Source organism: Heloderma suspectum, chromosome 2, assembly GCF_057233095.1.
Source record: "Heloderma suspectum isolate Gila_16-S chromosome 2, 16-S_ref, whole genome shotgun sequence".
Lineage (NCBI taxonomy): Eukaryota > Metazoa > Chordata > Lepidosauria > Squamata > Helodermatidae > Heloderma > Heloderma suspectum.
Window position 1 is genome coordinate 348,268,702 of NC_139459.1, and position 69,123 is coordinate 348,337,824.

Genomic DNA, 69,123 nt, shown 5'->3' on the forward strand with positions numbered 1-69,123 from the left:
AATTTTTTTCCTGCACACTGAAAATGATCTTTTTGGAGAAAAGGTTAGGCTGGAACCATTCTGTCCAAAATCAAACACTGTATTTATATACCACCTTTTCATATATAGTACATGAAAGCTGTTCACAGCAAAGTATGATGGAAAACAATACATTCCTATCTGTATTCCAGAGAGTTTGGGCCACTGGGAGGTATAGAAATGTAATAAATAAATAGAACTATTTCATAATAAGTACATCAATAGAACGACAATAATTCCAGTATTATTAGAAACACAGTGAAAGTCCCTGGCCTTGCTAGTGAGCATCAGCAGTGGAGTGAGGCCTTTTAAATAGCTTCAGAGGGAGGCAGGACCAGTTGTCTGTCCCGGGTGCCAATAGCAATAGGGCAAAACACCCTCCGGCCCAGGGAGCGGGCGCCAGAGCCCTCTCACCTGGCGATGAGCGCAGCAAGAGGAGCCCCTCCAAAGCAGTGCAGTAGGGGCAGGCCTAGCCCCAGGTGTTAGTGCGAACAGGGCAAACCCCCTCTGACCTAGATGGTAGGTAGCGGAGCTACCTGTCTTTGTTTCCTTCCAGGAGGCTGCTCTCTGCGACTGAGACTCTGACAGGGTTTCTCGAGTAGTGGAGGCTGAGATGGGGTCTCTCTGTTCTTGCAGGGGCTGGTGGCCTTTGAAGATGTGGCTGTGTATTTCACGGAGGGCCAGGGGGCTCTGCTGGGTCCAGACCAAAGGGCCTTGTACAGGGAGGTCATGGTGGACAATTATGGCAACGTGGCCTCATTGGGTAAGGAACTTGGTTCCTCATTTCGTAAGAGCCTGGATGTCCTCTGTCTCTGGCTGCATTTTTCCAGTATCTTTTATTTTTCAAATGATTATTCTGTTTGTTAATGTCTTTGCTTGGCATTTTCTCAATGTAACCCAACAGATCAGGGTTGCATGATTTGCTTCCCTCAGATCAGGGTTGCATGATATGCTTCCCTCTTTCCCTCCATACAACAACAATCTATGACAGACTATAGCTGAGAGAAGGCCTAGTCATTACAGAGCTTTATTTATTTACTTATTTATTTTATTAGATTTATTAGCTGCCTATCTGGCCAGCTACACCTGCCCCATTCTCCTATAAAGTGGTGATTTGGGGGAGTAAAGGAAAAGGAAAACAAGAGAGAGAAGTTTCCCGAGACACACACCCCTTCATTCATTCACACCACACACCTCATTCATTCATTCATTCATTCATTGATTACATTTCTATACCGCCTATTAGCCAAAACTCTCTGGGCAGTTCACACAAATTACAACCCTGAAATACCATGATTAAACACCATATAAAACCTTTAACATACAAAAATGTAAAACAGTTAAACAATTAACCAGCAATATACTAGGATACAATAAGTGAGGAATATTACAAAGGCCCATCATTCATCATCGAATGCACCTAAAAGATGACGAGGTTGATGCCAGGTAGACCTTGCTGGGGGGAACATTCCACAGTCTTGGGGCCACCACCGAGAGCTCCCACTCGGTGCTCAGATCTGGCTCTCCCTTCCTGGCTCATGTACTGGGGGTGAGCTGAGATGGCCTAAGACCAGGGTGGATGGAAACTGAGCCCATAGAGCCCCAGAGCAGTTCTGATTCTGAGGAAGAACAGCAATCTGTGGGAGAGGAGCTCGCTCATCTCTCACAAGCACAGCAGCTGGCAGAGATTCCTCCTGCCAGCATTCCTGGGATAGATAGTCACCCTGGCAGTGAGAGAGAGGTGGAGGGGGGCATGCTGGATGCTCGGCGCAGATGCAGGGAGTGACGAGCGATGGAGGGTGCGGAACGGAGGCGCCTGCTCATTTGGCGCTAAAACAGTGGTCGCATCCCGAGGACCCAAGGGTAAGAGGGAGGATCTCTCCATAGCCCATAAGTTCAGAGTCTTCCCGCGGTTCTCCTTCAAACAGGGACCAACTGCCTTACCTGGAGCTTAGGCTATTCTGCTATCTATCCCCAGTGCAGTTCCTTGCTTAGTCGCTAGTGATTAGTATCTGTAAGAGTCATTAAGTAATAAAGGAATAAAGCCTTGGAAAGAATCCTCGTCGTCTGTGTCCTGAGTTGGCTATTGGAGGGGACCGTAAGAGGCAGCTAGGGTGCTCCTGACAGTGGCCAACTGACAGGCCACCGGCCAGAGGTGGCCAGCAGGAGTTCATCAGAGGCCTTTTCGAAGCCTAATTGCTGCCTGGATAGGCAATTTGGTGAATTGCAACTTCAGAGGGGAGGAATCACCCTCCTCATGTGCTGCAACACCTCCCTTTATTATTTATTTATTGGTTATATTTCTATCCCACTTTTGTTCCTCATTTTGCAAGGAACCCAAGGCAGCATATATGATTCTCCTCCCCTCCATTTTATCCTCACAACAGCCCTGTGAGGTAGGTTATGCTGAGAGTCAGTGACTGGCCCAAACTAACTCAGCTTCATGGCTGTGGGAACTAGAACCCAGATCTCCCCAGTCCAGCATTCTAACTACTACACCAGACAGCCTCCCCCAGGCAGCAGTTGACCCCTATATATCACTTAGGAATGAAAAAAGCCTCACTTTGTAGGGGTATATGTCTGTATGTGAGAGTCACGGGGGGGGGGGGGAGAGAGAGAGAGAGGGTGTATGCATGCGTGTATGTGTGTGTGTGAGAGAGAGAGAGAGAGAGAGAGAGGAAGAGACAGAGATGGAGAGAGAGACATGGGGTCTTTATGGTTCACCACGGTGGAGAAAAATCAATGATTTAAGAAAAAAATCAGATTTTTAAGATTTAAATTGAATTTTCTTTATTTTTCCACCCCCCCCAAACCAAACAAAATTTCTCATTTATAAAATTATTCATTGCAACTGAATCCCATCATATGCCTGCAAAACCGACACTTACATTCTCATAAAAACGGGTTAATGGCTCTGCTACCTTGAATTCCTGCCAATCACACATGGGCATTCATTTATGTTTTTCACCGAAATGGCTCTGCCCAGCCAGAACTCCTGGCTCTTGCTTCTCTAAAGATCTGGGGTTTCATTTTCCGTTTCTCTGACTAAATTTGCATTTCAAAGGCACAGGCTGGGTAGGATTCTTGTTCTGTGCCTATGTGGTGGTGGAGCTGGGCCAAGCAAGGCCGAGGAGTTAGTTAAGACAGAGACGATATAGCAGGGTGGGTAAAAAGCAACAATTTTATTGTAAAAAATCATTACAGTACATCATGTTACAAAAGGTAATTGTCGGGTTCCTTCTCTAGAGGTTCCGTAGAGGCTTCAGGATGAGCGATGATATTCCCTGTTCTCTTCTTTCCTGAAAAGGCTTTCCAGTCGCCAAGCCTGAGCTCCTCTCCAGGCTGGAACGAGGGGAAGAGCCGTGGGTGCCGGATTCTCCAGGCTTGGATGGAATGGAGACCTCCAGGGCCCACTCAGGTGAGGGATCCGTGTGATCCAGTTGACCAAAGACTCGTGGGTGATTGCTTGATTCCTTGGAATTCTGAATCCCCCGGCCCTCCATTTTAAAATGTTGAGTTCTCTTCTTATGCTTTAATTTCTTCTTTCAGAAGGCAGGAGGAAAAGTTGCCCTGCAGGTTTCACATTTCATAGCCATTCGCATGTGGGCCTTCCCAGGCTCCGTCCTGATCATACTTTCTGTTCTCTGAGGGACCCCATTTCTCATTGGCTCCTATGCTGAGAAACCCCAGCATGTTTCTCGCAGAACTTCTTGCAAAGACTTCTGGGACGTGTTCTAAGGCAACTTCTCAATTTATTCAGGGCATTGGCCTGGCTTATTGAGGCTCACTGTCATTGGATAATTAAAATATTTCCACCCCACCTCTCAATCAAAGACTCTCAAGACAGCTAACAACAAACTCTGTTGCTCCATGGAAACTGGGGGACCTCCACCACACTCAGTGCTCTCCTGCAGCCACACCAGGTAGAGGAAGATCTGGTGTCGGGCTGAGCTGGAAGGTTTCTTTGCTTCTCTGTTTCAGTTGTGGTGTTCTTGGGAAGGTGCATAAGGGTAGGGGTTTCCCCTTTGCCTAACCTGGGGATGAGAGGAAAGATCCGGCTGGGGACTGTGGTAAAAGTCCAAACTGGACTTGGAGGTCCGTGCCTAGCTGCCCTCCAATTAAGCTCTGGACATGCGGGTAAGATGCAACTCGAGTTAGTCATGTACAACCAAGGCAGCTCTGTCAACCCAGAGGCAGCGTAGACCAACACTCACCAGTTACATTTATAATCATAATGTGGCTAAATAAGTGACATCAGCCAAGCCCAGCGCTCATATCTGGTCATTATCAACTGAACTTTTTTTGAACCACTACTCCCATCTTCTTCTCTGAGAACCCTGCAACTTTTGCAAGGACGATGATTCATAGGTGTGGGGTGAGTTGCTGTGGAGACAAGATAACTTATCTCTACTGTCCTAGCAGTTTCTTCTTTTGTACGAAAGAAACAAAGACAACAGTTATAGGCTTTTGAGGAATCTGCCACGTAGGCATGAAGAACCTGAGACAACTTACTTATTTTTCACAGGACACCTAATCACAATAGCCATGTGTAAAATTGTGCAACCATTGAGCAGAGTGGGTGAACCCGTCTTGTATTCGTTCAAATAGCATTGAGAAGTGAGAGGTGTCACTTTTCTTCCATTCCTCTGACTTTTAATCTCTGCCTCTCCTCCCCCTTCCTTCTGTGTTTTCCTGCATTGCTTGGCCTCTTTCAGAATGTCAGCTGAGTGTACCATTGTGCCCTTTTATTGTACACCCCTTGGATCTTTAGAGGCTTTCTGTTCTCATGGTGAGTTCCCTCCACCACCTCCCTCCCAGCTACTACCAAATTCTCCTGCAAATTGTACACCCAAAAGCTGTGGGGGAGAATGCAGTTTGGAAGAATGACTCTCCCTGTGTGCATCCCTCCCTGTGTACAGTCTTCCCTGTGTACATTGTGTTCCCCCAGCCCGCCAAACAGCTGATCAGTAGGCTAAAGCAAGTGTGATTGTGATGGGGAGGATGGTGTGGGGAGGGTCAAACTCTCTGTGAAATTCCTCTTCCGTGGGCAGTCCTGGGACAGTGAAGGGGAGGGTTAGAACTCCCCCTTCTTCCCCATGCTCCTGTGACCCATATGAATGTGAGTTCCTCACAGTCTGTGGGGAGGAGGTGGGGCTGTACTTCTGAGGGGAGGTGTCCTAGCCATGTCCCCTGTCACATCCAGCCACGCCCACCAAGATATGGCCCCCAATCCACCACCTGCTGCTGCACGTGGCCTGTAGGGGCACAAAGGAAGCTCATTCCTGGGCCAATGGGATAAGAGGAGAGGGGGGAAGAGAGAGGATGAGGGTCCACTTCTGTACTTGCTCCTGCAGTATGAGCCCTGTCTTCATGGCTCAATTTCCCCCTTCAACATCCTTCCAAGGTTCCTGTCTTTCCCGTTCTCAAAGTCAACATTGTTTCTGTTTTTCCATTATTCCAGCAGGTGAGTGTAGGAGAAAACACTCAAGCACTGTGCATGGGGGAAATTGTGGTCAGAAATCAAGTGTTCCCAAACATCACAAAGGCCACATAGGAGAAAAGTGGTTTAAATGCTTGGAGTGTGGGAAGTGTTTTGCCTGGAAATCAGTATTCATGAAACACCAGAGAATCCACACAGGAGAGAAGCCATATAAATGTTTGCAGTGTGGGAAGTGTTTTTCGATTAAATCCAGTCAGATGATCCACCAAAGACTCCATACCGAAGAGAAGCCATATGAATGTGTTAAATGTGAGAAGTGTTTTGCTCGGAAATTACATCTCATGAGCCATCAGAGAGTTCACACAGGAGAGAAGCCATATTGATGTTTGGATTGTGGGAAGTGTTTTACACAGAAATCAGTTCTTGTGACCCACAAGAGAGTCCACACGGGAGAGGAACCATATAAATGCCTGGAATGTGGCAACCTTTTTGCTGATCCATCAGCCTTTGCAAAACACCAGAGAATCCACACAGGAGAGAAACCTTATAAATGTTTGGAGTGTGGAAAGTGTCTTGCTCTGAAATCGCATCTCATGACCCACCAGAAAGTCCACAAAGGTGAAAAATACCACAAGTGCTTTAAATGTCAGTGTCAGGGTGGACACTGAGCCCATAGAATCCCAGAGTAGTTCTGATGCTGAGGAAGAGCAGTCGCTCCTTCGGGAGAGGAGCGCGCTCCTTTTTTCCCAGGACCAACAGCTGACGGAGATTCCTCCCACCCACATTCCTAGTTTAGAAAGCAGTCCAGGGAGTGACTCAGCACAGATAGCAGACTGGGGTGGATGCGCGGCGCAGACGCAGAGAGCGGCGCCAAATGGTTTGCGCTCAAAGAACGGTTGCGCCCAGAGGATCCAAGGGAAAAGGGGAGGGATTCTCCCTAGTCCTTATATTCAGGGGTCTGCCAGTAATTGCCTTTCAAATGGGGACCAACTGTTCCAACTTAGGGCATAGGGATGCTGCTGCTCAGATCTAGTTGCTACCTGTAGAGTTGTTAAGTTGTAAAAGAAGAATAAAGCTTTGAAAAGAATCCCTTTGTCTGCATCTGGACTTGGCTACTGGATTAGACTGAGAGAGCCCTCCAAAGAGCCCTTGACAGTCAGATGTGTTTTCTTCAGTGCTCAGCCCTTCTGAGGCATCAAAGAAGCCACACATGGGCAAAACCATATAAATGCTTGGAGCATGGGAGGAGTTTTCCTCTGAGATCAGATGTCATAACCCACCAGAGAGTCCACAAAGAAAAGAGACTACATAAATGCTTGGAATGTGGGAAATGTTTATCAAAGCTTATGACCCACCAGAGAGTCCACACACGGGAGAAACCGTATAAATTCTTGGAGCGTGGCAAGTTTTTCCCTGATCCATCAGCCTTTGCAAACCACCTGAAAGTGCACACAGGAAAAAAACCATATAAATGCTTGGAGTGTGGGAAGTGTTTTGCTCAGAAATCACTATTCTTGGGCCATCAGAGGGTGCATATGGGAGAGAAACCCTATAAATGCTTCCAGTGTGCGAAGTATTTTGCTCAGAAATCATATCTCAGAATCCATGAGAAAGTCCATATTGGAGAGAAACCTTATAAGTGCTTGGAGTGTGGGAAGTGTTTTGCTCAGAAATCAGTACTCATGAAACATCAGAGAGGGCACACAGGAGAGAAACCATATCAATGTTCGCAGTGTGGGAAGTGTTTTTCTATTAAATCATATCTGATGATCCACCAGAGACTTAACACAGGAGACAAACCATATAAATGCTCAGAATGTGAGAAGTGTTTTGCTCAGAGATCATATTTCATGACCCATCCGAGAATCCACACAAGGGTGAAAGGTGAAAAACACCAGAAATGCTTTAAAAGGCAGGTATGTTTTGTTCAGAGCTCAGCCGTTTTGAGTCATCAGGAAACCCACACAGGAGTGAAACTGTTGAAATGCTTGGAGTGTGGGAAGAGCTTTGCTCAGACATCACATCTCTTGATTCATGAGAGAGTCCACACAGGAGAGAGACCCTATCAGTGCTTGGAGCGTGGGAAGAGTTTTGCTCAGAAATCAACTCTCATGACCCACCAGACAGTCCACAAAGGAGAGAAACCCTATAAATGCTTGGAATGTGGGAAGTGTTATGCTAATAGCTCCTCCTTTGCAGTACACCTGAGGGTCCACACAGGTGAGAAACCATATAAATGCTTGGAGTGTGGGAAATATTTTGCTCAGAAAGTAGTACTCATAAAGCACCGGAGAGTCCACACAAGAGAGAAACCATATAAATGCTTGGAGTGTGGCAAATGTTTTTCTGATCCATCTGCCTTTGCAAAACACCAGAGAGTCCACACTGGAGAGAAACCCTATAAATGCCTGGAGTGTGGGAAGTGTTTTGCTCAAAAATCCCCATTCATGAGCCACCAGAGAGTCCATACAGGAGAGAAACCCTATAAATGCTTGGAGTGTGGGAAGTGTTTTGCTGAGAAACGATATCTCAGAATCCACCAGAGAGTCCATATGGGAGAAAAACCTTATAAATGCTTGGAATGTGGGAAGTCTTTCACACAGCAGCCACATCTAAGGAGACACGAGAGAGTCCACAAGGGAGAGAAACCCTTTAAATGCATGCAGTGTGGGAACTGCTTTGCTCATAAATCAAGCCTTCAAAAGCACTGGAAAAGGCATATGGATGAGAAGCTCTCTGAATCTTCCAGCTTTTCCCCATATAGTAGGAGATGAAGGATACATTGACATCAAAGAATGTATAGGTAAGAGAGGTTTTTTAAATCTCAAAATTAATAAAATCTTGGCTGTCAGAAAAAATATTTACTTCTTGGTGACTTCGTGTAGACCCCACGCCAGAGTAGAAGTAAGTGATGGGAATGGAACAGTTGCAGGCATGTAACAAGACGGAGGTGGTATATAGATGAAAAAGCGTTCCCTCTGATTTTAGTAATTTTATGCTCATGAATTAAAATTAAAATTAAAGACTTCTTCTTTAAAAGTTTAAAACCTTGATATGCTGCTTTTTTGCTAGACATGGGATATTCAGGATGACTGACAAGTAAACTGTTTAAAGACAAAAGCAATAGTATAGAGTAAGAAAAATTATAAGGCCGTACTGACCAGTGAAGGATGATGTAAAATACTCTCCTCTCCTTTCTGCTGCTGTTCTACCTACTCCGTCAAGGTTCCACCACACCATGGAGATCTTTCTTCCCTGTTAGATATTCTTATCCACTAAAAAGAGTGCCTGAATATCTCAGCCAGAGGGAACTGCTGAATTTTCCAGTCTTTGTGCTGTTCCTAACGTAGCAAGAGTTAACAGAGTTTCAACAACTCTTCTTTGTCCTTTTAATTTCACTAAATTCTTCAGTGAGTTAAATATATAGTAATTAAGTGAGGTGGGAATTAGTAATTTGTGATCTTTTTCAGTAGTATTGTTTCTTGCTAGAAAGGTTTTAACTTAATTAGAACTCCCCCATATATGGATACATTTTGCATTTTATAGCTATTCCCCCAACACATACTGGTACGGACAGGGTGTGTGTATGTGTGGTTGTGTAGGGTTTTTTTTAAAGTACGCTACAAGGCTTGAATGTATGACATTATGTCAGAGAGAATGTGTGTGTCTTTTAAATTGACCCTGATTGGCTACTTTACTATATATAGAGAGGGTTTAAAAAAAAAAATCTAGGGAAGCATTCAATTATATCTACACCCTCCCCTCCAGCAGTCTGACGCTGGGCAGTCTAGAGGTCGAATCCTCCTTCTGTGTAATGTGGAGATCAGCTCTTAATTGCCAATTTTCTCTCTTTCTAATCCCAGCTTGTTATCCCAGAGACATGCAGTCCTGCCTGGCCTATGGAAGAACTGAGATTTAGGAGACCACTGAGAAGCCACTCAGGAAAGAAAAATCTTCCTAATGGCTTCCTTGTGAGAAACGGAGGCTTTGTATCAAAGCGGATTCTTGATCGTATGGAGGCGATGCTTGTGAATGCTCGAGCCACGGCCAAGAAAAGCGAGTGGGACTCTGTTGTTGTTGTTGTTGCAAGATGGCTTTCCTTGCTCCTCTTCCCTGCCTTAGCCCTCTGTGGCCCCCAAAAGCATCTTCCTCAGGATTGTGTTGTTGCAGAACTCAGAGTCAGAGAGACCACGGAGTGAAGGAAAAAGAGTTTATTTAACGCGCGGGCTTAAGGCTGGAATCATTTCCAAACAGCCAGAAGCCCCGATTTACATCAGCACATTGTTTTTATAGATATTGTGACACACAGGAAACGGCTCCTCCTCTCCCTCCCATGTGGGGTTGCAGTCCTCAACATTTCTTCTCCTAGCACCATTGTTTATAATACAAGAAATGGGTTATAGGGTAGCTATGATAAGCAGAGAACAGAAGAGAACAGCAGAGAACAAGATATACATATCACCATGACCTTAGCCTTTGTTGACAAGATAAGAAATTCCTGCGTCTCGTCAGCTTACAAACATATATTTTAGAGAGCAAGAGCTCAGCAAGAACATGAAGCATGAGACTGCATGAGGCTACTTAGTCTGACCCCCGATATGGCTGCTACATTCCCCCCTTAAATGCATAATTTCATTACAATTACAGCATTTCATTACGCAAATAGACATTCTGGTTTGCGAAGCATAACACAGGACTCTTATAGCAACCTTCTTACTTAATATCTTGTTGAGCTATTAGAGCGTAGAGGGCGGCAGTTTTATTAGCCGAGACATAAAACAGATTGGTTAAACAGCGCATAAGACAAGGAATGCAAAGGCATAACAGTATCTCTATAAACAACACTGGTAGAATTAGGATGAACAATGCCTTAAGCCAGCTAAGATCTGGAAGCCAAGGGGTTAACCAATTTAGCCAATTGTTTTCTTATTGTTAAGACAGCCACTATATTATGCATGCAGATTATTGATTTGAACATCTACAGCATTACTATTATTAGTCAAATTAAATGATGGAGGAGAAAAAGATTAAAAAAACTTGTTTGCAGGTATATCTTTTGGCAAACAAAAATGTTTTACTCCAGTGATATTAGCCAGGTGAAGCCAGTAATTATTAGCGAATCGCTGTGACAGACTTTCAGGGGCTGGCCCCCCTTTTTTGCACCTTATTAAGGAAACACAATGCAACGCTACTAACACTACAACACGCATGTTTGATCTTCTTTGGGATCTGACCGTACACTGGGCAGCTATTCACCTGGCTAGCTGCAGTAGGGTCTAGTCCCCTTCTTCAATTCTCCAGTTGCAGGTCTGACCGTACGCAGGGTGGACAGTCTCCCGGTGTGCCCACAGTAAGGTCTAGCCTGAGTCTTCTTACTGCTTTTTCAGAATGATTTTCAAAGGATTTTTGAAAAGGAAAGAAATCCTTTCAAAGGATTTTTAGGATTTTTGTTCACAGTCCATTCCCCTCTCTAGCTCTCTTGACTCGTGTCCAATGTATCCAGGGTTTAATTTCAGCTACTTTCATAGCTGCGGGGGTGGAAAGTATGACAGTTTTTGGTCTTCTCCACTTGGGAGTTAAAGGGTTATTTTTTCCCTCTTTAACTCATACTTCATTTCCTGGTTGGAAAGGATGAACTTCTGTGATGGGAACTGGGGGCTTATTTTCTAAGACAAAGCGACGCTGGGCTTGAAGAACTTTGCCCAGTGTTTGGACGTCTTGTTTAAGGCTAACGTTTGCTTGCTCTTGATGCCACTCCAGTGTCAATCATAAAGTCAATGTCACGGCCCCTCTCAAGCTGTCTTCTCTCTCGCCCGTTCTGGCTCCTTTGGTTTTCTCCTTTGTGTATTTGATTCATTTTATTTGGGCATTCATGCCACCAATGTCCATCTTGTCTACACTGGGCACACTGGTTCTTTCTTAAGAATCTTCTGCCTCTGCTGGGTCTTCTTTTATTTTTTTGTCCACGTCTTCTTGGGCCTCTGGGTCGAGGGGGGTATACTGGCGATAGGCATCTAAAAGACGCTCCAAGTACTCTCTGGGGCCTCGGTGGCACCTTGCAGCACTTTAGACACTTTGGTCATATTAACTGACTTCTTCATACCTGCCTTCATGGCTTCTAACAGCAGGGTTTGATGCTGGGTAAGGTGCTCTAGCCGTGCTTGTGTTTTGGGATTCCAGCGGGGGGGGGGGTACTTACAAGGAGACTTTATTGGGTAACTTACAGCACACAGGTGTACTTAATGGTTGGATCAGACAGCTTCTCTGAACCACGAGCTATTGGGCTAAATGGGTTTTATACCATACATGTTACTCATGAGGCAGCACAACACTAGCAAGCATTTTCAGCATAGGCTAGAAGTGTTTGGTTCTCAGGCAGAGCTTTCTGTAAACAGACTTCGCTTCCCAGCAAAGTGCTTGATAACACTTTCACTCAGTATGGGAAGAGAAATCTCTCTTTCTTTTGCTTTCTTTTTCTTGCTGATCTGCCTGTATTGCAGATCATGTTTCAAACTTTTTACATAAAACTCTCTTCTCTATGCGCCTTGTCTCTTTATTTGTCTTTTTAAAGTTAAACTCACTTACTTAAACCTTTCTGCCTTACACTAGTCGCAATGACACACATTTGGGATAGGCTCTTCTTCTCCTTCTAGTTACATTTTCTTCATCTTAAAGAACTATTACATTATTGTGGCTACTTTACCCCAGGTAATAAGCTCCAGGCATAATCAGCTGCTTCTAATTCACCCTGGGGGCAACTATGGCCATGGTTCTTTTCTACAAATGTTCTTTCTCTTTCCTCTTGCCTTCTCTCCCCCCCCCCTTCTCTGTCTGCCACTTTCTCTATTTCTCTGTCTTTTTCTACTTGCCTCTGTCTTTCTCTACTTGTCTTTGTCTTTTCTCTTGTCATCCATTGGGAACCACACTCAGTATTATTTGGAGTTGCAACTAACACTAATCTGCAAATATCACATATATTTTATGATATCTAAGAAATCATAAAATATACACAACAAACTTTTTCTGCAATTTAACACAATGAATGGAAAACACTTTTTGCATGGTAAGGCATGATGGAGCAGATCCAGCAATTAGTGGGGGAAAGCTCTCGGGGCTATCTATCACTAGACAAGCTAGCCAGGGATTTACAATATTACACACACACTCACACACCCCTCTTTTCTTCTCTTCCCCTTCAACTTGGTACACGAAAGCAAAGTGCCGAAACTCAGGATGCTGGGGGGTGATGGGCATCGCCTTATACTTGCATTTTTCAGGGAGCCATTAATCTTTTTCGGGGAGGCGGTGGGGTGATTTGCGGGACTTCAAAGGCAAGCTTCTCAGTTTGTTTGTATTTGTAAATCCCAAGCTCAAAACAGGACACGAGGTACAGGGCAGCTAAATCTTTGCTTTGGCACGGGCAACAAATAACTCGGGTCAGCTTTCTTCGCTGGGGTCTCAAACAGGAAAACAGTATTTAAATTTAAAGAAAACAGTCTTAATTTAACATCACTGATAGAGTCAGCTAGCCAGCTACACAGATTTCACTGTTTTTTAAGACAGTTACTCCAATATCTTTCTTCTCAATCAGGTAGGGTCTCCCAGCTTACACAGTTTATTGCAGCTTTCAGGAGCACGGTAGTAGCGTGATTTTGGCTTGGCCAGGAACATGCTGTCTGGTTTCCCGGTCTCTTCAGCACACACACTCAGGCAGTCTAACAGTGGACACTCAAATTAGTGAGATTTCTTCATTGCAGGGAATCCCACGGCAAAAGCTTAATGGTTACGCTCTTCAGAAATCATATAGCTGATGGTCTACAGGCTCTACGAAATTCTAGGACAGTTCAAAGCTAAACACAGCTACCTTGACAGAGATCTTCATCGTGATCTTTCCGCTTCATTCTGCCTTGGGACAGTCTTATGGCACACTTTTCACTCGAAGAGGGGTCTAGCCTGTGCCCTGGGGGCTGATTCTTCACTTTTATTCCCCATTTTGCGCCTTTATCTTCTGGGTCTTCATTTTCAGTTTCCATTTCTTAGGGATTTCATCTCAATTAGGCGAGGTGATGATGTTGCACAACTCAGAACGTTGTGGGCAATTTTCCTGCCCCCCCTCTCTCGGCGCGCTAGGCTAACAGCTACTTCTTCCGCCTCACACTCCCACGCTTCGTTAAAAGCCAGGCTGTCCTGCAACATTTCTCTAATTAACAGCCTCAGATCTTGTTCTTTTTTTCTCTCAGCTCGACCTTGAGCTTTTTGCTGTTTCCTCTCTCTATTCTGAATCCTTTAAAAAAAATCTTTTTCCTTTTTTTTTAAAACATACATCTCAAGGGGGTGCAAGTCTTGCTTCCCCCACCTCCCATAGCCTCCCTCCTAAATTGAGGACAGACACAATTAGGGAATGGGGATTGGTCAGTGAGTAAGGGGTCTCACTGGCCGACACAAGAGGATTTTACACACCATGCACTTTGCTACTGGCCTGGACACCCGGATGGGCAACAGTATGCGTCAGAAACCGCAGTAGCCACTCACACAATCATCAGTCTCTCCACTGCATTCATATGTCCCTGCCACCCACTTTTCCCACTTTTCACTAGAGCGGAAAGCGGCTTCCCCAGCTTCCTCAGCTTCCTGCTGAGTACTGGCCATGCTGAGTACTGGCGCCCGCTCGGGGGTGTGGTCAGGCCCCCCTTCTACCCGCAAGGAGTAGGTTCTTTTTGTATACGTATACCAACACTGACCTTCTTCATAAGGTGGGGCCCTCTTTTTTTCTGCCCAGTGGCCTTACTTCCGAAGGCAGGGCCCACTTTTACTCCATACTTGCCTTTCTCCTGAAGGCTTCCAATGTGGGTTTCAACTCAATTGCAGCTGCAATACAGGCAGGGCTCAAGTTCCTTCCTCCGCTTCCCAAGGTTCTCTTGCTGCTCGCCGCCGTTTGGGCGATCCCGGCGCAGGCCCTCTCCCGTTTACCCAACAAAAAGGTCGGTGGCGCCAAGAAAGGGAGGCATGCGCCGAGCTCTCCCTCCCGGTGCGGCGATTAAGAGCAGGCAACTGCCACCTCTCTGTCTCAGAGCCTGCCACATCCGAGTCACGGCACCATTTATGTTGCAGAACTCAGAGTCAGAGACCACGGAGTGAAGGAAAAAGAGTTTCTTTATTTAACGCGCGGGCTTAAGGCTGGAATCATTTCCAAACAGCCAGAAGCCCCGATTTACATCAGCACATTGTTTTTATAGATATTGTGACACACAGGAAACGGCTCCTCCTCTCCCTCCCATGTGGGGTTGCAGTCCTCAACATTTCTTCTCCTAGCACCATTGTTTATAATACAAGAAATGGGTTATTGGGTAGCTATGATAAGCAGAGAACAGAAGAGAACAGAGAACAAGATATACATATCACCATGACTTTAGCCTTTGTTGACAAGATAAGAAATTCCTGTGTCTCGTCAGCTTACAAACATATATTTTAGAGAGCAAGAGCTCAGCAAGAACATGAAGCATGAGACTGCATGAGGCTACTTAGTCTGACCCCCGATATGGCTGCTACAGTGTGACCCTCTGAAACAGCATGGGATGGGGCACTGGGGGTCGCAGGGGGACTGGAGAATTGCCAGAATTCAGGAGAGTGCTTTGCGTGAGCAGAAGTGAGTATTTTTTTCTGCTGGCACAAGACGCCTTTGAATCCTGGGCGATGTATTTAGAAAAAAGCCATGTGGTGTTTTATGCAACCCATAATTGCAGGTGTCCGTCTTGGGGGTGGATACCTTGATCAGGCTGCAGACTGTTTTCAAATGTGTATTTGCAGCTGGGGACTTTTTCTCCCCCTATTTGGTCGATGTTCTGCTGCTCTAGCATGCTTTAATGCTTATTAAAATGCCTGTAGGCTTGGATGAGAAGGGCCTTTTCGGTGGCCATACCCGTGACAGAATTTTCCCCTAGAGGAGGTGAGACTAACCAATTTCTTCACAGATGACGTTTAGGGAGGCAGCGGAAAGATTCTTATTCAGCTTGGCATTTAATAGATCTTAATATGCGCTGGAGGGTTTTACTCTGCTTCTTTTGATTTTAAAACTTCAGTTTTGATTTTTGTTCTTTGTGACGATTAGTTTGGTTTTGTTCTTTTATGTAAACTACTTTGGGTGTCTATGTTAGGGCAGAACTGCAGTAAAAAATGCTTTTATAAACTAATCAATAATGTTGTTGGTTTTATAAACTAATCAATAATGTTGTCACTGTCATTGCAATGCTTTGTGCCTCATTACGATCTTCACCATAAACAGGAAAATAGTGACGCCTGCTGACAGAAGCAGAGCTTGCAGAAAAAATCAGCATCTCTGAGCACATCAAGAGAGTTCACACGCCTTGAGGAGGCCGCGCAGATTATCCTCCACAGCCGCATGCCACCTGAACACTCCCGCAACTTTGACGCGTTGGAAAGAATTCCAAACACGTCTTTCGGTACCTGTGCCTTGTTCCTCCATGTGAGGAGGATGTGCTGCTTCTGTGTCTTTGGAAAGGGAGCAGATCCATTTATTAAAGAAATGGCATAAGAGTCTTGAGCCTGCCTTAGCTTTGCACTGTACACGATGCGGGGAGAGGGGGGAAAGCAGATGGCTGCCTGTGGGTTCCATAAAGCCCAGAGCTGTTTGAGCAGTAGTTTTATTCACTCTCAGCCTCGTTACAGCCCTGGCCTTGGCACCCAAAGAATATGGTTGCTTTCTTACTCTGACCCCCCCCACACACCCTTGTGCAACCGAGCATCAGGAATGAGGGAACGAAGTCCCTTTGGGCCCCATAGTAAGTGGAATGAGGGTCTTCCTTTAAGAAAACCTCCCCCTTGGGTTAGTCCATAAGCAGTTGGCTACTTCTCCTGTAGTTCCCTTTGATGCTTTTCTCTCTATCTGCCAGGGTCTCCACCCCTGGCCATTCAGACTCGGGGGAGGGGGCGTTCCTCAGGTTCCCCCCAGAAAGGTGTTGGTCTTCCTGCTTGTGTAGCTTGTTCACCAATTGCCCAGTTAACATAACAGTAAATCATTGGTTCCTGTGTGCTCCTCACTTCTGCTTTTAATCAACAACCTACAGTTGTCTTGAGCCACTGTGTGAACAAAATGCTGGACTAGATGGACCCTTGGTCTGATCCAGCAGGGCTCTTCTTATGTTCTTATGAGTCGAAGGGTGTTTGGCATGACAAGCAAACCTGGAGCACTGGAGCTAAACAACCCAGCAGTTAACCCATAGTTCATTGTGGGGGGTACCTGCTCTCTCTTGCTGGTGCACGGCAATTGTGGGTCAGCAGCCCTATGCCGAGGGAGGGCATGCTGAAGTCTGGCGCCGGCCCTGCTGAAAACTTAATTTACTGGCTGTTTCCATTTTCAAAGCAACACATAACTGGTAAGGAGAGTGTGTGTGTGTGTGTAATTAAAAAAAACGCCATAGGCTTTGCATGCAAGAAGCTGCACATCAGATTGAGAGAGAGAAAACGAGAGTTTTACATTAATCTTTTTAGTGATTGGCTAGTTTGCTGCTTACAGAGATATTACATGGGGGAGCACTGAGGAAGAGGGGGAAGTGAGGCCATTCCACCAGCCCTGCTGAAAGATTTAATTTCTTCCCTATTCCCTCCCCGTTCCTCTTTCCTTGTGTGCTGCGTCTTTTTTAGATTGTAAGCCTGTGGGCAGGCACTGTCAACTTTTACTGCTTAAATGTAAGCTGCTCCAGGAGCCTTTTCAGCTGAGGCATGGAATAAAAATATTTTAAATAAATAAACCTTACCCCCTCCCCTCTTGTAGCTTGGAGTACGGCAGTTCAATGTTCTGATCCCCAGTTCATGTAATGTGAAGATCAGCTCTTTAGTGCTAATTCTCTTTCATCCCAGCTTTTTATCCAAGATGCAGGCACTCCTGCCCATCCTATGGAAGCACTGAGTTTAAGAGACCATGAGGAAGCCACATGGGAAAGGAAACTGTATGAACTGCCCAAAATGCAGGGCAGAAATATTCTAGCTAGCTAATTAATTTAAAGTTTATTTAATTAATCAAATCTAACTGTAGATGAGTTTTCTTTTCCTGGGCTGCCATCCAAAACAGGTGCAGGAAGCAGCAGCAGGGGGGGAATGGCAGGAGAAGGCAAGCAAATGCTGGCTGAAAACAAGGAGATTGTTTCTCCAGCCTCCTCTTGTAACCATTTACAGAGGGTAGCTGTGTTTGTCTTACTGCAGAAAAGTTTACTATTTACCCAGAGGGTCCCCATTTACTACCCGTGGGCTGCGGCTGCTACAGGAACAACATCCCTTGCAGGTCGGCCCTGTTGGGTGAGGTCCTGCTAAAGGAAGCCATGGTGGTGTTGGGCACTGCTACTAGAACTCTCACATGCAGGCTCTCCATTCCCACTGACCCACCCTAGTCACTAACTCAGGTCTTATTTCATGACAGGTGGTTAATGATTTTGAGTTTTTCAACATTTAAAAGCAACTTGGGTCACCAGTCTAAGACACCTCCAAACTGGCTATGTATTATTCAAACCCCAACATTTTTGTTATAATTTGTGTATATATTTGCCTGCACCAATTACATTTACTGTTATAATCGGAGAAAAATCTGAGTGAACCACATACTTGAATGATCTAGCTGTATATGTTACCTATAAAGTGAAAGTGGCTAAATAATCTCAGCACCCACATTGATCACGTAGAGATCATGAATCAGGTCGATTATCGCTCCCTTCCCCCCTGCAGTAGCCGTATAACCACTGGGCAACACTGAAGGGTGGTTGTGTACTATTTTTAGCCCGACCTGCAGGGTGGGAATAACAGAACTGGACACACTCCACTTTCTCAACGAAACTACAATTGTTAAACTGGACTAAGTTGCAGAGCGTTATCTTGGGGTGGGAGCCTTGGCGTCCAATCACAGCCGTGCTAAAATGTTGCCTTCTCCATTGAGTTCTCTGGGCGGTGCAGCACTAGAAGTTTAGAACAGGCTTCTCAATGGGAACCACGAAATGGCGCAGCTGGAGAGGAGGACGGCTCCGTCCTCCTCCTCTTGGGGTTTAGGGGGCATGAGCGCCGAAGAATTGATGCTTTTGAACTGTGGTGCTGGAGAAGACTCTTACGAGTCCCCTGGACAGCAAGGAGGTCAAATCAGTCCATCCTAAAGGAAATCAACCCGGAGTGCTCATTGGAAGGACAGATACTGAAGCTGAAGCTCAAATATTTTGGCCACCTAATGCGGAGAGAAAACTCTCTGGAAAGACCCTGATGCTGGGAAAGACTGAAGGCAAAGGAGAAGGGGACGGCAGAGGATGAGATGGCTAGATAGCATCACGGATGCAATGAATATGAACTTGAGCATGCTCTGGGAGAGAGAGGAGGACAGGAAGGCCTGGCGTGCTGTGGTCCATGGGGGCACGAAGAGTCGGACACGACTGAACGACTGAACAACAGCAAAGGCCCATAAAAGGCCTACGTGCGCCACCTGCTGGCCTCAAGTAACATTTCTCTAGCTATAAACGATGACACAGACCACGGGCTCAGGGGGAAAAAAAAACCACACGAGGGCGGCCTCCGTTTGAGGATTTTACCCTCGTAGGCGAATAGCGGGTGTCTGATTGGCTGAGAGGGGAGCGCCGCGGTCGGTGATTGGGCGCCTCCGGGAAAGCGCTCGGGCGGCGCGTTGAGCGGGCTTCAGTCTCTCGTTGCGGCTGCAGGCAGCCAGCGCAGCCGCAGCCAACGGGCTGGAAGAGCGTCTGAACCCAGCCGCCGGCGCGCGGGCTGAGGCGGAAGACAGGCCGCAGTTGCGCGCGTCCGTGTCTCCTTCGCGACGCTCTGCCGGTTGCGCACGCGCGGGGGTGCCCCTTCTTCACCTTTGGGCAAGGGAGGGGTAGATACCTTTATTCCATGAGTGCCTTGGCCTTGGGTCTGCCTTAGCTTTGCACATTTCATTATGGCGCGTGGTGCGGGGAGAGCGCGTTGCTTCTTGTTGGATCTGGGTGTGTCTTTGCGGGGCGATGAAAACAACCCGATGAGAGACGCTAAACGGGGATATTTCTTAAGCCCGCGAAAGACAAGGAGCTGGGTGCGGGTGGAAATGGGGAAGGGATCTGCCCCGGGAACCAGTTGGGGGTCGCCCTATTTGTGATCAGCGGGGCGCGTGTCTGCGTGGGATGAGAGGGGCTGCAAAGAGAGGGAAGCCGCGGCGCGTAGTCCCGCTGTGCGTCCTTTCTGTGGCCCTTTGTGGGGGGGTCTGGAATGATGAGAGCTGGGAGGGGCCGGCCTCGCGCCCGAAGCAAGACCCCCCCGCCCCCGTTTCATTCCCCTGCCCAACCTCCAGTTTCAGGTCACAGCGGGGGAGCGGAGGAGAGCCTTCAGATTTGCGGGCGAACTGCTGGAAGCATTTTGCTACCTTCCAGCAAGTTTCACTTTTGTGTGCTCCCCGCTCCCCATTCTGACCAAAACATTGCCGCGAAATATTATAAATGGGGGAGGGAAAACCCTCCGCACCTCCCGTCATCTTGCCCCAAGTAGTTGCATTCCCCAGTAACCCAGAGGAAAGGCAAATCATGCCCAGATCAGAGAGAGAAAGCTTTTCCTGACTGCGGGAGGCTGTGTCTGAGGCTCCAGAATAAAAAGGGACTGTGAAGTTCCCTCCATGAGTTTAACATCCGTTGCCTAGTTGTGCAGGTTGCCATGAGACCGGCCCCTACCCCTCCCATGCCTCACTGAATTCCCCCCTCCAGTTTTCTGGCCCATCCTCTCCCAGGATTCGTTGCCTGCTTTGACTGGCCGTGGTTCTCCGGCCCTGCTGCTGACATCACTTTTGATTTCAGATGAGAGGAATTGATCCTGTGGATGTTCGTGTGCCAGGTATGTGGTCCGCCACAGAGCTATAGCTATTATGTGACTGGAGACATCCTCCATGGGGGCCATTTTGTGGTGGTGCTCACGGGAGCTTCCCAGTCTCCCAAATGTGCCCGTGGGTCCCAAAGGGTTGGGGACCCCTGAGATGCAGCTTCTCTGTGTGTTTGAGTCAGAATGTGAGAGTGAAGATGGTTTTCCTGAATATTTCACCCTTTGCTTTGGCCTTCTTGCCCCCAGAGAGCGAAGCAGGATGTCTGAGTGTCTGCGGAGCTTGCTGTCTCCTTCCGGGAGAAGGCGAGAGGCTGCAGGGGAGCCAGGCCTGGTAAGGAGATCCTGCGGAAGCTGATGGTGACAGAGGGAGATGAGGATGGGGAGACAGAAAGCGGGAGCACTACAAGGAGAGCAATGCCAGCAGGGAATAAAAGTAATTCCTTCTGTTCCCTTTCTCCTCATGAGCGTAAACAGGCCTCTCTTGGATCGGAACAAAAGGACGATCTTGTCTAGCAAGCCCACAAACAGGGCATAAATGCATGACACCCCGCCCCCATCCTTCCTGTTTGTCCCTGGTATTTGTGGTTCAGTTTGGCTGTTTGGGCTCATAGCAATTTTCAGATGTCTATGCTGTTTTATCATCTATTAAGGGCCTTTAAGCTCAGGGCTGGCACCATTAGACGAGACTGTGTTTTCTCTCCCCCTCCACCCCCCCTCCCCGCATGTGGGGAGGTGAAATTTCATGATGAAACGGGGAAGGCTTAAATCCTCCCCTCCCATGATCCCAATCTGAATTGGGGCTGTGTGTGTATACGCTGAAGTAAATGAGCCAGTTTGAAAAATGTTTAGTTTAGTACTTATCTACAGATGTGGCAATGTTACATCTTTGTTGAGCTGGCTAATATTCCCTCTTGGATGGCTGCTTTCTATTCCATGCTTGTGACTGTGACCCTGAAAGGATTTTGAGAGTTGTGGAGACTGAGGTAGGGTCTCTCTGTTCTTGCAGGGGCCAGTGACTTTTGAAGATGTGGCCTTGTACTTCACGGAGGGCCAAGGGTCTCTGCTGGATCCGTATCAGAGGTGCTTGTACAGGGAGGTTATGCTGGAGAATTATGGGAATGTGGCCTCGTTGGGTAAGGGCTTTGAATCTTCATTCAGTAAGAGCTGTAAGTCTTGGTGTTTTCCTGTCTGTAGCTCCCCTGCGCCATAGCTCCCTGCAGCTTATTGTGCCAGGTACTTCCCTCCCTTCCTGGTTTTGAAGGTGGTAGCGAGCCAGGATGGAAGAGAATTCCCAGGGCAATGGCCTAAGGGAAGGAAAGGCAGAAAGAGCAGGAAAGATTTGGTGCCCATCTCCTGCACCAGCTTCCTCCAGCTTTTACTGTTGCAGAAAGAACCTTCCACCTCTTCCCGCAAATATGAACAGGAAAGCCATGTGGAAAGAAATAGGTCTCCGCCAACATCACCTCAAGGCCCCCCTGTTAGTGGCTGGCCCAACATGGGCCCTGGGAGGTATTCAGATGTTCCCAGACTTCTTCCGGGATCTCGCAGGTTCTGCATTCAGACCTGTTGCTCATCCCTCCCTCATCCTCCTACCACATAGCCAGTGAAAGGACCAACAAGGAGAAGGGCAAACCCTCTCAGCTCTGGAAATAATCTTGTGAATGTTGGCCTGGGGACTCTTGTCTCCCAAATGGAGCTTTAGATTTGGGAAAGATTATTAATCACCCCAGATGGATCATACTTTTGTTGTGTGCATCAACCCAAGAGCTCTGGAATCCCCTCCTAACCATACTGTGGGTGATAAATCACTTTACAAAAGGTAGTCGTGGGGTTCTTCTCTGGTAGTTTATTAGAGACTGCAGGATCAGTGTTAATATTCCCTGTTCTCTTCTTTCCTGAGAAGGCTTTCCAGTTGCCAAGCCTGAGCTCATCTCCCGGTTGGAACAAGGGGAAGAGCCGTGGGTGCCGGATTTTCCAGGCTTGGATGGAATGGAGACCTCCAGCGCCCACTCAGGTGAGGGGCCTGGGTGAACCAGTTGACTGAACTCTCATGGGAAATTTCTTGACTCCTTGGAACTCTGATCCCTCCTGTTTAAAATGTGGAGAGCTCACGCTTCAGAAGGCTGGAGGGAGAGTTGCCTTGAGGGTGTCACATATCATGAGTCTTCCCAAGCTCAGTGATCATCAGACTTTCTACCCTTAGAGGGAACCCTTTTTTCATTGGTTCCTCTTCTCAAGAACCCCTCCACCAGCTCCTTGCAAAGGATTCGGGGACATCCAAGGGGGTCTTCTCAGGGGTGAGGTCTGAGCTGTAAGAATGGAGGTTTCTTTCCTCTTCTGTTTCACTTTTGGTGTTCTTGGGAAGGTGCATCAGGGCAGCTTTTTCCCTTTGCTTCACTTAGGTGACCAGCACACTTTGGGGGATTGCAAATACTCCCCGGACTGACTGGTGTAGGGTACAATCCTATGCATGTTTAGAGAGGAAAAAAATCATACAAATCCCAGTGGGCCCCATTCAGTCATGCTGGCTAAGTATACTGGGAGTTGTTTAATTTTTGTCTAATATGCATAGGATAGCGACCTTACTGTGTGACTGACTGTGTGTTTGGCAGACCGTTTGTATTTGGCAGGGTGTGTATGAAGAGGAAGCCATCCAGCCACACCTACTCACATGTGTGGCCCTCAACACATTGCCTGCTGCTGCATACAGCCCTTGAGGGCAAAAGGGTAGGTCACCTCTAGGTTAATGGCATAACAGGAAATACTGCATCATAACTTGGTGTTTCAAAATTGCCAGAGTCCTAATGTCTCAAGTAGCCACTTCAACTTTTCTTGCTTCCTCTCTTTCTCAGCCCCCAAAGTAAATCATGTTTCTCTTTGTCCTATATGTCAGCAGGTGAGTGTAGGAAAAACCACTCCAGCCCCATGTGTGGAAGATATTCTACTCAGAAATCAAGTGTTGCCAAAGATCACAAAATTCGCACAGGAGAGGGACTGTATAAATGTGTGGAGTGTGGGAAGGGTTTTGCTTGGAAATCACATTTCTTGACCCACCAGAGAGTCCACACAGGAGAAAAACCCTATAAATGCTTGGAGTGTGGGAATTGTTTTTCTCGGAAAGCAAACCTCATGAGCCACCAGAGTGTCCATACAGGAGAGAAGCCATTTAATTGTTTGGAGTGCGGGAAGTGTTTTGCTTGGAAATCACGTCTCATGACCCACCGGAGACTCCACACAGGAGAAAAACCCTATAAATGTTTGGAGTGTGGGAAGTGTTTTGCTTGGAAATCACATATCAAAACCCACCAGAGACTCCACACAGGAGAAAAACCTTATAAATGCTTCGACTGTGGGGAATGTTTTCCTCTGAAATCCGAACTCCTGAGGCACCAGAGAGTCCACAAAGGAGAAAAACCCTATAAATGTTTGGAGTGTGGGAAGTGTTTTGCTTGGAAATCAAACTGTATGACCCACCAGAGAATTCACACCGGAGAGAAGCCATATAAATGCTTGGACTGTGGGAAATGCTTTGCTCAGAAATCATACCTTGTGAGGCACCAGCGAGTCCACACAGGCAAGAAACCGTTTAAGTGTTTCGAGTGTGGGAAGGGCTTTGATTGGAAATCAAATCTTTTGGCCCACCAGGGAGTCCACACAACCAATAAACCATTTAAGTGTTTGGAGTGTGGGAAGTGTTTTGCTCAGAAATCACGTCTCTTAACACACCAGAGAGTCCACACGGGGGAAAAACCATATAAATGTTTGGAGTGCGGGAAGTATTTTGCTCACTGCTCAACCCGTGCAAAACACCAGCGTGTGCACACAGGAGAGAAACCATTTAATTGTTTTCAGTGTGGAAAGTGTTTTGCTCAGAAATCTGATCTCATTAGCCACCAGAGATGCCACACAAATGAGAAACCATCTAAATGCTTGGATTATGGGCAGTCTTTTGCTCGTAAATCACATCTCAAGACCCACCAGAAAGTCCACACAGGAGAGGAAGACTTTGAATGCTTGGATTGTGGGAAGTGCTTTGCTTATAAATCTAGCCTTCAAAGGCACCGGAAACGCCATGTGAATGAGAAACCATCCGAATGCTCCAAGCCTTTTCCCATACAGTAAGAGATGAAGGATACTTTGACATCAATGACTGTGCAGGTGAGAAAGGCTTTTAATCTCAAAATTAGTAAAATTTTGGCCATCAGAAAAAAATTATGATGGGAATAGAACTGTTGTAGGCATCCATCAAGATGGACATGATATAAAGGTTCTCATTTCAGCAATTTTATGTTCATAAAATTTATGGACCTTGTAAAACATTTAAAATCTTGATATGCTGCTTTCTGTCATAGAATGCTGGGAGCTGTAGGACTTTTTTTTGTCTGAACATGTAGGATTGTATCCTACGTGCGGTAGGAAGTGGTAACCCTCAGCCTTATTATTTTTGGTAGCAGGATTATAGTTTTACCAGAGGTTCCCCATATGTGAATAACTTGCATTATCAAAGCTATGCCTCCAACACATACTGGTGAGGGTAATATACGAAAAGTGAGTCACAAGTTGAGTTAAGGCGAAATGCAAAAAAAAAAAAAAAAAGTTTCTTCCATTATAGCCCTCAGTATTCTACTGCTTTTCAAAATGACATCTATTTAGCTAATAGTGTGAAACATGGCCTCCATGATCTAACCAATGAGGTCTACAGTTGTGCAAAATTTCAAAGCAATCCAATAAAAATTTCCGCAAGTACTGCGACTTAAAATTGGTGAAAATTGACATATTTGTAGTTTCTACTCCAAGCTGTGGCTCAGCCTACCCTATGTTCCTTTCATAGAATCATAGAATAGTAGGGTTGGAAGGGGCCTACAAGGCCATCGAGTCCAACCCCCTGCTCAATGCAGGAATCCAAGTCAGAGCATCCCTGACAAATGGCTGTCCAGCCTCGTCTTGAAGGCCTCCAGTGTGGGAGAGCCCACCACCTCCCCAGGTAATTGGTTCCATTGTCGTATTGCTCTTACAGTCAGGAAGTTTTTCCTGATGTTCGGCCGGAATCTGGCTTCCTGTAACTTGAGCCCATTATTCCGTGTCCTGCACTCTGGGATGATCAAGAAGAGATCCTGGCCTTCCTCTCTGTGACAACCTTTCAAGTACTTGAAGAGTGCTATCATATCTCCCCTCAGTCTTCTCTTCTCAAGGCTAAACATGCCCAGTTCTTTCAGTCTCTCTTCATAGGGCTTTGTTTCCAGTCCCCTGATCATCTTTGTTGCCCTCCTCTGAACCCTCTCCAGTTTGTCTGCATCCTTCTTAAAGTGTGGTGCCCAGAACTGGACACAGTACTCCAGATGAGGCCTAAGCAGTATTGAGCAGAGGGGAACTAGTACTTCCTGGGATTTGGAAGCTATGCTTCTATTAATGCAGCCCAAAATAGCATTTGCCTTTTTTGCAGCCACATCACATTGTTGGCTCATATTCAGCTTGTGATCGACAACAATTCCAAGATCCTTCTCGCTTGTAGTGTGGTTGAGCCACGTATCCCCCATCTTGTAACTGTGCATTTGGTTTCTTTTTCCTAGGTGCAGAACTTGGCATTTATCCCTATTCAGTGTCATTCTGTTGTTTTCTGCCCAGCGCTCCAGTCTATCCAGATCACTTTGAATTTTGTTTGTCTGCCAGAGTATTAGCTATCCCGTCCAATTTTGTGTCAAAATTGACACAATTCAGATTTGGGGGGAAGCTACTGAAGTACTTCATTATGGTTTGTCAAGGAGATGTGCCTATTTTTGGTTTGGTGATGTTCTGAGCAGCATTTTAAAAAGTATAAAGATTTTTCTGCCCCATGAAAACTTTGCCAGCAGTTGCTGCCATAGGCCATATCGGGCATGCTCAGTTTCACTCTGAAACTAGAATGCTGCCAGTACTCCCGTGTTTTGAGAGGAATTCCAGTGTTCCTGTCAGCATTCTGCCTGTGGGGGAGGATCAACAGGAAACTGACAGCTGAGATAAAATTGAGGGAATTTTGAATCATTTTGAGGAAATCACTGATGAAGAGGGGATAGGGAGGGAAAGGAATCCTGTGCAGGCTTACTCAGGGGTACGCCTTTCTGAACATAGAGGGACATATATATTCTTTTACACACATGTGCTCAACTAATGATATGTGTGTGCATGTGTATGTTTATCAGAATCATTCCATAAGGTGGAAATATTGCAGGGCTATTGTATTGGTATAGTGCTAGTGATAATACTTGTAAAGATCTGTGGTAAAGTGCATGAAACTGGTGAATGAAAAATTAATATTTGTAGGAGGGGCCGTCTACCTCTTAAAAGTGGTGTGGGAAGAAGAATCCCTCTTGTTGTTGGCCGTTACTGTTAAGATGACTGATGAAGGGAGGAGAAAGGAAAGGAAACTAAAGTCTTGATGTAAGCGATACTCAGAAATAAGTTCTGTGGCTCTGGAAAAAGGGATGGGAGGCTGGAACTACAGCTGCTATAAACTATAATCCTGTGCTCAGAAGTATTCCCTGCTGACAGAGCTGGACAAGTTCCCAGAGCCACCTCCTATCCCATAATTTCTTATTCGGGTATAAGTTGGATTTTGTTTAATGGGATATACTATCTAGTAAGTCAGAATAGGATTGCAGCCTCCATTTGGAATCCACGCCCTGCATTAGAAATTGCAGGAGGGTGTTCTAGAATCTCCCTTTTTTATTATAATTCAGCACAAAGAAGCCTTTGAAATATCACAAAAGCTGGCTCCTGAGAGCCAGCTGGACTAGATGGACCCTTGGTCTGATCCAGCATGGCTCTTATATTCTTATAAGAGCCATGCTGGATCAGAAAGATCCCTTTCTGTTACTTTCTCTGATCACATTCCTGTGTTTATGATCAACCTAACAGTTTTAATGGTTCTACTTACAATTTTGTGAGCGCTCTGTCACTATAAATCTAATATGAGCTGCTGCCCCAAGTGCAAATCTTGGCACCCATTGTTTGGACTCCTTTCTTATCAGTAAAGACTATCAATGAGCCAATCATCAATTGTTAATTGCCTAGCACTTCTGTCTCCGCTTCTGGGAAGTCTCAGAGATAAGGGAAGTTTAATTAATTATTGTTGTACCAAGAGACTGAGTTGACTTGCATTGGGCTTGGGAATTCCATATTTTAATCCAGAATTCTTTGGAGGAATCTAATGATTGAATTTCCTAATTTTACAGCAAGAGCGAGGTGGTGCAAATATGAAAGATTTCCCTAATTTGCCACATATCACATCTCTTAATTGCTAATTCTCTTTTTTCCCCTTCCTTTTTCATCCCAACTTAGTATCCAACGAACAGGCACTTTTGCTGAGTCTATGGAAGAACTGACATTTGGGCGACCATGGAGAAGCCACTTGAGAAGCCACTTGTATTAATTGGCCCAAAATGCAGGGTAGAAATATTCTAATTAATTTTAAAATTAATTATTCAAATCTACCTGCAGATCAGTTGCTTTAAATTTTTTATGTAAATGTTTTGTTGAAGAATAAACCAATGAAGCCAATAAGTGGATGGGATGACAAGAAGAGCACAGTTTTCACATTTGTCACATTTTATCTTTTTGATGTTTTGTACTTCCTGTTTTTAACTTTTGTATTTGATTACTAGCCACCTCAGAACTTTGTTTAAGGGAACAAATCAAATATTTTTCAATAAAATAGTTAACAGTGCATGTGCTGTCTTCATGCCTATGTGGCCTGCGCACAGACCCTTTTCAGCCAGTTTAACTCAAGCCTCTCTTTAAATCCAACAAACAAATCCAACAACTTTATTGAACAGTCTCTTTCAATGAAACAACAAAGAAATAATAACTCTCAGTCCACAGGAAACAAGGAGGCTGCCACAAATGAAGGCTGGGTCCAGTGGGGCATTATTGGTGGATGCTGGATAAAAAGGGGTGTTGTTGTTCAGTCGTGTCCGACTCTTCGTGACCCCATGGACCATAGCACGCCAGGCCTTCCTGTCCTGCGCTCTCTCCCGGAGTGTACTCAAGTTCATATTCATAGCATCGGTGATGCTATCTAACCATCTCATCCTCTGTCGTCCCCTTCTCCTTTTGCCTTCAGTCTTTCCCAGCATCAGGGTCTTTTCCAGAGAGTTTTCTCTTCGCATTAGGTGGCCAAAATATTGGAGCTTCAGTTTCAGTATCTGTCCTTCCAATGAGCACTCAGGGTTGATTTCCTTTTGGATTGACTGATTGGACCTTCTTGCAGTCCAGGGGACTCGTAAGAGTCTTCTCCAGCACCAAAGTTCGAAAGCATCGATTCTTTGGCGCTCAGCCTTCCTTATAGTCCAGCTCTCACAGCCATACATTACTACTGGGAAAACCATAGCTTTGATTAGATGGACCTTTGTCGGCAAGGTGATGTCTCTGCTTCTTACTATGTTGTCTAGGTTTACCATAGCTTTCCTCCCCAGGAGCAAGTGTTTTTTAATTTCATGGCTACAGTCACCATCTGCGGTGATCTTGGAGCCCAAGAAAGTAAAATCTGTCACTGCTTCCATTTCTTCCCCTTCTATATGCCAGGAAGTGATGGGGCCAGATGCCATGATCTTAGTTTTTTTAATGTTGAGTTTCAAACCAGCTTTTGCACTCTCCTCTTTCACCCTCAACAAGAGGCTCTTGAGATCCTCTTCGCTTTCTGCCATTAGGGTGGTATCGTCTGCATATCGGAGGTTGTTGATAATTCTCCCAGCAATCTTAATTCCGACCTGTGATTCATCCAACCCGGCGTTTCTCATGATGTACTCTGCATATAAGTTAAATAAGCAGGGCGACAATATGCAGCCTTGTCGTACTCCTTACCTAATTTTGAACCGCTCGGTTGTTCCATGTCTGGTTCTTACTGTTGCTTCTTGACCCTCGTACAGGTTTCTCAGGAGACAGGTAAGGTGGTCTGGTACTCCCATCACTTTAAGAATTTGCCACAGTTTGTTGTGATCCACACAATCAAAGGCTTTAGCGTAGTCAATGAAGCAGAAATAGACGTTTTTCTGGAATCCTCTTGCTTTCTCCATGATCCAGCAAACGTTGGCAATTTGATCTCTAGTTCCTCTGCCTCTTCGAAACCCAGCTTGTACTTCCGGTAGTTCTCGGTTCGCATACTGCTGAAGCCTAGCTTGTAGGATTTTGAGCATCACCTTGCTGGCATGTGAAATGAGCGCAATTGTGCGGTAGTTTGAACACTCTTTGGCGTTGCCCTTCTTTGGAATTGGAATGTAAACTGACCGTTCCAGTCTTGCGGCCATTGTTGAGTGTTCCAAATTTGTTGGCATATTGAACGCAGCACTTTAACAGCATCATCTTTTAGGATTTTAAATAGCTCAGCTGGAATACTGTCATCTCCGCTAGCTTTGTTGTTACTAATGCTTCCTAAGGCCCACTTGACTTCACTCTCGAGGATGTCCGGCTCAAGTTCAGTGACCGCACTATCATGGCTATCAGGGACATTCAGATCTTTCCTGTATAGTTCTTCTGTATATTCTTTCCACCTCTTCTTAATCTCATCTGCTTCTGTTAGGTCCCTGCCTTCTTTGTCCTTTATTATGCCCGTCTTTGCACAAAACGTTCATTTGATATCTCCGATTTTCTTGAAGAGATCTCTAGTCTTTCCCATTCTGTTGTTTTCCTCGATTTCTTTGCATTGTTCATTTAAGAAGGCCTTCTTGTCTCTCCTTGCTATTCTCTGGAACTCTGCATTCAGTTGGATATATCTTCCCCTTTCTCCCTTGCTTTTCGCTTCCCTTCTTTCCTCAGCTACTTGTAAAGCCTCATCAGACAGCCACTTGGCTTTCTTGCATTTCTTTTTCTTTGGGATGGATTTCCTTGCTGCCTCCTGAACAATGTTATGGATCTCCATCCATAGTTCCTCAGGCACTCTGTCTATCAGGTCTAATCCCTTAAATCTATTCCTCACCTCCACTGTATATTCATAAGGGATATGATTTAGGTCATACCTGAATGGTTTAGTGGTTTTCCCTATGTTCTTCAATTTAAGCTGAAATTTTGCAACAAGAAGCTCATGATCTGAGCCACAGTCAGCTCCAGGTCTTGTTTTTACTGACTGTATAGAGCTTCTCCATCTTTGACTGCAAAGGACATAATCAATCTGATTTTGATATTGACCATCTGCTGATGTCCATGTGTAGAGTCGCCTCTTGTGCTGTTGGAAAAGAGTGTTTGCTATGATCAGCATGTTCTCTTGGCAAAACTCTATTAGCTTTTGTCCTGCTTCATTTTGTACACCAAGGCCATGCCTGCCTGTTATCCCGGTGATTTCTTGACTTCCTACTTTAGCATTCCAATCCCCTATGATGAAGAGGACATCTTTTTTTGGTGTTAGTTCTAGAAGGTGTTGTAGGTCTTCATAGAACCGATCAACCTCAGCTTCTTCGGCCTTAGTGGTTGGGGCATAGACTTGAATTACTGTGATGTTGAATGGTTTGCCTTGGATTCGTACTGAGATCATTCTATCATTTTTAAGATTGTACCCCAGTACTGCTTTTCCCACCCTTTTGTTGACTATGAGTTCTACTCCATTTCTTCTAAGGGATTCTTGCCCACAGTAGTAGATATGATGGTCACCTGAATTAAATTGGCCCATGCCTGTCCATTTTAGTTCGCTGATTCCCAAGATGTCGATGTTCAATCTTGCCATCTCATGTTTGACCACCTCTAGCTTACCTTGATTCATTGATCTGACATTCCAGGTTCCTAAACAATATTCTTTACAGCATCGGATTTTCTTTTCACCACCAGACACATCCACAGCTGAGTGTCCTTTCGGCTTTGGCCCAGCCACTTCACTCTTTCTGGCGCTACTTGGAAATACCCTCTGCTCTTCCCCAGTAGTATATTGGACACCTTCCGACCTGAGGGGCTCATCTTCTGGTGTCATCTCTTTTAGCCTTGTGATACGTTCCATGGGGTTTTCTTGGCAAGAATACTGGAGTGGGTTGCCATTTCCTTCTCCAGTGGACCACATTTTGTCAGAACTCTCTGCCATGACCTGTCCATCTTGGGTGGCCCTTCACGGCATAGCTTATGGCTTCACTGAGTTACGCAGGCCCCTTCGCCGCAACAAGGCAGTGATCAAAACAGAATCTCCTCTCCCAGGTCTTGGCTAGGCTGAAAGTAAGAAAGACTCCAGCCGCAAGGAAAGTATCTACTAGTTCATCTCAGACTGCTAGGTTCCAGCTATAGCAGGCCTGGCTAGCAGATATGTGATCTCTCCACACATAGTAGAAACATATACAGTTCTTATAATTTAATACAGTACAGAGCTGGGGGTAGCACAGTGCAATCCCATGCATGTCTACTCAGAAGCAAGTCCCACTGAATTAAGTGAGAGTTACTCTGAGGTAAGTGTGGGTAGAGCTGGGCTTGGTAGGCTTTTCCCTCTCATTTAGGGTATACAGGAAGACACTTCTACTCATCCTTCACTCTTAGGATTACTGCCCAAAGGAAAAAGTAGAAGCATAATTAGCCTTAAATGTAAGGTCATTTATTTCCTACATTTAGAGAGCAGTGCTATGGCCCCTAGACACTGTGTGTGTGTGTGTGGGGGGGGGCATAGGATACATCCAATTCCTGGATCCAAGGTTGGAGTCAGTACTACGACCTCAGACCCAAGAGCCCAAGCTCCCTGCCCCCTCCCGCTCGCAGCTGCTATGGAGAGAACCACATTGGCTGCCTCTCTGAGTGCGGAGAAGACAGAAAGGGGGTGTTCCTGTGGGCGGGGAGGGGACTGGGGAAGTGGGGATATGAGTTATCTCCAGCCTCCATCCCTCCCCCACCCCGATGCCTCATCTAGATGGGTGCTGCTCCCACTCTGCATAGGATTCCAGTCAGCCTCTGGGTTTGGAGGCTGACAGGAATCCTGATAGAAATGAGCCCTTAGTCTGATCACATCTGCAGCTAAGATTTACCAGAAAAGGCAGAAGCATTAGATAACCTACATAAACTTTACAAAGTACCAAGTTCTCGTACAGTTGCCAACTCTGACCAAGGAAATTTTTGGAGATTTTTTCCAGACCAAAATCACATTTGTACATGTTGCTTTATGCCTCTAAATGCTGCTTAGAATTCACAGACCCATTTTCACCCCTTCTATTCACCTTTAAACAGCAAACCATGGGTAAAGTGTGACTCCCCAGGCAACCATTCATTCTCTAAGGCCAGTTCTGTCCCCTCCTAAGCTTGTGGTGTCATTGCTCCCTCCCTGCAGCTAGGCATGACTTTATACTAAATAAAAGATGATGCTTTCACCTTGCATCTGGGTTGGCTTGCCCTCAGCTTGCTTCCTTTCAATTTGTGTGGCCTCTTGCTGTTTTCAGCAGATCCAGGTTCTTTTTGAAGAAGTCGAGCAACTCTGTACAGGTCATGTTAAAGTTAATGTTCCGTTGCACTTACAGGTCAGTCTTCGCAATGCTGCTGCTCAGCCTGTTTCTGTCCTTGGTCCACAGTTGTACCATCAAACCAATAACTGTCTCATAGTAGTCGTGAGGAATGGAAAGAAGAGTGCAAATGGAAAGTTTGAAAGAGTCCAGTTTCTTTGGGTTGCCAGTGCTCTCTGGCATTCCTCCAAAAACCTGACATTTCTGATCTAACAGAGGGAGAGATTTATGTTCTTCCACACTGAATGCTGCCCACACAATCTTCACGCATTCCTTCCTTCCCTCCCACCCATAACACCCCTGACAGGAATTATGCCCTCAGTGCTGACTAACCTCGCAGTATGCGTTCAAAAGTGGGTAGAAGTGACAGCCACTGTGTTGGTACATGCCAAAGCACATCTTGTATTCCATTTCAACAAACTCAAAAAGGGCATAAGAGCCTCGACCTTCACTGAGGAGGAAAACCCATGGTATACTTTGAGGACAAGTGCTTCTACATCAAAACTCAAAGCCTTCATCCCATGTTTGAGGCAATTGTGGATTATTGGACGTTTATATCATACTGTATTTTAAGCTGTTTTAATTTCTGATTCACTGCCCTGTGTGTTCCAAAATTCATAGAGGCATTGTCAGCCACACAAGAACACGCAGTGCTAATGCTGGGATCATTCTGTAGAACGTTGGAGACCTATATTGCCGTTTCCTTAGTTGCCTCATTGTCACTGTAAAAATCAAGCAGTCCTGCTTAATTCCCCATCCCAGAAAATTAATGCACAGTTAACGGGATGAATTGCCAGTGTCCCTTGTTGGAGGTGCCAGATCCAACTGAAAAATTACATGCACACTCCAAGTCCTTAAGCAACGCTCTAGATATTTTGGTGCCAAAATATTTTCTGTTATACTAGTTGCTTTTGTCCATTCATAATAACTTTGCAGGGGCAATTTCAGATTTAGGCAATATTCTTAGAAGCCTTTTATTTGCAGTCTTGGCTTGCATAACTTAAATGTTGGGAAATACTGTGTTAAACCTGCTCCACTTAACTATTGTCTCCAGATTTTCTTGGGATGAGTCTGTTTTGGTAAAAAGAAAAAAAACAATGGGAGTTGTGGTGTTGTATACCTTTTTTCTTTACTGTGCCACTTACTGAATGTCACCGCCACCACTGGTTTGAGTTTTTGTTTAATAATAAAAAATAAGTGCATGCCCAGCACAGTGCAGACAGGCCTTCTCCTTGCTCAGCCACTGCTGCACGCTTTGCTACAGGGAACCACTCTTGGGCTTGAGGTCATTCCAGTGTATCTCACCAACACTTCCTCAAGGAGTATGTGTGTGGCAGTCTGAAAGTGTTGTTCTTGTTGTTTATTCGGTCAGTTGCTTCCGACTCTTCGTGACTTCATGGACCAGCCCACGCCGGAGCTTCCTGTCAGCCGTCGCCACCCCCAGCTCTCCCAAGGTTGAGTCCGTCTCCTCCAGAATATCATCCATCCATCTTGCCCTTGGTCGACCCCTCTTCCTTTTGCCTTCCACTTTCCTTAGCATCAGCATCTTCTCCAGGGTGTCCTGTCTTCTCATTATGTGGTCAAAGTACTTCAGTTTTGCCTTTAATATAATTCCCTCAAGTGAGCAGTCTGGCTTTATGTCCTGGAGTATGGACTGGGTTGATCTTCTTGCAGTCCAAGGCACTCTCAGAATTTTCCTCCAGCACCACAGTTCAAAATATTATTTAGCCATCTGAAAGTGATGGATGGCTAAATAATCTCAGACCCCATTTGATAACGTAGAGACTGTGAATCAGGTCGATTCCCCCCCCCCCACACACACACACACCCCAATAGCCGAATAACCACTGGACGACAATGGAGGGTTCTTGTGTGCTATTTTTAGCCCAACCTGCAGGGCGGGAATAACAGCACTAGACATAACGTGCCTTCTCACCCACCCCGCGGTTGCTAAACCAGACTACACTGCAGGGCTTTTGTTTAGAGCGCCTTGGCGTCCGAGCACAAGCGTGCTGAATCTTTGAACTTCTCCGTTGGGCAGCTCCGCACCGCGGGGGTGCGCTTAGAAAGAGCTTCCCAGGGGGAGGCGTTCTGGGCGCGTCTGATTGGCTGAGGGGGGAGCGCAGCCTTTGGGGATTGGACGTCTCCGGGAGAGAGCTCAGGCAGATTCTTTGAATGGGAATCATTCTCTCCTTGCGGCAGCAGGACGGAGGCGGCGTGACTGCATCGCCCCCACAACCAGCAGCCTGGAAGAGCGTCTGGACCCAGCAGCTTGTGCGTGCGGGTGAGGTAGAAGAAAGGCCGCCGTGGCGTGGGTCCGTGTCTCCTTCACGAAGCTCTGACGTGCGTCCGTGCAGGTGGGAGGGAGGGTGTGCGTGCCTCTTCCCGCCTTCGGAGAAGGCCGGGGCCCGGGGGGGCGGCATATATACGTCCATGCAATGCCTGCCGTGCGTCTGCCTTTGCGCATTTCATTGTGGGTGGCGCGGGGCGGAGAACAAGTTGCTTCTTCTTGGACCTCAGTTTGCCTTTTGGGGGCGGGGAGCTGCGAAGGGGCAACTGAAAACAGACCGACGATGGAAGCGAAACGAGGAGATCTGTTAACCCCGGGAAAGAGAAGGAACCGGGTGTGGGTGGAAATGGGGAAGGGATCTGCCTCGGGAATCAGATGGGGATCTCCCCGTTTGGAAGGATGAGAGTTGGGAGGGGCCAGCCTCTCGCCCGAAGGCAAGACACCCCCCGCACCAACCCCCCTATCGTTTCCTTCTCCTCCCCCAGTCTCCAGTTTCAGGTCACAGGTGGGGGGCGGGCGGGGAGGGGAGGAGAGGCTTCAGGTTTGCAGGCGAGCTGCTGGAGGCATTTTGCTACCCTCCAGCAAAGTTCATTTTTGTGTGCTCTCCCCTTTCTGACCAAAATGTTGCTATGAAACGTCACAAATGGGAAAGGGAAATCCTGTGGAGCTTTGAATGCAAAGAATGTGTTCTGCCATTGGGCTATAACGCTTATGTGACTAGCTACAGTCACCATGGGAGCCATTTTGTGGTGGTGCCCACAGCAGTTTCTCAAACTCCCAGACATGCCTGCGGGTCCAAAATGCTCGGGGACCCCTGAGATACAGCTTCTCTGTGTATTTGAGATAGAACGTGAGAGTGAAGATCCTTTTTCCTGAACATTTCACCCTTTGCTTTGGCCTTCTTGCCCCCACAGAGTGAAGCAGGATGTCTGAGTCTCAGTGGAGATTGCTGCCTCCTTCCGGGAAAAGACAAGAGGCTGCAGTGGAGCCAGGCCTGGTAAGGAGATCTTCCGGAAGCTGTTGGTGACAGAGGGAGAAGAAGAAGACAGGGAGACCGAAAGCAGGAGTCCTGCAAGGAGAGTGATGCAAGCAGGGAATGGACATGATTGTTTCTGTACCCTTTCTCCTCACGAATGTGAACAGGCCTTTCTTGGATCAGAACAAAAGGACAATCTTGTCTAGCAAGCCCACAAGCAGGGCATGAATGCATGACACCCCGCCCCCATCCTTCCTGTTTGCCGCTGGGATTCAGGGGTTCCATTTGGCTGTTTTGGCTCATAGCAAAATATTAGACTTTTATGCAGTCGAATTCTCTGTTAAGGATCATTAAGGTAATGACTCACGCTGTTAAAGGAAACATTGTTTTATTTTTCTAACCCCCTTCCCCATGCGGGGAGGTAGAATTTCATGATGAAACAGGGGAAGATTAAATCGTCCCCTCCCAGAGTGCCACATTCCAATCCAAACTGGTGCTGTACCTGTGAACACTGAAGTAAATGAGCCAATCTGAGGAGTGTTGAGTCTGGCCATCAAGGGAAAGGTTAGGCTAGAATCTTTCTGCCAGATATGCAGGGTTCTATGTGGTTATGTGCACAGGGGAAGGTGGGATGTGTGTTGCTTTGTTCCTTGCCCAAGGGGCATTATAATGTCTGTCCACCCCACCTGACGGAGTGTATTGCAGCAACACTTAATGCAGTGATCTCCTGTTTGTGTTGACCAGTCTTTGGGGCTTCTAATCTGGCTTGCAAGGGTACAGGGGGCTACAAATCTACTAATGTGGCAATATTACATCTTTGTTGAGCTGGCTAATATTCCCTCTTGGATGGCTCTTTCTGTTCCATGCTTGTGACTGCGAGCCTGAAAGGATCTTGAGAGTTGAGGAGACTGAGGTGGGGGTCTCTCTGTTCTTGCAGGGGCCGGTGACCTTTGAAGATGTGGCCGTGTACTTCACGGAGGGCCAGAGGGCTCTGCTGGATCCGAATCAGAGGGCCTTGTACAGGGAGGTCATGCTGGAGAATTATGGGAATGTGGCCTCGTTGGGTAAGGGCTTTGAATCCTCATTCAGTAAGAGCTGTAAGTCTTGGTGTTCCCCTGTCTGTAGTTGCGTTTTTGATATGAGGACTCCTGTTACTCATGTCCTTATTTGTGCAGTTGCCTTTATCTCCACCTAAGAGAATTCCCAGGGCAATGGCATGAGGGGAGGAAAGGCAGAAAGAGCAGGAAAGATTTGGTACCCCTCCCCTGCACACAGCTTTTACTGTTGCAGAAAGACCCTTCTAGCTCTTCTTGCAAATATGAAAAGGAAAGCCATGTGGAAAGAAATAGGTCTCCGCCACCATCACCTCAGGGCTCAGTTGTTAGTGGTTGGCCCAACATTGGCCCAGGGAGGTATTCAGCTGTTCCCAGACTTCTTCCAGGATCTTGCAGGTTCCACATTCAAACCTGTTGCTCATCCCTCTCTCATTCTTCTACCACATAGCCAGTGAAAGGACCAACAAGGAGAAGGGCAAACCCTCTCAGCTCTGGAAATAATCTTGTGAATGTTAGCCTGGGGACTCTTGTCTCCCAAATGGAGCTTTAGATTTGGGAAAGATTATTAATCACCCCAGATGGATCATACTTTTGTTGTGTGCATCAACCCAAGAGCTCTGGAATCCCCTCCTAACCATACTGTGGGTGATAAATCACATTACAAAAGGTGGTCATGGGGTTTCTTCTCTGGTAGCTTATTAGAGGCTACAGGATGAGTGATAATATTCCCTATTCTCTTCTTTCCTGAGGAGGCTTTCCAGTTGCCAAGCCTGAGCTCATCTCCCAGCTGGAACAAGGGAAAGAGCCGTGGGTGCCGGATTTTCCAGGCTTGGATGGAATGGAGACCTCCAGCGCCCACTCAGGTGAGGGGCCTGGGTGAACCAGTTGACCGAACTCTCATGGGAGATTTCTTGACTCCTTGGAACTCTGATCCCTCCGCTGTAAGATGTCAAGATCCCTTCTTATGCTACAGAAGGCAGAGACGAGAGTCGCCCTGCAGGTTTCACATAGCATAGCCATTCTCACATGAGCCTTCCCAAGCTCAGTGATCATCAGACTTTCTGCTCTTAGAGGGAACCCTTTTGTCATTGGTTCCTTTTCTGAAGAACCCGTGTAAGTTTTTCATGGAACACAAGCACCTTGCAAAGGATTCTGGGACATCTTCTAAGGCATCTTCTCAGGGATGGGGTGATGGTCTGAGCTGTGAGCAAGGAGGTTTCTTTTCTGTTTCACTTGTGGTGTTGTGGGGGTGCACCCAGGCAGGCGTTTCTCCTTTGCTTCACTTTGGGATGTGAGGAAGGGTCCAGCTGTCAACGTATTATTAAAATAAGGATGTGTAAAGCTTTACAACCTTTGACCAGGGTGGGTGAGGTGAACTAAAAAGTCTCCCATGAACAAGTCAGTGTCAAAAGTACTTCCCAGAAGGTGGAACATTTGAAGGTGGATGCATATGTGCCCCCGGGTCCTGAAAAAATATGCCATCTCTACTTACAATAAACACTGCAAATGCCCTGCTTTATTCTCTTTGTTCTTCTTGGCTTGACTACTGTACTCATCTTCTTTTTGGTCTCCTTGTCAGATTCACCTCTCATCCATGCTGACCTCTTCTTGTCTTCGGGTTGTGTTTTTTTTTGGTATTTTTTGTCCATATTTCTCCCGTTAGACTGCATTTGTTTGCTTCCATTTCCCATTGTGTCTTGTTTAACCTCTGCCTCTTCTCCCCCTTTTCCTTTCTGTCCTTTTTACTCTTTCACAATGGCAACCAGAGGGCAGGTTTGTGCCCCCTTAATATATAGCACTACAAGATGTTTTCTGTTGTCATTGTGGGATGATTAGTCTTTCGAGCAAATGCACATGTGGAAACTGGTCACATGCAGGCCTGCAGTGCAGTCCGTGCCTTTACCTTAGCTGCCAGTCCTGAGTCACCTCCCCCGGACCCTGCCTGCCGCCAGATGTACAGCCCTAAACCTGCCACTTAGGTGACGGGCACACTCGGGGGATTGCGAGTACTCCCTGAACTGACTCAGGGCATGATTCTATGCATGTATAGACAAAAAAAATCGTGCAATGCCCAGCAGGCCCCAGCCAGTCATTCTGGGAGTTGTTCTTTTTTCTATCTAAATATGCATAGGATTGCGATGTTAATCTGTGACTGACTGTGTGTTTGGCAGGGTGTTTGTGTTGGTGTGTGTGAGGAGGAGTCCATCCAGCCCACCCACTGACATGGGGCCCGCAACAGATTACCTGCTGCTGCATACAGCCATTGAGGTCAATAGCATAGGTCACCTCTGGGGTAATGGCATCACAGGGGAGAGAGGGAAATACTGTGTCTTTACTTGGTATTTCAAAATCGAGTCCTAAATGTCTCGATTACCCCCTTCAACTAACCTTCCTTCCTTCCTTCCTTCCCCATCCTCCAAAGTAAATCATGTTTCTCTTTGTCCTATATGTCAGCAGGTGAGTGTAGGAAAAACCACTCCAACATGATGTGTGGCAGATATTCTACTCAGAAACCAGTTGTTGCCAAAGATCACAAAATTCATACGACAGAGATATCCTATAAATGCTTGGAGTGTGGGAAGTGTTTTCCTCTAGAATCACAACTCCTGAAGCACATGACAGTCCACACAGGAGAGAAACCGTATACATGTTTGGAATGTGGGAAGTGTTTTGCTTGGAAATCAAATTGCATGACCCATCAGAGAATCCACACAGGAGAGAAACCATACAAATGCTTGGAGTGTGGGAAGTGTTTTTCCCGAAAATCAGACCTCCCAAGGCATCAGAGTGTCCACACAGGAGAAAAACCCTATAAATGTTTGAAGTGTAGGAAGTGTTTCTTTCTGGAATCGCAACTCCTGAAGCACCAGACAGTCCACACAGGAGAGAAACCATATACATGTTTGGAATGTGGGAAGTGTTTTGCTTGGAAATCAAATTGCATGACCCACCAGAGAAACCACACAGGAGAGAAACCATACAAATGCTTGGAGTGTGGGAAGTGTTTTTCCCGAAAATCAGACCTCCCAAGGCACCAGAGTGTCCACACAGGAGAAAAACCCTATAAATGTTTGAAGTGCGGGAAGTGTTTCTTTCTGGAATCACAACTCCTGAAGCACCAGACAGTCCACACAGGAGAGAAACTGTATACATGTTTGGAATGTGGGAAGTGTTTTGCTTGGAAATCAAATTGCATGACTCACCAGAGAAACCACACAGGAGAGAAACCATACAAATGCCTGGAGTGTGGGAAGTGTTTTTCTCGAAAATCAGACCTCCCAAGGCACCAGAGTGTCCACACAGGAGAGAAACCATATAAATGTTTGGAATGTGGGAAGCGTTTTGCCTGGAAGTCAAGTTGCATGACCCACCAGAGAATCCACACAGGAGAGAAACCATTTAATTGTTTGGAGTGTGGAAAGTGTTTTGCATGGAAATCTGATCTTGTCAGTCACCAGAGAATCCACACAGGAGAGAAACCATTTAATTGTTTGGAGTGTGGAAAGTGTTTTGCATGGAAATCTGATCTTGTCACTCACCAGAGAATCCACACAGGAGAGAAACCATTTAATTGTTTGGAGTGTGGAAAGTGTTTTGTTTGTAAATCTAGCTTTCTAAGGCACCGGAAAGACCATGTGGATGAGAAACCTGCTGAATGCTCCAGGCCTTTCCCCATGCAGTAGGAGAAAAAGGATACTTTGCAATCAATGAATGTGCAGGTGAGAAAGGCTTTTAATCTCAAAATCTCATTAATGAGTCCATCTGGACTGCAAGCCACAGTACAGGTGGGTGATGGGAATTGAACCATTGCAGGCACACATGAAGCCAGAGGTGGTATATAGATGAACAGGTGCTCCTTCTCTCTGCTTTCAGCAATGTTATGTTCATGAAATATAATGACCTCTTTCAAAATGTAAAACCTTGAGCTGCTGCTTTCTGCAATGGAATGCTGGGAGCTATATGACTTTTTTCTATTTTTTTTCTTACTGTACTTGTCAGGATAATGTATCAAAGCTATAAGCAAGCACAATTTATGGCATTACACAACATCATCCCTTAAGACATCAGCCTTAGCTTCCAGTTTCCTGGTTTTGCGGAACTTGAGCCAACATGAGACAGCATTAACTGTTGTCTCAAACTGGCAGGTTTTTTTTATAACTGTGCGTATGTTTTAATTACAGCATAAGCCATGCATGTAGTAAACTAGCAATGTCGGAGAGGCGGGGGGGGGGGTATTTTAAATTGACCATCTCCCGGATTGGCTAATTTACTACAAAGAGAATTTTTATCTGGGGAAGTATTAAATTATATCTACCTCATTCCCTCCCCTCCTACATTCTGACGTAGGGCAGTCTAGAGTTTGAATCCTCCTTCTGTGTAATGTGGAAATCAGCTTTTAATTGCTAATTTTCTCTCTTTCTGATCCGAGCTTGTTATCCCAGAAAAATGCAGTCTTGCCTGGCCTATGGAAGATCTGAGATCTAGGACACATATCTGAGATCTAGGACACCACCAAGAAGCCATTCAGGAAAGAAAATCTTTTGAATGGCTTCCATGTGAGGATGTGGAGGCTTCATTTCAAAAGGGACCCTTGACTGTATTTCTGCAAAGGACGATCCTTGTGAATGCTTGAGGCACAGCAAAGAAAAGCCAATGGGACTGTTCATGCGAGAGGGCTTTCCTTCTGCTCCCCTCTATAGCCCTATGTGGCCATCAAAAGCATCTTCCTCAGGATTGTGTGACCCTCTGAAACAGTATGGGATGGGGCACTGGGGGCTGCAGGGGGACTGGAGAATTGCCAGAATTTGGGAGACTGCTTTGCGTGAGCAGAAGTGAGTGCTTTTTCTGCTGCCACAAGACGCCTTTGGATCTTGGCTGATGTATTTAGAAAAAACCTTGAGGTGCAATCTATAAGAGCAACCTGCCTCTTGCTGTGGATACCTTGATCAGAGTGCTCATGTGATGTTTAATTCAAATACGCTACCGTATAGGTGGGAAATGTTTCTTCGTATATTTGATAGATTTTCTACTTCCTTGATTATTTTAATGCGTACTGAAATGCCCATAGCTTGAGAGAATTCTCAGAGGCCCTGTTATATGTCTCACACCAGAAAAAATGCAGTTGTTGGGGAAGTGAGACAGGGCTGCATCTCTGTGGCGGAATTCCCTCCCAGAGGAGGTGAGACTAGCTCACCCCCTCGCTGATGGTGTTTAGGCAGGCAGTGAAAACATTCTGCTTGGCTTTTAATGGATTTTAATATCTGATGGAAGGTTTTTACTTGGCTTCTTTTGATTTTAAAGTTTTAATTTTAATTTGTGTTACTGGATGATGTTTGGTTTTGTTGTTTTTTGTAAACTGCTTTGGGGCCCTTGTTAGGACAGAACAGCAGTGTAAAACATTTTTGTAAATAAATATTGTCATTGTTTCGTCATTGTGCTCTGTGCCTAAACATTATCTTCATGAGAAGCAGAACTATAGCAACACCTGCAGATCTTGCAGAACAAGTCAACACCTATTACCACATCATGGGGGGGATGTGTGTGTGTCACGCGCCCCATCCTCCACGTATTGAAAGAAAAGCACTGTTGGATCCTACCCACTGTTTTGGTGCGCAGATTACTGTAGCAAAGTTTTCAGTGTTGCCAATTCTACTTCTGTATGGACCTATGAATCTTTCAGGATAACCATGGGCAAGTTCGCACATGTTGAAAATACTGCAAAGGATGGGAGCTTCTAAAGTAGCGGAGTCCTTTAACCACCTAATTTGGTTTTTTAGAGCTGTTTGCTGTAGGTTCTGTAGCAGCTTTCTGCAACCTGGGCCCCTCCAGGTGGTTTGAGTTGCAGCTGCCATAATCCTTGGCCATACTCCTGCAGCTGATAGGAGATGTAGTCTAAAACATCTGGAGGACACCAGCTTGGGGAAGGCTGCTTAACAGAAACTTTGTGGGTTTTGGAGAAGGGCGATTCCCCCCCCCCTGCTGCAGCCCCATCCATGCTCTCAAAATATTGGGAATGGGCTGCAGGGAGGAGATGGAGGTGAGTCAGACCGTGCAAGCAGAAGTCCAGTCACATGTGTTTGGATTTCACCCTGGGTTTCCATATCCAAAACCCATGTCTGCTGATTAACTGGGAGTGGGCATTACATAACAAATCAGGTCCTGGCTTTGGTTTACAGGTAACTGTTTAAAGCCGTTTTAGATTTATGTTGTTTCTGTATGTATTAGTGCACTGTGTTTTTATGAACTGGTTTTTAAATTTTCTGTTCTGCATATTTAATGGTTTTACTCTTTGTAAACCTCCCAGAGCTTTTGACAGTTTAGAAATGTAATAATAATCTCTCTCTCTCTCTCTCTCTATATATATATATATATATATATATATATGAATGATAGCGCCACATTTTTATTTGTTTTATTTATTTACAATATTTATATACCGCTCCACATCAGAGGATTTTGGAGCAGCGAACGACAGGGTAAAAGAATAAAGCACCATGTTAAAAGAGTTAAAACATTTTTTTAGAAGGACAAATCCCAGTAAGGTCTACAATTGTTAAACCGGGCGACACTGCAGAGTTGTAGACTGGAGCGGGGACGCCTTGGTTTCCAATCACAGCTGTGAGGAAAGCTTGAACTTCGCCGCTGAATTCGAAGGGCAGCACTCGCCTTCCGCGCCAAGGGAATACATTTTGAAAAGGCTTCGCAATGGGAGGCGTTTTGCGGGCGTCTGATTGGCTGAGAGGGGAGCACAGCCGTTGGTGATTGGACGTCTCCGGGAAAGAGCTCAGGCAGCCTCTTTGCGTGGGAAGCCGCCCCTCCGTGCGGCTGCAGGAGCGAGGCGGCGGAAGAGCAGCCGGGAGCAGCAGGCTGGTCGAGCGGCTGAACCCGGCGCGCGGCCGCTTCTCACGCTCCCAGATGTGCCCGTGGGTCCGAGAGGGCCGGGGCCCCCTGCGATGCAGCTTCTCTGTGCGTTTGAGACGGGACGTGAGAGTGAAGGCCCGTTTCCCTGAGCATTTCACCCTTTGCATGGCCCTTCTTGCCCGCAGAGCGAAGCAGGGTGTCTGCGTCTCGGCGGGGATCGCTGCCTCCTGGGGGAAGGCGAGAGGCTCCGGGGGAGCCAGGCCTGGCAAGGAGATCCTGCGGCAGTTGATGGTGACTGAGGGCGGTGAGGATGGGGAGGCCGAAAGCAGGAGCGCTACGAGGACGGCGATGCCAGCAGGGAACCGAAGTGATTCTTTCTGTCCCCTTTCCCCTCTTGAATGTATGCCCAGGCCTCTCCAGGGCATAAATGCAGTGACACACCCACCCACGCCGTCCTTCTTGTTTTTCCTGGCATCCGAGGGCTCAGTTTGGCTGTTTGGGCTCATAGCAGTTGTCAGATTTTTCTGCGGCCTAACGCTCTGTTAAGGGCCATTAAGCTGATGGCCAGCAGCATTTGAGGAGACTTTGATTTCTTTTTTTACCTTCCCTTCCCATGTGGGGAGGTGGAATTTTGTGATGAAACGGGGGGAAGCGTAAGTCCTTTCCTACCAGAGCACCACGGTCCCAGTCTGAAGTGGGGCTGCAAGTGCCTACACTGAAGTGAAGGAGCCAATTTTTGGAGAATGTTGAGTTTGGCCCTCAAGGAAATGTTTGGGCTAGAATCCTTCTGCCAAATATGCAACGTTCTATGTGGATACGTGGGCAGGGGAGGGGGGGTTGTGCATTGCTTTGTTTTTTGTCGGGGGGGGGCATTCTAATGTCTGTCCACCCCACATGTAGCCAGGAGTGGTGTACTGCAGCCATAACTTAATCTGATGATCTGCTATGTGTATTGACCAGTCTTTGGGGCTTCTAATCTGGCATGCCAAGGGTCTAGGGGGCTACAGATCAGTCGACGTGGCAAGATCACATCTTTGTTGAGCTGGCTAATGTTTCCTCTGGGATTGCTGCTTTCTATTTCATGCCTGCAACTGAGCCCCTGAAAGGATTTTGAGAGCTGAGGAGACTGAGGTGGGTTTTGTTCTTGCAGGGGCCGGTGACCTTTGAAGATGTGGCCGTGTACTTCACGGAGGGCCAGGGGGCTCTGCTGGATCCGGATCAGAGGGCCTTATACAGAGAGGTTATGCTGGAGAATTATGGGAATGTGGCCTCGTTGGGTAAGGGCTTTGAATCCTCATTCAGTAAGAGCTGTAAGTCTTGGTGTTCCCCTGTCTGTAGTTGCATTTTGGAAATGATGACTCTGGTTATTCAAGCCTTTATTTGTGCAGTTGCCCTTTTCTCAGCCTAACAGAACAGATCAGGGCCAGTTGTATGATACACAGACCTCATGTATTCTTACAGCAACAGTGTGTGGCACCCTAGACTGAGGGAGGACCTAGACATTACAGAGACATCATTCCTAGGTCTCCCCCATTCCCATAAAAAGCTGGGAGTTGTGGGGATTAACAGTAAAGGAGTAGAGGAGAGAGGGGCCCCCTCTCTGTGCCAGTTACTTTTCACCCTTCTGGTTTTGAAGCTGGGAGTGAACCAGGAAGGAAGAAAATTCCCAGGAGCAATTTGGTGCCCCTCTCTTGCACACACCTTTTACTGTTGCAGGAAGAGCCTTCCACCTCTTGCCGCAAATATGAACAGGACAGACATGTGAAAAAACATAGGTCTCCGCCACCATCACCTCAGGGCCCAGTTGTTAGGGGCTGGCCCAACAAGGCCCAGGAAGTATTCACATGTTCCCAGCCTTCTGCTGAGATCTCCCAGGTTCTTCATTCAAACCTGTTGTTCATCCCTCCCTCATCCTCCTACCAGATGGCCAGTGAAAGGACTAACAAAGAGAAGGGCAAACCCACTCAGCTCTGGAAATAATCTTGTGAATGTTTGCCTTGGGACTCTTGTCTCTCAAATGGAGCTTTAGATTTGGGAAAGATTATTAATCACCCCAGGAGGATCAGCAGGAATGGCCTCCAAGGCATACTTCTGATGATAAATCACATTACAAAAGGTAGTTGTAGGGTTCCTTCTCTAGAAGTTTATTAGAGGCCACAGGATGAGTGATAATTTTCCCTCTACTCTTCTTTCCTGAGAAGGCTTTCCAGTCACCAAGCCTGAGCTCATCTCCTGGCTGGAAGAGGGGAAAGAGCCATGGATGCCATATTCTCTGGGCTTTGATGAAATTGAGACTTCCAGTGCCCACTCAGGTGAGGGGTCTAGGTGAACCAGTTGGCCGAAGACTCACGAGTGATTTCTTGACTCCTTCAAACCCTATTCCCTCTGCTTTAAGTGGTCAAGATCCCTTCTTATGCTTCAGGAGGCAGGAGGGAGAGTTGCCCTGCAGGTTTCACATATCATAGCCATTCCCACATGAGCCTTCCCAAGCTCAGTGATCATCAGACTTTCTGCCCTTTGAAGGAACCCTTTTTTCATTGGTTCCTCTTCTCAAGAGCCTCTGTAGGTTTGTCTCGGAGCACCTTGAAAAAGGTTCTGGGACATCTTGTAAGGCATCTTCTCAGGGATGCGGGGTGGGGGGAGGGTCTGAGCTGTGAACTGGGAGGTTTCTTCCCCCTTCTCTTTCACTTGTCGTGTTCTTGGGAAGGTGCATCAGGGCAGGCGTTTTCCCCTTGTGTCACTCTGTGATGCAAGGAAGGGTCCAGCTGGGGACATCTTCTTAGCATAGCAATGTGTAAAGCTCTTCAAACTTTGACCAGGGTGTGTGAACTGACTAAGAAGTCTCCCATGAACAAGTCAATGTAAAAAGTGGTCCCCAGAAGGTGGAACATTTGAAACATATGTGGAGGTGTATGTGCCCCTGGATGTGCAAAACATACCAACTCTGTTTACAGAAAACCCTGTAAATGCCCAGCATTATTCTCTTCGTTGTTCTTGGCTTGACTTCTTTATTTCTCTTCTTTTTGGTCTCTGTGTCAGCTCCACCTTATCTCTTCCATTCTGAACTCTTGCCTTAGTTTTTTTTGTATTTTCATTTGTCTATATTTCTCCTTTGTTAAACTACATTTAATTTTTGTGAACCGCCCAGAGAGCTTCGGCTATTGGGCGGTATAGAAATGAAATAAATAAATAAATACATACATACATACATAAATACATTGTTTGCTTTCATTTCCTATTGTATTTAGTTTAACCGCCTCATTTTAACCTCTGCCTTGTTCTCCCCCTTTACCTTTTCTTTTGTGTCCTTTTTACACTGTATTACCTCTTTCAGAATGTCAACCAGGTGGCAGGTTTGTGCCCCCTTACAATACAACACTTGGCTTTTAAGATGCTTTCTGTTATCACTGTGGGATGATTTAGTCTTTGGAGCAAATGCACATGTGGAAATGGGTCACATGGGGGCATCTAGTGCAGTGTGTCCCATTACCCAAGCTTTCAATCCTGAATCACCTACCCAAGTCCCTGCCTGCCTCCAGATTCTCCTCCAAAACATGCAACCCCAAACCTGCCACTTAGGTGACCAGCGCCCTAGGAGGATTGCAGGTACTCCCTGGACTGACTGAATTAGGGCATGATTCTATGCATGTTTAGATAGAAAAAAAATATCATACAACACCCAGCAGGCCCCAGCTAGTCATGCTGGCTGGGGCATGCTGGGAGTAGTTGTTCTTTTTTCTGTCTAAATATGCAAAGGTTTGTGACCTTAATGTGTGACTGGCTGTGTGTTTAGCAGGGTGTTTGTAGTGGTGTGTGTGTGTTAAGGGGAGGCCATCTAGCCGCACCCACCAACATGTGGCCCTCAACACATTGCCTGCCGTTGCATACAGCCTTTGAAGGCAATAGCATAGGTCACATCTGGGGTAATGGCATGACAGGAGAGAGAGGGAAATACCGTGTCCTTATTTGGTGTTTCAAAATTGACAGAGTCCTAATGTCTTGATCATCCCCTCCAAGCAGCCTGCCTGCCTGCCGGCCTGCCTGCCTGCCTGCCTGCCTGCCTGCCTTCCTTCCTTTCTTTCTTTCTTTCTTTCTTTCTTTCTTTCTTTCTTTCTTTCCCATCCCCCAAAGTAAATCTTGTTTCTCTTTCTCCAATATGTCAGCAGGTGAGTGTAGGAAAAACCACTCAAGCAATATATGTCGCGGATATTATACTCGGGAATCAAGTGTTGTCAAAGATCACAAAATTCACACAGGAGCGAAACCATATAAATGCTTGACATGTGGGAAGTGTTTTGCTCGGAAATCAGACCTTCCGAGGCATCAGAGAGTCCACACCGGAGAGAAACCCTGTAAGTGCTTGGACTGTGGGAAATGTTTTTCTATGAAATCGCACCTCCTGAGGCACCAGCGAATCCACACAGACAAGAAACACGTTAAGTGTTTGGGGTATGGGAAGTGTGTTGTTTACTCCTCAGCCTGTGGAAAACACCAGAATGTTCACAAAGGAAAGAAACCATATAAATGTTTGTGTGTGGGAAGTGTTTTGCTCGGAAATCAAAATGCATGACCCACCAGAGAATCCACACAGGAGTGAAACCATACATATGTTTCGAGTGTGGGAAGTGTTTTTCTTGGAAATCAGATCTCATGAACCACCAGAGAGTACACACAGGAGAGAAACCATTTAATTGTTTTCAGTGTGGAAAGTGTTTTGCTTGGAAACCTGATTTCGTGAGCCACCAGAGACTCCACACAAATGAGAGACCATATAAATGCTTGGAGTGTGGTCAGTTTTTGCTTGTAAATCACATCTCATGACGCACCAGAAAGTCCATGCGGGAGAGGAACATTTGGATTGTGGGGAGGGCTTTGCTCATAAATCAGCCCTTCAGAAGCACCGGAAAGACCATGTGGATGGGAAGTCTACTGAATGCTCCAAGACTTTTCCTATATAGTAGGAAATGAAGGATATGTGACATCAATTAACATGCAGGTGAAGAAGGCTTTTAATCTCAAAATTAGTAAAAGGTTGATCAGACAAAATATTTACTCTTTAATAAGTCCATCTAGACTCTGTGTCACAGCACAGATGGGTGATGGCAAGAGAATGGTTGCAGGCATGCATCACGACGGAGGTGGTATATACAAGAACCCTTCTCTCTGCTTTCAGGATTTTATGTTCATGAAATGTAGATTTCTTTCAGAATTTAAAACCTTGAGATGCTGCTTTCTGTACTGGAATGCTGGGAGCTGTAGGACTTTTTTTTCTTTTTGAACTTGTAGGATTGTGGCCTAGGTGTGGTAGGAACTAGTAACCTGTGATCTTTTTCAGCCTTATTATTTCTTGTAAGCAAGATTGTAATTTTACTAGAGGTCCCTCATATGTGAATAACTGTTGCATTGTCAAAGCTATACTTCTAACACATACAGCTAAGAATAATGTATGAAAGGTGTAAGCAAGCACAATTTGTGACACTGGACAACATCATCCCTTAAGGCATCTGCCTGAGCTTCCAAATTCCTGTCTTTGTGGAGCTTGAGCCAACATGGAATAGCCTTTCCTCTGGTCTTCAACAGACAGGTTTTTGATCTTTGAATATGCGTGTGTGTTTCAAGTACACCATAAGCTTTGCATGTAGTAAACTAGCAATGTTGGAGCAGTAGAGAGAAAAAGAGGATGTTTTAAATTGATCCTCTCCCTGTTTACTACATAGAAAGAGAATTATTATCTGGGAAAATATTAAATTATATCTACCTCATTCCTTCCCCACCTGTGGTCTGAAGTTGGGCAGTTTTCATTCTGTGTAATGTGGAGATCAGCTCTTAAATGCTAATTATTTCTCTTTTTCTGATCCCAGCTTGTTATCCCAGCGACCTGCAGTCCTGCCTGGCCTATGAAGAAACTGATTTAGGAGACCACCGAGAAGCCACTCAGGAAAGAAAATCTTTTGAATGGCTTCCATGTGAGGATGTGGAGGCTTTGTCTCAAAGGGGACCCTTGACTGCATTTCTGCAAAGGGTGATCCCCAAAAGCATCTTTTGTTTTTGGACAAAAACACCCTGTGGCCCCCAAAAGCATCTTCCATAGGATTGAGGGACCTTCTGAGACAGCATGGGATGGGGATGAGACTGGAGAATTTGACTGCTTTGTGTGAACAAATGGAATTTTTGAATTTGGGATTTTTGGGATTTTTCCAATTTTTGAATTTTTCCAACTTCAATTTTTTGAATGTTTCATTTTTTTCAATTTTGGGGAATTTTTGGAATTTGGAATTTTTGGAATTTCTGGAATTTGGTAAGACTGCTTTGTGTGAGCAGAAGTGAGTGCTTTTCCACTGGCCCAAGACACCTGTGGATCCTGGCTGATGTATTTCAAAAACCCTTGAGGTGCAATCTATAAGTGGAGCTGTCTTTCTGCAGTGGATACCTTGATCAGGTTGCAGACTTATGTGATGTTTAATTCAGATGTGCTATTGCACAGGTTGGAAATGTTTCTTCCCATATTTGGTTTTTGGCTTTCTAGTTTATTTCAATGCTTATTGAAATGCCTGTAGCCTGGGAAAATTCTCAGTTATATGTCTCACCAAGAGAATAAACTCAGTTGGTGGGAAAGTGAGATAGGGCCTTTTCTGCGACTGCACCCCTGTGATGGAATTCCCTGCCAGAGGAGATGAGACTAGCCTACCACTCGCTGATGGTGCTAAGGCAGGCAGTGAAAACATTCCACTTGGCGTTTAATGGATTTTAGTCTGTGATGAGAGATTTTTACTCGGCTTCTTTTGATTTTAAAATTTTAGTTTTAATTTTTGTTATTGGATAATGTTTACTTTGGTTTTATTCTTTTATGTAAATCACTTTAGGTGCCCTTGTTAGGGCAGAACAGCAGTATAAAACACTTTTGAGAATATTGTCACTCTTTTGTCATGGCAGTGCTCTGTGCTTAAACGTGATCTTCAGGAAAAGCAGGAGTAGAGCAACGCCCTGCAGATCTTGCAGAACAAATCAACATCTGTGATCACATCAGAGGGGTCATTCCCCCCATTCTCCACATGTTCAAAGAACACTTGGAGGGGGCCGCACAATTTAGCCTTGTCTGCAGCTTCTGCACTTCTGTGACTTTGACATATTTGAATGCTGGCAAGAGTTCTCCATGTGTTCACTGGTACCTGTGCATCGTTCCTCTGTGCAAACTGGCCCAATCAGATACCCTCTTCAGGTGGAGAAATTTTAACACACGTAAGAATTCCTTCCGTCATCTGTGAAACATCCAGACCTCAGGAGAGTGTGGAGGTAGCACATAGCTATGGCGGGCGGGGCGGCCCCTTTCCGCATGTTCTGCCAGTGTGTGGTGGGAGTTGTGTGAACCCCGCTGTCAAGTCCTGCCCAAAACTCCCCTATGTCCTTCAAGTGATTCCATTGGTTGGTACACGGGAGCCGGGGGGGGAGGGAATGAATTAGAGTCTTCTGAAGTTCTGCAGCATGACTGTCTTGCACAGCTACTGGGAGAAAGCCAAGGAGAGGTGCCACAGGATAACCAACTGCAAAGAAGAGGGGATACTTGACGCTTAGCTTCAGCTATCAGTGGTGAAAGATGCGTAGAAAAGGGAGAGGGGAACCACCCCCAGTGGATCTTCTTTGTAAGCAGGAGAATCCAGTGGCCTGAAGAGGGAGAGTAATGCTCAGCTACAGTGTCAAAGTGCGAATGGAGACTGGGTGGGGGTGGGAATTACTCTGGGTGGGGAGGGAGCAAAATGAGGAGGGGTGGGTTTCTTTCTAACCAATGGCAAAAATCCTTTCTTTTTTTCTTTTTTTACAATTATTACTGTTTTACAAAAAAAGTTTGATTCTTATAAATATCACATAAGCATGAAAAATAAACCTAAGGGTAGGATCCAAGGTTGCCCCGCCACTGGCGCCCAGCACCTGCACATGGCCTGTACTGGCGGCAGCGGCGGTGATGTAGCGCTTCTGGGGAAAGCCCCCAAACTACCAGAAAAACAGGTTTCTGGATGGGGAGGTTGCGCCTTCCAAAAATGAGAGTCTCAACGAGTGTTTGGGGGCTTAGCAGTCATAGAAATCATAGAATTGGAAGGGGCCTACAAGACCATCGAGTCCAACCCCATGCTCAGTGCAGGAAGCCTGATTCCCCAGACAGCCTCTGATGAGGACTTACGCTCTGCGACCTCAGGACTAAGGTGGTGAAGGAGGAGCAGACAGGACTGTATTGCAGCTGCTAACAGCAGCCTGGAGAAATGTCTGAATCCTGCAGTTTGCAAATGCTGGTGAGGTGGGGGAAAAGGACGAAAATGGGGGACGGTGGAAAAGCCAGAACAGGCTGGAACGGCCCTTTTTTATTTGGAAAAAAAAAAAAGCATGCCAAAAATAGTGGCATATGTTAGAAACACTTGAGAACAATATTTTTGGACTAACCCTTGCAAAGGAAAAGGAAGAGGGGCTGACCAAGGGCAAGATGGATGGTTGATATTCTGGAGGTGACGGACTCGGCCTTGGGGAGCTGTGGGTGGCAACGGCAGACAGGAAGCTCTGGTGTGCGCTGGCCCATGAAGTCACTAGTCCGAAGCTGAGTGAATAAACAACAAATATTGTACTATTATTAACCCCATAATGCCCCAAACACAGCTGGAACAGAATGGAATGGCCTGGAACGGATACTTCTAAATGAGTCAGATCATCCAAACTCACCAGTCACACATAAAGCCATGGCGGAGATGCAATAAGCCACAAAATATCCACAGAAACCATGTTCTGATACCCCTTCTGGGCAATAGTCCTTACTGAAGAGAAATTGCCCCGAACAGCAACTTCCGAGTGAGCCAAATCAACCAAATTCGCTAGTCGCACACTCCTAGATGGGACTGATGTTGTTGTTCAGTCGTTCAGTCGTGTCCGACTCTTCGTGACCCCATGACCCATAGCACGCCAGGCCTTCCTGTCCTGCGCTCTCTCCCGGAGCGTGCCCAAGTCCATATTCATTGCATCCGTGATGCTATCTAGCCATCTCATCCTCTGCCGTCCCCTTCTCCTTTTGCCTTCAGTCTTTCCCAGCATCAGGGTCTTTTCCAGGGAGTTTTCTCTTCGCATTAGGTGGCCAAAATATTGGAGCTTCTGCTTCATTATCTGTCCTTCCAATGAGCAGTCAGGGTTGATTTCCTTTAGGATGGACTGATTTGACCTCCTTGCAGTCCAGGGGACTCACAAGAGTCTTCTCCAGCACCACAGTTCGAAAGCATCAATTCTTGGGCGCTCAGCCTTCCTTACAGTCCAGCTCTCACAGCCATACGTTGCTACTGGGAAAACCATAGCTTTGATTAGACGGACCTTTGTCGGCAAGGTGATTCTCTGCTTCTTACTATGCTGTCCAGGTGCGCCATAGCTTTCATTATGGGGTTAATAATATGTGCAGAAGGAGTGCGGAGAGGCGCCCGTGGGTCAGCGGCGGCAGCGCGGCTCGCTGCAGCGAAGCGCCCCTGGGCTGGGGGCTGCGCGAAGGCCGCTCTGCCGCGCTAAGGCGGCCGCTGGCGGAAGAACCGCGGCCGCGGAGAAGCCGCGAACCAGGCCGACTGTCCCGCCGCCGCCGCGCGGCCACTGGCTGGCTCCCCTCGACGGGAGGCGCTCCGAGGGCGTGTGATTGGCCGGGGGGGGAGCGCGCGCCCGGCGGGTGGAGGAGCGCCTGAGGCCCGCCGCCTGCGCGCGGGGTGAGGCGGAAGGAGGGCCGCAGCTGCGCGTGCCCGCGCCTCCCGCAGAAGGTCCGCCGTGTGCCCGTGCGGGGGGCGGGGGCGCGCGCCTCCCCGCCGTGGGGAGGGCGGGGCACGTGCACGCGTGCGGGGAAGGCTCTCGGCCGGCCTCAGCTGCGCGTGCTTCGTCGCGGAGCGTGGTGGTGCGGGAGCGGGTCGCTTCTTGGTGGGGCTCGATTGCCCTCTCGGGTGGGCGCTGCGAAGGGGGGAATGGAAACAGGCCGATGGCGGGAGCGGGTCGAGGGGAGCTGCTGCGCCGCGAAAGAGGAGGGGCCGGGCGCGGGGGGCAGGGGGCTGCGTGGGGCAGGGGGCAGGGGTCTCCCCCCTTGCGATTCCCCGGGCGCGTGTCTGTGTGGGATGAGATGGGCTGCAAAGAGAGGGAAGCCGCGGTGCGTAATCCCGTTGTGCATCCTTTCTGTGGCCCTTTGTGGGGGGGTCTGGAATGATGAGAGCTGGGAGGGGCCGGCCTCGCGCCCGAAGCAAGACCCCCCCGCACCAGCCCCCCCAGCCGTTTCCCTCCCATCCCCAGCCTGCACTTTCAGTTCACGTTGGCGGAGGGGAGGAGAGGCTGCAGGTTGCAGGGCATTTTGCTACCTTCCAGCAAGGTTCATTTTTGTGTGCTCCGCATTCCCCGTATCCTGTGGATGTTCGTTCGCAAAACATGTGGCCCACCGCATAGGACTGGAGACATCCTCCGTGGGAGCCATTTTGTGGTGGTGCTCACAGGAGTTCCCAGTCTCCCAAATGTGCCCGTGGGTCCCAAAGGGTTGGGGACCCCCGAGATGCAGCTTCTGTGTGCGTTTGAGTCAGAATGTGAGAGTGAAGGTGGTTTTCCTGAATATTTCGCCCTTTGCTTTGGCCTTCTTGCCCCCAGAGAGCGAAGCAGGATGTCTGAGTGTCTGCGGAGCTTGCTGCCTCCTTCCGGGAGAAGGCGAGAGGCTGCAGGGGAGCCAGGCCTGGTAAGGAGATCCTGCGGAAGCTGATGGTGACAGAGGGAGATGAGGATGGGGAGACAGAAAGCGGGAGCACTACAAGGAGGGTGATGCCAGCAGGGAATGGAAGTGATTCTTTCTGTTCCATTTCTCCTCATGAATCTAATCAGACCTTTCTTGGATCAGAACAAAAGGACCATCTTGTCTAGCAAGCCCACATACAGGGCATAAATGCACGACCTGCTGTTTGTCCCTGGTATTGAAGAGTTCAGTTTGGCAGTTTGGGCTGATAGCAATTGTTAGATTTTTATGCAATATAATGCCTGTCCACCTCACCTGCAGCCTGGAGTGGTATATTATAGCAAAGCTTGTTGAGAGTTGAGAAGACTGAGGTGGGGCCTCTCTGTTCTTGCAGGGGCCGGTGACCTTTGAAGATGTGGCCGTGTACTTCACGGAGGGCCAAGGGTCTCTGCTGGATCCAGGTCAAAAGGCCTTGTACAGGGAGGTCATGATGGAGAATTATGGGAATGTGACCTTGTTGGGTAAGGGATTTGTACAGTAAGAGCAGTAAGTCTTAGTGTTCCCCTTTCTGTAGTTGCATTTTGGAAGGGATGATTCCTGGTTTTGATGCTGGGAGTGAGCCAGGAAGGAAGAGAATTCCCAGGGCAACGGCCTAAGGGGAGGAAAGGCACAAAGAGCAGGAAACATTTGATGCCCCTCTCCTGCACACACCTTTTACTGTTGCAGGAAGATCCTTTCCACCTCTTCCTGCAAATATGAACAGGACAGCCCTCTGGAAAGAAATAGGTCACTGCCACCATCGCCTCAAGGCCCAGTTGTTAGTGGCTGGCCTAGCGTTGTCCCCGGGAGGTATTCAGCTGTTTGCAGCCTTTTTCCGGGCCAAGTTCTGCACTCCAGACTTTTGCTCATCCCTCCCTTATCTTCCCACTACACCAGTGAAAGGACCAACAAGGGGAAGGCAAACCCACTCAGCTCTGCAAATAATCTTGTGAATGTTGGCCTGAGGACTCTTTTCTCTCAATGGAGCTTTAGATTGGGGAAAGATTATTAATCACCCCAGATGGATCCTATTTTTGTTGTGTGCATCAACCCAAGAGCTCAGGGATCCCCTCCAAACCATAGTCCTGAGGATAAATCACGTTACAAAAAGTGGTTGTGGGGGTTCCTTCTCTGGTAATTTATTGGAGGCTACAGGATCAGTGATAATATTCCCTCTTCTCTTCTTTCCTGAGAAGGCTTTCCAGTCGCCAAGCCTGAGCTCATCTCCTGGCTGGAACTAGGGGAAGAGCCGTGGGTGCCGGATTTACCAGGCTTGGATGGAATGGAGACCTCCAACGCCCACTCAGGTGAGGGGTCCAATTGAGCCAGTTGACCGAAGCCTCATGGGTGATTTCTTCACTCCTTGGAATTCTGATCCCCCGCTTTCCGATGTCAAGCGCTCCCCTTATGTTTCAAAAGGCCGGAGGGAGAGTTGCCCTGCAGGTTTCACATATCATAGCCACTCCCACATGAGCCTGCCCAAGCTCCACAATCATCAGGCTTTCTGCCCTTTGAGGGAATGCTTTTTTCATTGGCTCCTCTTCTCAAGAACCCCTGCAAGTTTGCCATGGAACAATGGCAACTTGCAAAGGATTCTGGGATATCTGAGGCATCTTCTCAGGGATGTGGTCTGAGCTGTAAGCAAGGAGGTTTCTTTCCTGTTCTGTTTCACTTGTGGTATTCTTAGGAAGGCGCATCAGGGCAGTGGTTTCCCCTTTGCTTCACTCTGGGATGAAAGGAAGGGTCCAGCTGGGGACATCTGGTTAACATAGGGGTGTGTAAAGCTGTACAACCTTCGACAGGGTGGGTGAGGTGAACTAAGAAGTCCCCCACGAACAAGTCAGTGTCAAAAGTGCTCCTCAGAAGGTGGAACATTTGGAACATGGGTGGAGGTGTATGTGCTCCTGGAACCTGCAAAAGTGTGCCGTCATGTTTGCAACCCTGCCGCCTCCGCCTCAAATGTCCCGCTTTGTTCTCTTCTCAGCTCCTGGCTTAATTACTGTACTTTTTTTCTTTTTGGTCTCTTTGTCACCTTCACCTTCTCTCATCCAGTCTGAACTCTTCTTTGTCCTGGGTTTTTGTATGTGTGTAGTATATTCTTTGGCCCCTATTTCTCTAACCAGGCTATGTTTGTGCCCCTGGATGATGCCAAAGTACCCATCCCTGTGTACAAAACGCCCTGCAAATGCCCTGCTTTATTCCCTTCATTATTCCTGGCTTGACTGCTGTACTTCTCTTCGTTTTGGTGTCTTTGTCAGCTTCACCTTCTCTCATCCATTCTTTGTCCTTTTTTGGGGGTGGTATGTTCTTTGGTCCCTATTTCTGAATAAACTACATTTGTTTGGTTTCATGTCCTATCGTAAGCAGTTTATCCTCCTCATTTTAATCTCTGTCGCTTTTCCCCCTTTCTCCTTTCTTTTGTGTCCTTTCTACGTTGTGTTACCTTTTAAGAATGGCAACCAAAGGGCTGGTTTTTGCCCTCGTATTATACAGCACTTGGCTCTTAAAGATGCTTTATGTTACCACTGTGGGATGATTTTGACTTCGGAGCAAACGTACATGTGGAAACAGGTCACATGGGGGCCTCCAGGGCCTTCATTACCCGAGCCACCACTCCTGCCGCTGGCTGCTGTCCGATTCACCTGCAAAAGGTGCAGCCCCAAACCTGCCACTTAAGTTAACTGACCGGCACACCGAGGGGGTTGTGAGTAGTCCCTGGACTGAGTGACTGACTGACTGAGGGTGTTATCCTATACATGTTTAGACAGAAGAAAATCCTACACCTCCTAACAGGCCCCAGCCAGTCATGTTGGCCAGGGCATGCTGGCAGTTGTTCTTTCTTTCTATGGAAATATGCATAGGATTGTGAACTGAATGTGTGACTGACTTTGTGTTTGGCTGGGTGTTTTCTATTTGTGTGCGTGAGGGGGAGGCCATCCAGCCACACCCACCAACACGTGGCCCTCAACACATTGCCTGCTGCTGCTTACAGCCCTTGAGGGCAAAAGGATGGGTCAGCTCTGGGGTAATGGCATGACAGGGGAGAGAGGGAAATACTGTGTCTCATTTGGTGTTTCAAAATTGGCAAAGTCATTATGCCTCGATAACCCCCTTCAAGAAATCTTCCTTCCTTCCTTCCTTCCTTCCTTCCTTCCTTCCTTCCCCATTCTCGAAAGTAAATCTTGTTTCTCTTTGTCCTATATGTCAGCAGGTGCGTGTAGGAAAAACCACTCCAGCCCCATGTGTGGGGGATATTCTACTCAGAAATCAAGTGTTGCCAAAGCTCAGGAAATGTGCACAGGAGAGAGAACGTATAAATGCATGGAGTGTGGGAAGGGTTTTGCTTGGAAATCACATCCCATGACCCAGCAGAGAATCCGCACAGCAGAAAAACCATATAAATTCTTCAAGTATTGGAAGTATTTTCCTCAGAAATCACAACTTACCACCCAGCAGAGCATCCACATAGGGGAAAACCCATATAAGTGCTTGGAGTGCAGGAAGTGTTTTTCTTGGAAAGCAAACCTCAGGATCCACCGGATTGTCCACACAGCAGAGAAACCATATAAATGCTTGGAGCGTGGGAAGGGTTTTGCTCAGAAATCTCTACTTATGTGGCACTGGGCAGACAACACAGAAAGGACACCATTCAAGTGTTTGGAGTGTGGGAAGGATTTTAGTCGGAAATCACATCTTTTGAGCCACCAGAGAGTCCACACAGGAGAGAGACCCTATAAATGTTTGGAGTGTGGGAAGTGTTTTGCTTGGAAATCAAATTGCATGAGACACCAAAGAATCCACATAGGAGAGAAACCATATCAATGCTTGGAGTGTGGGAAGTGTTTTTCTCTGGACTCACAACTCCTGAAGCACCAGACAGTCCACCCAGGAGAGACTCCCTATAAATGTTTGGAGTGTGGGAAGTGTTTTGGGTGCAAATCAAATTTCAGGAGACACCAGAGAATCCACACAGCAGAGGAACGCTATAAATGCTTGGAGTGTGGGGAAAGTTTTTCTTGGAAATCAGAACTCTCAAGGCACCAGAGGGTCCACAGAGGAGAGAAACCCTATAAATGCTTCGAGCGTGGGAAGGGTTTTGCTCAGAAATCTCAGCTCATGAGGCACCGGGGAAACAACACAGATAGAACACCATTTAAGTGTTTGGAGTGTGGGAAGGATTTTAGTCGGAAATCACATCTCTTGAGCCACCAGAGAGTCCACACAGGAGAGAGAGCCTATAAATGTTTGGAGTGTGGGAAGTGTTTTGCTTGGAAATCAAATTGCATGAGACACCAAAGAATCCATATAGGAGAGAAACCATATCAATGTTTGGAGTGTGGGAAGTGTTTTGCTTGGAAATCAAATTGCATAAGACACCAAAGAATCCACATAGGAGAGAAATCCTATCAATGCTTGGAGTGTGGGAAATGTTTTTCTCGAAAATCAGAACTACGAAGGCACCAGAAAGTACACACTGGAGAGAAACTATTTAATTGTTTGAAGTGTGGAAAGTGTTTTGCATGGAAATCTGATCTCATGAGCCACCAGAGGGTCCACAGAAATGAGAAACCATATAAATGCTTGGAGTGTGGGAAGCTTTTTGTTCGTAAGTCAGGCCTTCTAAGGCACCAGAAAGAACACGTGGATGAGAAACCCACTCAATGCTCTAAGCCTTTTCCTGTGCAGTAGGAGATGAAGGGTCCTTTATATCAATGAATGTGCAGGTGAGGATGGGTTTTGATCTCAAAATCTCATTAATGAGTCCATCAGAATGTCAAGTCGCAGTACAGATGGGTGATGGGAATAGAACTCTTGCAGGCATGCATCAAGACAGAGGTAGTCTATAAATGGAGAAGTGTTACTTCTCACTGCTTAAAGGAATTTTATGTTCAAAAAATATATAGACCTCTTTAAAAAAATTTAAACTCTGATATGTGCTTTCAATAATGGAATGCTGGGAGCTGTAGGACTTTTTTCTGCCTAAATGTGTAGGAGTATGCTCTAAGTGCAGTAGGAACTGATAACCCGTGATCTTTTTCAGTCTCATTATTTCTTGCAAGCAAGACTGTAATTTTACATATGTGAATAAGTGTTGCATTATCAAAGCTGTACTTCCAATACATACTGGTGAGGATAATGTATCAAAGGTGTAAGCAAGCACAATTTGGTGATAATGCACAAGATTGTCCCTTAAGACATGGGCCTTGGCTTCCATTTTCCTGGCTTTGTGGAGCTTGAGCCAACATGTGATAGCATTAACTCTTGTCTTCAAGCGGCAGGTTTTTAAATCTTTGAATATATGTGTGTGTGTTTTAAGTACACCATAGGCTTTGCATGTAGCAATGTTGCAGAGGTAGAGAGAAAAAGAGGATGTTTTAAATTGACCCTCTCCCTGTTTACTACGTAGAAAGAGGATTTTTATCTGGGGAAGTATAAACTTATATCTTCCTCATTCCCTCCCCACTTGCAGTCTGAAGTTGGGCAGTTTTCATTCTGTGTAATGTGGATATCAGCTCTTAAATGCTAATTATTTCTCTCTTTCTGATCCCAGCTTGTTATCCCAGTGACCTGCAGTCCTGCCTGACCTATGAAGGAACATTCCACTTCGCATTTAATGGATTTTGAAATGTGATGGAAGGTTTTTACTCGGCTTCTTTTGATTTTAAAAGTTATAGTTTTAATTTGTGTTATTGATGATGTTTAGTTTGGTTTTGTCCTTTTATGTCAATCACTTTAGGGGCCCTTGTTTGGGCAGAACAGCAGCGTACCACATTTTTGTAAATGGGTAAATATTGTCCCTGTTTCGTCATGGCAATGCTCTGTGCTTAAACGTGATCTTCAGGAAAAGCAGGAGTAGAGCAATGCCCCGCAGATCTTGCAGAACAAATCAACGTCTGTGATCACATACGCCCCATGTCATACGCCCCATTCTCTATGTGTTGAAAGAACACTTGGTGGGTTCCACACAAAGTAACCTTGTCTGCAGCCTCTGCACTTCTGTGAGTTTGACACATTTGAGTGTTGGAAAGGTGATCTACTTCGGTTCCTGTTAAATCCTGTTAAAACGGTTAACCTTCCTGTTACTCCTTGGGCCACTAATAAACTTCAGTCAACCGAGGAATATAACTATAAGCCATTTCCTCATGATTATACGCTAGCACAAGAATTGACAGCTTTCCCTCTCCCCCCTCAGGCATTGCCCCTGCCGCAGGTTACCACTGTAGCCCCCTGAGGAAGAGGTTGCCCCACAGCAGGGGAGAAGGGGAGCCATATGCCTCCACCACAGCTGGACTGAAATCTTGAATTTCTCTGAAGCTTTCAGAGCTCATCTGGCAAATGAGGCGCCCTTCCAGTGTCTGATTTGCCGAAAGGGGAGCGCAGTGTTTTGTGGTTGGAGGGCTTTGGGAAAGCGCCCAGCAGGCAACCTCTGACGCGGAGTCGTGCTCTGCGGCTTCAGGATGCAGGTGGCGAAGGAGGAGGACACGGGACTGTGAACAGCAGCCTGGAGGAACATCTGAATGCCGCAGGTTGCAAATGCTGATGAGGTTGGGGGAAAGGGATGCAAATGGTGTGTTTCTGCCCGCGCCCTCTTCGTAAACTTGTGAAGGAGCGAGGAATGGACATGCTTCTTCAGAGAAGGGGGATGTTCATTTATTAAAAGATTAAATACATGTCTTCAGCTTGTCTTCTTTTTGGAAATTTCATTATGAGGTTGGAGGAGGGAAGTGTCTGCCAAGGGCAGGATGGTCTGTGCAGCTACAGCGTAAAGGGAGAAGCAATGTTGTTACACCCATTTTGCATCATTTCCATGGCTGTTTACAAGGAGTCTTTGAATGATGAGAGCTGGGAGGGGGCAATTTTGTGCCCAAAGCTAAGGCCCCACCTCCCCCCATTGCTTTCTTTTAAGCACTAAACCACACCACATATATCTGTTTCTGTTGGAAATGGTCTTTGCAGATCTTCCCTCTGGATTCAGTAGATGTTTCATGATTAACTGCATCAGTTCCATCTAGTAAAATGACAGTGGTGTACTTGGTTAATTTCGCTCATTCAGGAGTTGCCATTCCGGGCTATTTCCTCACAGCAGTTTGTGGCTCGTTTTGCTCACCTGGAAGTGGCCGTTCCCTACTGTTTTGCACAATATGGACCATAGCCTGGAAGGGCTACTGACACATGGTTTCCGTGGAGGTTTTAGAGCTTATTCTATCAATCCCAGCTCGTACTGGGTGAACGGTAAGTTTGGTCGATTTGGCTCGCTTGGAAGATGCCATTGTGGCCTGTTTTGCAGAAGACAGACTGGGGCCAGAGTGGCTATTGAAAGGTGGCTTCTGTGGGAGTTTTGGAGCTTATTACATCTGTCCCATCTAGTAGTAGAATCATAGAACAGTGTGTGACTGGCAAGTTTGGTTGATTTGACTCACTCGGAAGTTGCCATTTGGGGCCATTTTTCTTCAATACGGACTCTGGACGTTTTGTGGCTTATTGCATCCCTGCATGGAGCTCTGTGTGACTGGTGACTTTGGATCATAGAATCATAGAATAGTAGGGTTGGAAGGGGCCTACAAGGCCATCGAGTCCAACCCCCTGCTCAATGCAGGAATCCAAGTCAGAGCATCCCTGACAGATGGCTATCCAGCCTCATCTTGAATGCCTCCAGTGTGGGAGAGCCCACCACCTCCCTAGGTAAGTGGTTCCATTGTCGTATTGCTCTAACAGGAAGTTTTTCCTGATGTTCAGCCAGAATCTGGCTTCCTGTAACTTGAGCCCATTATTCCGTGTCCTGCACTCTGGCATGACCGAGAAGACATCCTGGCCTTCCTCTCTGTGACAACCTTTCAAGTTCTTGAAAAGCGCTATCGTATCTCCCCTCAGTCTTCTCAAGGCTAAACATGCCCAGTTCTTTCAGTCTCTCCTCATAGGGCTTTGTTTCCAGACCCCTGATCATCTTTGTTGCCCTCCTCTGAACCCTCTCCAGTTTGTCTGCATCCTTCTTAAAGTCTGGTGCCCAGAACTGGACACAGTACTCCAGAGGCCTAACCAGTGCTGAGTAGAGGGGAACTAGTACTTCCCGGGATTTGGAGGCTATGCGTCTATTAATGCAGCCCTAAATAGCATTTGCCTTTTTTGCAGCCACATCCCATTGTTGGCTCATATCCAGCTTGTGATCGACAACAATTCCAAGATCCTTCTCGCTTGTAGTGTTGTTGAGCCACGTATCCCCCATCTTGTAAGTGTGCATTTGGTTTCTTTTTCCTAGGTGCAGAACTTTGCATTTATCCCTATTAAATTTCATTCTGTTGTTTTCTGCCCAGCGCTCATCACTTTGAATTTTGTTTCTGTCTTCCAAAGTATTAGCTATCCCACCCAATTTTGTGTCATCTGCAGATTTGATCAGCATTCCCTGCACCTCCTCCTCCAAGTCATTAATAAAAATGTTATTAATAGCACTGGGCCCAGGACTGAGCCCTGCGGTATCCCGCTCGTTACCTCTTCCCAGTTTGAGAAGATCCCATTGATAAGCACTCTTTGAGTGATTCTGTAGCCAACTGTGGATCCACTTGATCGTTGTTTTTGCTCATTCGGAAGTGTGAGAAGAGAGCCAGTGTCGTGTAGTGGTTATGGTGTTAGACTGGGAGCCAGGAGATCTGGGTTCTAGTCCCCACTTGGCCATGGAAGCTCACTGGGTGACTTTGGCCAGTCACAGACTGTTAGCCCAACCTACCTCACAGGGTTATTGTTGTGAGGCTAAAATGGAGAGGAGGAGGATTATGTACGCCACCTTGGGTTTCTCAAAGAGGAAAAAAGGTGAGATATAAATAAAATAAACAAATAAAGTGTCCGTTCCGGGCCATTCCATTCTGTTCCGGATGTGTTCTGGACATTATGGGGTTAATAATACAGCATTGCAAGGGGTTTAGTCCTAAAATATTGTTCTCAAGTATTTCTAATACATGCCACTATTTTTGGCATGCTTTTTTTTAATATGAAGGGCCCATTCCAGCCCGTTCCATCTTTTACACCATTCCCGAAAATGCTGTTTCATTATGAGGTTGGAGGAGGGAAGTGGCTGCCAAGGGCAGGATGGTCTGCATAGCCACGGAGAGTGAAGGGAGAAGCAATATTGTTACTCCCATTTCACATCATATCCTTGGCTCTTTGCGAGGAGCCTTGCTTGGAGTAAGGAGAACTGGGAGGGGGCAATTTTGTGCCCAAAACTAAGACCCCACCTCCCCCCCCCCCAAGTCACTCTCTCACCCTAATGCCCCTATCTTCAGATCATAGTTGGGTGGGTGGGGATGACTTCAAGCTTATACATGGCCAGCTGTGGCCATTTCTCCTCCCCCAGCCAGATTCAGTTTTATGGCTTCCCCCTCCCCCAGTCCAAACAAGGCAATTCTCTTCATCTTTACTCAGAGGTTTAGTACCTAGAGTGAGAGTGTTTGCCACTGCAGCCACTATCAGTGGAAAATCATCTTCGATACTGAGGAAATAAATGGATTGACATTTGCATTTTAATATACTGCAATGACATTAAACCAATAGCTCTTACTGAATGCCTTTATAGACCACCCTTTCTGCCAAGGCCTGTGGTGTAGGGCAGCCAGGGCTCACAGCAGCTGCATGTTTTAGGTTAACAGAGATGCTGATGTCATCTGCCACCCCTCCGACTTCCCTGATCCCGCTGAGCTTAGCTGCAACCCTCACAGTAGCTGGGGGCGGGGGTGGTTCTCCAGCAACACCATTTGGGGTAAAATCCCAAGTGAGTCCTACTCAGAGCAGACCTGGTCAGCTGAAAACTGGCTGGAAATGCTGGGAGATGTAGGATTCCCCCCCCCCCCGGTCTAAACATGCATAGTACTGCACCCTCAAACAGATCAAGGTTCTGAAAAGGGATAGAAGAGTGGTCTCCGAGGCCCAGGGACTCTCTCTTCAGGAGCTGATGGCACCCGCTCCCTGGCCTCCTGTTTCCTTCTGGCCACAGAGGGCTCCTTCAAAACAGTCATGCTGAGTCTGGCCAGCCAAATGCCTCTGCGGAAGCTTCCGAGAGTGGAACGAAGGCAATGGTCCAGCAGCTGGTATTCTGGGGGATACTACCTCTGAACATAGGAAGGGCTGTGTCCAAGCCATCCAACCCCTGGACAGGAAAACCTCGAGGTAACCTGTGTAAAGTTAAGGCCTCAATCCTACGCATGTTCAGACAGAAAAAATGTCCTACAACTCCCAGCGTTCCTCAGCCTGCATGGGTGGGTGGGGCATATTGGCAGTTGTGGGAATTTTTCTGACTGAATGTGCATGGGATTGTGCCCTTACTGCGCAATCCTATGGCTGCTAGATGGCGGCTAGACGGCCATAGGATTGTTTGGTTTCCAGGAACTGACCCCAGAGCCGCAGTCCGAGGCTGGTGCTTGGAAAACCGCCTTCCCGTCCCTCCCCCGCTGCCTCAAAAGCGGTGCGGATTGTCTCCGGGCTCCCCACTCGGTTGAGCAGCACAGAGTTGTGCAAAAGGTGTTCCTGGGGGCGGGGAGTGTGGAAGTGCTGGTACGATGCTTCCTATGCATTGTTTGGCCTCACCCCCACCCCCACTCTGAAGTCCCGCAACTAGACAGCCTAAATGGGCTGTCTAGCCGTGAATGCAAGGAGGCTGGGGCATGGAGGAGAGGACCCCTCCTTGCTCTGCATCAGATAGGCCGGAGAGACTCTCCCTTCTTGGCTGGGGAGGAAAACCCACAGTATTCTTTTGGGACAAGTGTTTCTCCATCAAAACTCACAGCCTGCATCCCATGCTTGAGGCAATGGTGGAATATATGACATCTACATCCCACTTGTATTTTAAGATGTTTTAATTTCTGATACACTGGCCTGTGTTTTCCGAAAAAGTATAGAGGCATTGTCAGTGATAACGCTGCTAACACAGATCATTCTGTAGAATGTTGGAGACCCATGTCACAATTGCCTCAGTTGTCTCATCATTGTCATTGTGAAAATCAACAAGCCATGCTTGATTCCCTCTCTCCCAGAAAAGTAATGCATAGTTACTGGGAAGACTTGCCAGTATCCCTTCTTGGAGGTGCCAGATCCAACTGACAGATAATGTGCACTATCCAATCCATAATCAAAAGTTCTAGCGATTTTGGTGCCAAACCATTTTATGTTATGTTAGTTGCTTATGTCTATCCATAAGAAGGAGCGGGGGCAGCGGGATTTCAGATTTAGGCAATATTCTTGGAAGCATTTTGTTTGCACAGTCTTGGCTTGCATAACCTAATGTGATGTGATTGGGGTCAGTCTACGTTACCTCCAGGGGTTCCTTCCCATTCAGTGCTGTGAAGTACAAAGTGACTGAAGGCATCTCCACACCTGCAATTCATCACACATTCATGCTCACAGAAGCGTGCTGGTCCAGTACATGACACTGTAATCCTCCAGTGATTTCCCTGCCATTTCCCCCTGCCTATCCTGTCTTATCCCCAAATGGAAAAAATGCAGTATTTTTTCAGTCAGCGCAACAGGAGCGCCATGACCTCCCTGTGAATTTCTCCCATAGCGCGAATGAACCGCTGTATGTGGGTGGCTGTGGGTGGTTGTTTTGGTGTATTGGGGGTGTGGTCATGATGACAAAGGCAGTGATGACACACTGTGTCGCCTGTGCAGTGGGTCGTTGAACTCTTAAGTTAGAAGTGCCGAGATAGTGGTACATCAGACTCAAAGGTTTGCTTACAAGGCGTACTTTATTCGGTAACTTACAGCACACAGGCATACCCAATCAGACAGCTTCTCTGAACCCCGAGCCATTGGGTACAGGGGGTCTTATACTCTACAGGTTAGCAGGAAGCAGCATAACAGCAGCACGCGCCCCTAGCAGTCACTCTCAGCATAGGCTAGAAGTGTTTGGTTCCCAGGCACAGCCACCTGTAAACAGACTTTGCTTCCCAGGCACATCAGAGATAGAGACTCTCCTCATTAGCAAGGAATGCGCCAAGAAGGCTGTTATCGGCCTTTTGACTCATCTGCACATGCTCAGAGGCTTACTAGCATGGGAATTGCACCAGTAATGAACTTGAGCAACATTATGGATCTCCAGGCTGCTCTAACACTATAAATGACTTGGCTACGCTCCTGGGGCCAATACACACGCTGTAGGGGGTGTCGCCCTGCCACGCCTTTCTGGGGCCTCGGCATGCAAATTGGGCGGCAGGGCAGTAAGGTGGCAGGCCGGCATTCCAGTAGTATCGAATGCCTGAGACTACAGAAAGCGCCAGCCACCCACCAGTGCCACTCCACCCGCTTGCAATGGTCTGTTCCTTTGCAGCCCCACTCGATGGGATTGCGTGGCATCGCAGCATCCCGGCCTGCTGAGTTGCCGCCATGCCACGTGTGCCTGACCCCGAGTAAATGGCAGAGATTGGGAGCACAACATCAGCACAACACGGAAGAGTGGGCACAACGGGCTTCCAGCACCTCGCTGGGAGACTGGTGCCTGCGGTGGGTGTGGAGAGGGGGGCTCTCCACATGCCAGTCACAACCCAAACCCCCTCAGCAATCTCTGAGGGGAGGGAAAGGGGCAGGAACCAGGCAGGATTCTTCGCGCTGCCCCCAGCACGAGGAATGGTTCTTCGCGGAAAAGGGCATGGTTTGAAGGCACATGAGGCAGCCACCTTGCTGAAGCGAAGCAGGTTGGGGCCTGGTCAGCCACTGCTTGGAGAGGGGACAAGCTGGGAACCGCAGGCAACCACCCTGAGTTCCATGATGGAAGAAAGGTGGGATATAAATGTAATTAATTAATTAATTTAGTGACGTTTCAGGGTGGCTTTCCCCCCCGCCCCCGCAAAAAGGTAACAAACAGAAAATAAGATGGGGACAGCAGTGTAAAGAAGGATGACCCCAGCTCGCAATGCAACTGGATGGGGGAAGCACTAGTATTGATGCAGGTTTCTCCGCATCAAATAGTGGAGGAAGTACTGCATCAATACTATAATCAAATAGTATTGATGCAGGTAGGAGGAAATGCATGTGGGGAAGACTGAATCTTAGGCCAAGGGATTCCTCACAAATGGAGATCCCTGAGCGGCTAGCTGGGAGGAAGCGGGGTCTTGCTTGGAGTTGTCTGTTGCAGGCTTTCATCCCGAGCACAGTGCAAGGAAACCTTTTATAAAAGAACACCGCAAGTGCAGTCTGAAGGCGCGCGGAAGCCCCCGCAAGCGCGCCCCTCTCCGGACCGGAGCGCAGGAGCGCAGCACTAATCGGTGGGCAATGCCGTGACGAGCGCTGCTCCGCTTCAGTTATCGTCACCAGATTTTCTTGGGGTGCGTCTCTTTTGGGGGGGAAATGACGAGGTTTGTGGCGTGTGGATTTGTTTTTACTGTCCCGTTTCGCTAATGTCTGTCTCCACCACCACTGGCTTGAATTTCTTTGTTTTATTAATATGTGCGGAGAGGCGCCCGTGGGTCAGCGGCGGCAGCGCGGCTCGCTGCAGCGAAGCGCCCCTGGGCTGGGGGCTGCGCGAAGGCCGCTCTGCCGCGCTAAGGCGGCCGCTGGCGGAAGAACCGCGGCCGCGGAGAAGCCGCGAACCAGGCCGACTGTCCCGCCGCCGCCGCGCGGCCACTGGCTGGCTCCCCTCGACGGGAGGCGCTCCGAGGGCGTGTGATTGGCCGGGGGGGGAGCGCGCGCCCGGCGGGTGGAGGAGCGCCTGAGGCCCGCCGCCTGCGCGCGGGGTGAGGCGGAAGGAGGGCCGCAGCTGCGCGTGCCCGCGCCTCCCGCAGAAGGTCCGCCGTGTGCCCGTGCGGGGGGCGGGGGCGCGCGCCTCCCCGCCGTGGGGAGGGCGGGGCACGTGCACGCGTGCGGGGAAGGCTCTCGGCCGGCCTCAGCTGCGCGTGCTTCGTCGCGGAGCGTGGTGGTGCGGGAGCGGGTCGCTTCTTGGTGGGGCTCGATTGCCCTCTCGGGTGGGCGCTGCGAAGGGGGGAATGGAAACAGGCCGATGGCGGGAGCGGGTCGAGGGGAGCTGCTGCGCCGCGAAAGAGGAGGGGCCGGGCGCGGGGGGCAGGGGGCTGCGTGGGGCAGGGGGCAGGGGTCTCCCCCCTTGCGATTCCCCGGGCGCGTGTCTGTGTGGGATGAGATGGGCTGCAAAGAGAGGGAAGCCGCGGTGCGTAATCCCGTTGTGCATCCTTTCTGTGGCCCTTTGTGGGGGGATCTGGAATGATGAGAGCTGGGAGGGGCCGGCCTCGCGCCCGAAGCAAGACCCCCCCGCACCAGCCCCCCCAGCCGTTTCCCTCCCATCCCCAGCCTGCACTTTCAGTTCACGTTGGCGGAGGGGAGGAGAGGCTGCAGGTTGCAGGGCATTTTGCTACCTTCCAGCAAGGTTCATTTTTGTGTGCTCCGCATTCCCCGTATCCTGTGGATGTTCGTTCGCAAAACATGTGGCCCACCGCATAGGACTGGAGACATCCTCCGTGGGAGCCAT

The 69,123-nt window shown here is 47.3% G+C and overlaps 4 protein-coding genes, 1 long non-coding RNA gene and 1 pseudogene across 10 annotated transcripts in view; 5 read left to right on the top strand and 1 right to left on the bottom strand.

The window, feature by feature from the left end:
• Positions 1 to 5,038: 5,038 nt before the first annotated feature.
• On the top strand, positions 5,039 to 6,127 carry LOC146355445 (uncharacterized; annotated as a pseudogene).
• Positions 6,128 to 6,291: 164 nt separating this feature from the next.
• Positions 6,292 to 28,440, top strand: LOC146355446 (uncharacterized). The gene is made up of 11 exons (XM_084829888.1): positions 6,292 to 8,221; positions 9,335 to 9,528; positions 15,765 to 15,941; positions 17,651 to 17,770; positions 19,165 to 19,288; positions 20,296 to 20,320; positions 20,552 to 20,636; positions 21,312 to 21,438; positions 22,209 to 22,319; positions 23,199 to 24,463; positions 27,623 to 28,440. The coding sequence occupies exons 1-10, from the start codon at positions 6,619 to 6,621 to the stop codon at positions 24,425 to 24,427; spliced, it is 3,795 nt and encodes a 1,264-aa protein (XP_084686014.1). The 5' UTR covers positions 6,292 to 6,618; the 3' UTR covers positions 24,428 to 24,463; positions 27,623 to 28,440.
• Positions 28,441 to 34,403: 5,963 nt separating this feature from the next.
• Positions 34,404 to 61,382, top strand: LOC146355447 (uncharacterized). The gene is made up of 14 exons (XM_084829889.1): positions 34,404 to 35,048; positions 35,938 to 36,020; positions 36,937 to 37,063; positions 37,807 to 37,917; positions 39,509 to 40,733; positions 41,755 to 41,886; positions 43,040 to 43,091; positions 43,886 to 44,219; positions 53,683 to 54,062; positions 54,216 to 54,632; positions 55,021 to 55,147; positions 55,862 to 55,972; positions 57,874 to 59,389; positions 60,217 to 61,382. Exons 2-13 carry the CDS (start codon positions 35,949 to 35,951, stop codon positions 59,352 to 59,354), a joined length of 4,569 nt encoding a protein of 1,522 aa, XP_084686015.1. The 5' UTR covers positions 34,404 to 35,048; positions 35,938 to 35,948; the 3' UTR covers positions 59,355 to 59,389; positions 60,217 to 61,382.
• Positions 43,884 to 51,565, top strand: LOC146355448 (zinc finger protein 25-like). 6 transcript variants are annotated; one of them, XR_014787175.1, is made up of 5 exons: positions 43,884 to 44,282; positions 45,066 to 45,192; positions 46,117 to 46,227; positions 48,079 to 48,911; positions 49,777 to 50,830. XR_014787175.1 is itself a non-coding variant. In XM_084830624.1 (5 exons), exons 1-5 carry the CDS (start codon positions 44,226 to 44,228, stop codon positions 50,004 to 50,006), a joined length of 747 nt encoding a protein of 248 aa, XP_084686750.1. In that variant the 5' UTR covers positions 43,884 to 44,225; the 3' UTR covers positions 50,007 to 51,565. The 6 variants fall into 6 exon arrangements, 4 of the variants coding, with proteins under 4 accessions (XP_084686750.1, XP_084686751.1, XP_084686752.1 ...); XR_014787176.1 differs by having other exon boundaries at positions 48,082 to 48,911; XM_084830624.1 differs by having other exon boundaries at positions 43,884 to 44,315; positions 48,079 to 48,267; positions 49,777 to 51,565.
• LOC146355449 (uncharacterized) lies at positions 50,170 to 53,952 on the bottom strand. The gene is made up of 3 exons (XR_014787186.1): positions 52,622 to 53,952; positions 52,349 to 52,499; positions 50,170 to 51,577 (listed from the first exon to the last, which is right to left on the bottom strand). It is a non-coding gene; the product is annotated as an uncharacterized LOC146355449 (long non-coding RNA).
• A 7,022-nt stretch (positions 61,383 to 68,404) lies between the features above and the next one.
• LOC146355450 (uncharacterized) overlaps positions 68,405 to 69,123 on the top strand; it is an 8,788-nt gene continuing 8,069 nt past the window's right edge. The window contains exon 1 of the mRNA XM_084840905.1: positions 68,405 to 68,605. The gene's annotated coding sequence lies outside the window, so the exon portion shown is untranslated. The remainder of the gene's footprint in view (positions 68,606 to 69,123) is intronic.

Bases quoted from the DNA above. Each gene is read 5' to 3' on its own strand.
- LOC146355448 (XM_084830624.1), top strand. From the start codon at position 44,226: ATGGGGAGGCCGAAAGCAGGAGCGCTACGAGGACGGCGATGCCAGCAG. The intron at 44,316-45,065 runs GTATGCCCAGGC...TTGTTCTTGCAG, and splicing joins TCCCCTTTCCCCTCTTGAAT to GGGCCGGTGACCTTTGAAGA. The intron at 45,193-46,116 runs GTAAGGGCTTTG...TTTCCTGAGAAG, and splicing joins TGGGAATGTGGCCTCGTTGG to GCTTTCCAGTCACCAAGCCT.
- LOC146355447 (XM_084829889.1), top strand. From the start codon at position 35,949: ATGTCTGAGTCTCAGTGGAGATTGCTGCCTCCTTCCGGGAAAAGACAA. The intron at 37,064-37,806 runs GTAAGGGCTTTG...TTTCCTGAGGAG, and splicing joins TGGGAATGTGGCCTCGTTGG to GCTTTCCAGTTGCCAAGCCT. The intron at 41,887-43,039 runs GTGAGTGCTTTT...CCCCTGCTGCAG, and splicing joins ACTGCTTTGCGTGAGCAGAA to CCCCATCCATGCTCTCAAAA.
- LOC146355446 (XM_084829888.1), top strand. From the start codon at position 6,619: ATGTGTTTTCTTCAGTGCTCAGCCCTTCTGAGGCATCAAAGAAGCCAC. The intron at 19,289-20,295 runs GTTGCGCACGCG...ATGAGAGGAATT, and splicing joins TCCTTCGCGACGCTCTGCCG to GATCCTGTGGATGTTCGTGT. The intron at 20,321-20,551 runs GTATGTGGTCCG...TCTTGCCCCCAG, and splicing joins TGTGGATGTTCGTGTGCCAG to AGAGCGAAGCAGGATGTCTG.